This window comes from Pecten maximus, chromosome 10, assembly GCF_902652985.1.
Source record: "Pecten maximus chromosome 10, xPecMax1.1, whole genome shotgun sequence".
Taxonomy (NCBI): Eukaryota; Metazoa; Mollusca; class Bivalvia; order Pectinida; family Pectinidae; genus Pecten; species Pecten maximus.
In genome coordinates this window covers 34691767-34763855 of record NC_047024.1, presented here as the reverse complement: position 1 = coordinate 34763855, position 72089 = coordinate 34691767, and the positions used below count along the sequence as shown (strand labels likewise).

The following is a 72089-nucleotide window of genomic DNA, read 5'->3' as shown; positions in this document are numbered from 1 at the left end:
ATCCAGATTTGACTGAATATATTTAAATATGGGTTTACTGGAGTAACATATAACATTTATTTCAGCCACCTTTCACTTTACCAATGATCCCCTCTTCCCCCCCCCCCCCCCCCCCCCCCCCCCGCTCACCACATGCAGCAAATACTTGTCACGCGAGGAGAACATGAACAGTTTTCAGATATAGTAAAATAGTTATGCTCCATTTCCCGATTTAAAAGACAGATTTTAATAGATAATGAGTTCACTCAGATTTCTCCCAAACGATTTGCCTGTCCTTGATAATGACACATACCTTTTTACCAACACAAATACATATACATTATATTCCTAGTGCTCGCTACACATTCCTAGATATTACATTATACTTTAAAGAATAATTGCTTCTTTGAAACAAAATACGACAATTTTGTTTTCCCTTTTTCTTTTTGTCTTTAAGTTTTTTATATACAGTGTATAGCTCGACTCCAAATTACCATTTGTGTGACCTCTGTTAACATAATATATATATATGTATTCCATCTCTGGCTCTTGTTCTGACTCTTGGTCTTCCTCTATTCATTTTGTTCATACTTCATTTGCTGTAGCACCCCCTCCGGGATCCTGATCCTTCCTTTGTAACTTTTCATTACTTTCATTCAAATCCACGGAACGATAAGTTCCCAATATAATTCTACTCTACGCGGAGCTCGGAAACAGATTGAGTCGAACTTTAGTAAATCCCTATACCCACCAGATTGAGTCAGACATCAGTAAATCCCTATACTCACCAGATTGAGTCAGACATTAGTAAATCCCTATACCCACCAGATTGAGTCAGACATTAGTAAATCCCTATACCCACCAGATTGAGTCAGACATCAGTAAATCCCTATACTCACCAGACTGACAGACATTAGTAAATCTCTATACCCACCAGACTGTCAGACATTAGTAAATCTCTATACCCACCAGATTGAGTCAGACATTAGTAAATCCCTATACCCACCAGATTGAGTCAGACATTAGTAAATCCCTATACCCACCAGATTGAGTCAGACATCAGTAAATCCCTATACTCACCAGACTGAGTCAGACATTAGTAAATCTCTATACCCACCAGACTGTCAGACATTAGTAAATCCCTATACCCACCAGATTGAGTTAGACATTAGTAAATCCCTATACTCACCAGATTGAGTCAGACATTAGTAAATCCCTAACTCACCAGACTGAGTCAGACATTAGTAAATCCCTATACTCACCAGACTGTCAGACATTAGTAAGTTCCTATACCCACCAGATTGAGTCAGACATTAGTAAATCCCTAACTCACCAGATTGAGTCAGACATTAGTAAATCCCTATACTCACCAGATTGAGTGGGACATTAGTAAATCCCTATACCCACCAGATTGAGTCATACATCAGTAAATCCCTATACCCACCAGACTGAGTGGGACATTAGTAAATCCCTATACTCACCAGACTGTCAGACATTAGTAAATTCCTATACTCACCACATTGAGTCAGACATTAGTTAATCCCTATACCCACCAGATTGAGTCAGACATTAGTAAATCCCTATACCCACCAGATTGAGTCAGACATTAGTAAATCCCTATACTCACCAGATTGAGTCAGACATTAGTAAATCCCTATACCCACCAGATTGAGTCAGACATTAGTAAATCCCTATACCCACCAGATTGAGTCAGATATTAGTAAATCCCTATACTCACCAGATTGAGTCAGACATCAGTAAATCTCTATACTCACCAGATTGAGTCAGACATTAGAAAAACTCTATACTCACCACATTGAGTCAGACATTAGTAAATCCCTATACCCACCAGACTGAGTCAGACAGAAGTCAATCCCTATACCCACCAGATTGAGTCAGACTTAATTAAACTCTATACCCACCAGACTGAGTCAGACATCAGTAAATCTCTATACTCACCAGATTGAGTAAGACATTAGTAAATCCCTATACTCACCATATTGAGTCAGACATCAGTAAATCCCTATACCCACCAGACTGAGTCAGACATTAGTAAATCTCTATACCCACCAGATTGAGTCAGACATTAGTAATTCCCTATACCCACCAGACAGAGTCAGACATTAGTAAATCCCTATACTCACCAGACAGAGTGGGACATTAGTAAATCCCTATACCCACCAGATTGAGTCAGACATTAGTAAATCCCTATACCCACCAGACTGTCAGACATTAGTAAATCTCTATACCCACCAGACTGTCAGACATTAGTAAATCCCTAACTCACCAGACTGAGTCAGACATCAGTAAATCTCTATACTCACCACATTGAGTCAGACATTAGTAAATCCCTATACCCACCAGACTGAGTCAGACATCAGTAAATCTCTATACCCACCAGGCTGAGTCAGACATTAGTAAATCCCTATACCCACCAGACTGTCAGACATTAGTAAATATTTATACCCACCAGACTGAGTCAGACATCAGTAAATCTCTATACTCACCAGACTGAGTCAGACATTAGTAAATCCCTATACCCACCAGACTGTCAGACATTAGTAAATCTCTATACTCACCACATTGAGTCAGACATCAGTAAAACTCTATACTCACCAGGCTGTGTCAGACATTAGTAAACTCGTTACCCACTAGACTGAGTCAGACATTAGTAAATCCCTATACCCACCAGATTGAGTCGGATATTAGTAAATCCCTATACTCAAAAGATTGAGTCAGACATTAGTAAACTCTATACCCACCAGATTGAGTCAGACATTAGTAAACTCGTTACCCACTAGACTGCGTCAGACATTAGTAAATCCCTATACCCACCAGATTGAGCCGGACTTACGTAAACACTATACTCACCAGATTGAGTCAGACATCAGTAAATCCCTATACTCACCAGATTGAGTCAGACATTAGTAAATCCCTATACCCACCAGACTGTCAGACATTAGTAAACTCGTTACCCTTTAGACTGAGTCAGTCATTAGTAAATCCCTATACCCACCAGATTGAGTCGGATATTAGTAAATCCCTATACTCAAAAGATTGAGTCAGACATTAGTAAATCCCTATACCCACCAGATTGAGTCAGACATTAGTAAACTCGTTACCCACTAGACTGAGTCAGACATTAGTAAATCTCTATACTCACCAGGCTGAGTCAGACATCAGTAAATCCCTATACCCACCAGATTGAGTCGGATATTAGTAAATCCCTATACTCAAAAGATTGAGTCAGACATTAGTAAAGTCTATACCCACCAGATTGAGTCAGACATTAGTAAACTCGTTACCCACCAGACTGAGTCAGACATTAGTAAATCCCTATACCCACCAGATTGAGTCAGACATTAGTAAACTCGTTACCCACTAGACTGAGTCAGACATTAGTAAATCCCTATACCCACCAGATTGAGCCGGACTTACGTAAACTCTATACTCACCAGATTGAGTCAGACATTTGTAAATTCCTATACTCACCAGATTGAGTCAGACATTTGTAAATTCCTATACTCACCAGATTGAGTCGGATATTAGTAAATCCCTATACCCACCAGACTGTCAGACATTAGTAAATCCCTATACTCACCAGACTGAGTCATACATCAGTAAATCCCTATACCCACCAGACTGTCAGACATTAGTAAATCCCTATACCCACCAGATTGAGTCAGACATTAGTAAATCCCTATACTCACCAGATTGAGTCGGACATTAGTAAATCCCAATACCCACCAGACTGTCAGACATTAGTAAATCCCTATACCCACCAGACTGTCAGACATCAGTAAATCCCTATACCCACCAGACTGAGTCAGACATTAGTAAATCCCTATACTCACCAGATTGAGTCAGACATTAGTAAATCCCTATACTCACCAGACTGAGTCAGACATTAGTAAATCCCTATACCCACCAGATTGAGTCAGACGTTAGTAAATCCCTATACCCACCAGATTGAGCCGGACTTACGTAAACACTATACTCACCAGATTGAGTCAGACATTAGTAAACTCTATACCCACCAGATTGAGTCAGACATTAGTAAACTCGTTACCCACTAGACTGAGTCAGACATTAGTAAATCCCTATACCCACCAGATTGAGCCGGACTTACGTAAACTCTATACTCACCAGACTTAGTCCGACATTTGTAAATTCCTATACTCACCAGATTAAGTCGGCTTTAATTTAACCCTATACTCACGCTTGGTCATTAAAGATATTTGCCACAACAATTTCTATTATATCACCGTTTCACCATTGGACACAATTAACATACATCCTTGATACGCTTCAACTTAACTAATTCCTTTAACATTTCAATTCCTTTGCCAGAGATGACGCGGTGTCCTCTTCGCATGTTCAGCTTATATTGTAGGCCTTTCATCACAGCAATATTCTCGCCGTTGACTCACTGTAAACTCACAATGAACTCACCATTAACTCACCGTTAACTCACCATTGACTCATCATTAACTCACCATTAACTCACCGTTGTTTACGCCATATCTAGTCTAAGACTACTACTGACGTGTCTACTGTTTACAATGGTATGGACTTCCGGTTCCAATATGTTTGATTTTGAAAATGTTCTTTTTTACTTATTCTCGCATCTGCATGGGATGACTCAGTGTACAGAACGTCGTTCTGTCTGAAATTATGAATACGCTTATTTTTTTCTTTCATGTGAGCGAGAATGTTATCAAAAGCAACTTTATTTCGTTTTTAAAAAATCTCAATTTCCCTCCTCTTCATTCTTCAAAACGCATACATGAAACAGAAGACTGTAACATCTTTCGGGATCAGAATGTCGTTTCCGTCTTGTACATGTACGTTTTCCTTGGTACAGGGGAAGTAACTCGTATAACTTATGCGTATTTGGACCGTAACACATTTTCGGACATTTTGAGATCTGTATCAAAATTCGGTAGAAGGTGTATACACACTCGGGAAGGTCCAATTACACGTAAACTGTAACAAAATCCCAGGGACATGTGATCTCAACAATTTCGTTACACATTAAGATGGGATCTCGGTCCAAAATTTGAAAAAAAAATCGGGTTATACAAATACTTATGAAGCTAGGGATGGTACACTGTGTGACAAAGTGAAATTAAATCAGTTCAGGAAATTTAAATAAGTGTTCAGGAATTTACTTGATGTAAATCTGACTTATGAAAACATATATATCCAATATATATATCCAATTAATGGCTATATCCGTGCCCAGAAATTACTGGTGACAACTTGATGACAGAGTAATACATTAAGATATGTATAACCATAGGAACCGAAATGTTATACTGAGTATATGTCACGAGTTTGGGTTTGCAAATAGATATATAAGCATGGTAACCTACTGTATACGGAGACTTTAGATTGAGACCCTGACGTACGTAGATGGACACACAGAAACGGAACCAACACAGATATTAACGAACAAAGGAATAAAGACTTCAACCAACCAATTTAAAATGTTCGCCACGTCATCCAAGTTTAGTGGCTTCGAAGTCAGGAAATATAATATTACTGTACATGCCTCCCTTCATGGTAAGGAATTATAATATTACTGTACATGCCTCCCTTCATGGTCAGGAATTATAATATTACTGTACATCCCTCCCTTCATGGTCAGGAATTATAATATTACTGTACACCCCTCCCTTCATGGCCAGGAATTATAATATTACTTTACATCCCTCCGTTCATGTCCAGGAATTATAATATTACTGTACACCCCTCCCTTCACGGTCAGGAATTATAATATTACGGTATATCCCTCCCTTCAAGGTCAGGAATTATAATATTACTGTACATCCCTCCCTTAATGTCCAGGAATTATAATATTACTGTACACCCCTCCCTTTACGGTCAGGAATTATAATATTACGGTATATCCCTCCCTTCAAGGTCAGTAATTATAATATTACTGTACATCCCTCCCTTAATGTCCAGGAATTATAATATTACTGTACACCCCTCACTTCATGGCCAGGAATTATAATATTACTGTACACCCCTCCCTTCATGGTCAGGAATTATAATATTACTGTACACCCCTCCCTTCACGGTCAGGAATTATAATATTACTGTACATCCCTCCCTTAATGTCCAGGAATTATAATATCACTGTTCATACCTCCCTTCATGGTTAGGAATTATAATATTACTGTACACCCCTCCCTTTATGGTCAAAAAATATAATATTACTGTACACCCCTCCCTTCATGGTCAGGAATTATAATATTACTGTACATCCCTCCCTTCATGGTCAGGAATTATAATATTACTGTACACCCCTCCCTTCACGGTCATGAATTATAATATCACTATACATCCCTCCCTTCATGGTCAGGAATTATAGTATCACTATACATCCTAGCCTGGGCGATATCGAAAATCAAAAATACCTGCATACTTATTTAATTACTTATAAAATAGCTTCTGGGGCAATCCCAAATCGGATTAAAACAGTATTGGGAAATGTCATCAATGAAGATCAGACAGGTTTTTGTACCAGGTAGGTACATAGGAGAAAATATGCGCACAGTGTTGATATAATGCAGTTTGCAGAGGAGGAAAATATCCCTGGTATGTTAATGCTAATTGACTTCGAAAAAGCTTTTGATTCAGTATCCTGGACTTTTATTGACAAAGTATTGACTTGTTTTAACTTTGGCGAAGATATAAGAAAATGGGTCAAAACTTTTCATAATAATGTAAATGCATCAATCAATCAAGGTGGCAATATTTTCATATCTATCAAAATTCAACGCGGTTGCCGACAAGGCGACCCTATCTCGCCATATATTTTCATTCTCTGTGCTGAAGTTTTAGCTCTAAAAATTAAAAGTAATAGACATATTAAGGGTATTAAGGTTGAAAATACACCAATATTAAATGTTCAGTTTGCTGATGACACAGGTCTGATTCTGGATGGGTCCGAGAGATCGCTAAGGGAATATATTGTAGAGCTAAATAATTACGCAAACATCTCCGGTTTAAACATCAACACCAGCAAAACACAAGTCATTTGGATAGGAATTAGAAATTATAGTGATCAGACTTATCTGCCAGAGTTGAATTTACAGTTGGGAAAAGAAACATTCACTTTCTTGGGGGTTGATTTCAGTGTAGATTTAAGTGAAATCCCAAAAATGAACTTTGATAAAACTTAAAGCTCTACTAAGGTAGATCGACCCTTCGGGTTTCCTCTGATAGATCTCCTTAATTTTATTTTTATTTCAATGTTAAGTATGCTCTTTTCATAAAAAGCACATAAAAAACATATGTCACCACGTTCGTTTTACTACCAGGGCCACATAAAGATACGTATTAATTAATAGCTGAACCATATTTTTTAAGGATTTTGGTAGATTTTATCTTTCCCCGATATTTTAACCTTAAGCATAAAAGAAGTTTATATCCTATTTATATCATCAGTATGAGCAATATCATTCATAATTATCAAAAAAGAGAAGATTCTTTGGGTGGTTAAAATATTGCTATTTTTATACGAAAAACCTGTTATTTTTAGTGAAAAAATGTCTAAAAACATACACGTATATATTTTTTCCTGAAAAAATGAACAGAAAAATGGCCCCCCCCCCCCCCTTTTTTTTTTGCTTAATTAAAAATTTCATATGTATGCTTTAGGAAAAAAAAACAAAAAAACTACACCTCACCATATAACTTGTTTATTACTTTACCAAGTCCATCAGAAAAAATATATTACTCTTTTGAATACAATATTATTTGATTTTTTATGAAACGGTAAAGGGTGTGTGTGTTTGTGTGTGTGTGTGAAGATAAATGTGTTATCAGAAATATACACATACTTATTGATGTACATGTGTAATATGTTATGTTGATGATGATGTGTCTGAAGAACAAGAGTGGAACTACAGTTGAGTGTAGACTAAAGGTTACACCCAAGTGCACTCCGTTTGGACTCCAGGTAAACTTGGAGTGCACTCCAAGTGGACTCCGAGTCTACCTGGAGTCCTATAAGACACCATGTCTACCCCAGGTCTATAATCAGACTATATCATATATATATTAATACCTTGATGCTTTTAATATAATTTATATATAAATACATAGATTTTTACAAATTACTTTTGTTCTGTTAATATTACTATTAACATTTGTTTAGTCTTCTAGGAATATCTATTTTATTGTTAATACATGGTAATAATGCCTACATGTTAAATTTATATTTATTAAGATCCATAAAAGACAGTTATACAATTTATGCTATAATCAGGTTTCTATGATTTATTATGCTTATTATTTCATATTTTATTAAAATGCAAGTAAATTGTATTTCATTTTATTAAGGAATTCAAAATTATTTCAATTAGAATATTTATTACTGTACATTGATCTTGACTGTAAAGGAAGTTTAGATAATGTATCTATATTATGTTATTGATTATTCAAAATATTGAAAGTTTACAGTATTTAATGAATTATGTGTTTTTTTTAATAAGACATTCTCTACATGAAAGGAAAATATAACTACATATATGTACTCAGTTCAGGCAAGTAATTATAAAATAAACATAATCATTTTAGTTTATATAGGTGATATATTTAAATGTATCATTAGAAAAAATATACATAAACTACTGTACATATTTACGAGCATTACCTGGTTAAATTAATGTTCTGACATAATGTTCACACAAGTATGTAATTCGGTACTACCCATAATGGATGACAGTATCTGTTTAATTGCTATTATTATTGGTCATGCATGACTGACTCTGGCCTGACACACCTGAGAACTGCCAGGTGAGTTTTAGGAGCCTGCTACGGTTCATTCCCACTCAGCCAACATGTTGTTTTTGCTATATAAACATTACCTGAGTTTACCTGTGGAAAATGTAGGTATAGTCTGTTTCAGTATACGTATACATGGGACTCAAAGGTGACTAACAATAAAAGTGATGAAAATGTTTAAGAATACCTTTAAAAATATACATTCATGTGTACGTATTAATAACAGAATACATATACTGATAATTTATTACTTATATTAATAATGATAGTACACAACACTTCAAAAATGAAATAACGGAAAAATCTTTCATAATTAAAAATGCACCATATACAGGTAACAATGATATACAGTGTACTTTCAATCATTTTTTCCCTTGTTCTTTTCCCCCTTTCAATTAGATATGATTACTATCTTATAATAAGCAACTAATTCTTACAAATGGAATTATTGTTTCAACAAAAATAAAGGTGCATTTTGTTAAAATCACATAAAGAGTTAACGGCATAAACTTAATGATATGTAGTCAAAACTGTTTACAAGAGTATGTGTATGTAACCAACACAAAAACAACCAATTGTTATTCCCTCAAAATTACAATAAACAGTATACACCTTGGTCCAATCATTTTACCAGATCCATTAGTTATTTTTCTCTGAACACTTACTGTTTCCTGAACATTAACATTCAATTTCATAAAGGGACCTAAGTGTTTATGATATACTTTGAGAAATGGAACTTGTGTATTCTAAACATTATATACAAGCGTAATTTAACATTCAATTTCATAAAGCAACTTGAACTTGCAAGGGTTATGATTACCATATACTCGTGTTAAAGGAAGTGACAATTATATAGACTAGTATTTCTTTGTAATAATAAGATTGAACTATTTATTACGTGAATAATTTCGTATGTGAAGACTGCATATATGAGAACCGCCGATATGATTAATTGACTTTGGTGATATTGTGAACTTTATCCGTGCTTTCTAGGATTATACTGATTTGTGCTTTATTATTCAATCAGTTTCACTATTATACATGATTTGTTTTACTTGAACTATTAAAATGTGATTTAAAGTGTTTTGTTTTTAATCGTTTTCTCTTAAGTACATTATATATACCTGTTATATATTACAATGAAACAGGTAACGTTGACTTAAACGTATTGATAATGTGACCTTTCAATGTAAAGGTTAAAATTGAACAAACGTATTTTCTGTTTTATTTATAAAACATAATAATTATGATAAAGTGTGAAATTTTTAACAATGAAAGATATAGAAAAATGAATTATTTTCAGTAATTTATGAAAATTTGAGTTATTTTATTTTAATTTTTTAATATAATAAAAGTATTTGTGATACATATACATTTCGTATACATTATCTACAAACTGATAACAGCATGTAGCACAGGTAATACCGGTAACACAGGTAACCTGAGAATCAAGTACTTCTCCAAAACAGGCTATAACTTACCTGTAATTAGTGCCTATTGTTCTCTATTGTTCCTACCCCCAATGTTAAAATAGGATATGTTGGCTGAGTGGGAAGACACCCCTGCTACAGGTACTGTCCTGGGTTCACAGAAATACCTATGTCAATTTTGGTCACTGTATGGCTTCAAATGATGAAGCTGTGCAAAGCAGGGTGTGTTATAACCTCAGGCCAATTAACAGAACAGTAAGGTTATCTCCCGTCTTGAAGGAAAGGGGTGTAGCTCTCCATCTGAGAGGCCTTAATCAGACCAAAATTACATGTATAAACGAAATACCGATGAAATTAAGGTGGAAACAAATTGGTTAACAGGTTTAAGATGACCAACTCTGTTGAAATAAAGTCATTCTATACTGAAATTAGAAAGTAAAAATAAGCTGTTTTTTATTACATTGTAACCTGTCTAAACCGTAAGTCATTGAGACCAAACGTATTGGCCAGTTTATGCAGGTGTCCGGTATGTAGAGGTACGATGTTGAATGATATAAGTTCAGAAAAAAAATAATGCAAATCAAATTTAGAAATGCAGCTCTTATCTTGTTATATTAAAAAAAATAAAGACATTGCTTTAAAAAAATAATTGTAAAGAAAGAGATTAAAGTAAAAAAAAAAAAAAAAAATCAGTGTAAATTCAACATTTCCCAAAACCAACCTATAGCCTTATACCCGTAATTAGTACACATTGTTCTCGTCCAGGTAATAAGATTATAGAGCCTGAGGTACAATTTGCCTCTGGGCAGTTGGACACGGCAGCCTTTGTACCATTTACCTGTAAAACTGACCTGTTGGAACTACATCGTTTTCTATTCAAGTTCAAGTTCAAGTTCATTTATTACTTTAAGTCTTACGACTCATCAGTGTAAACATATGATATACAGGATATTTACATATATACAAAATGTTAAATTGGCCACAGGAGAATGAACAAAGCAATAATATAATATAATAGTAACATCAATCAATACTATTATTACAATATATATATATATATATCTCATGCTTGTGATCGGCACTTATTTGCCGCTAACAGATATTTCCCAAGATTACACAAGTCTTTAACATTATTTGTATTAAGTAATTGAGTAAGCTTATATACACTTGGATTATTTCTATAATAATATTTTAAATACTTCTGTCTTAAATCAGAATACCTAGTACAAACTAAAACAAAATGAAATTCGTCTTCTATATCATTAAGATTACATAGCGTACAAACTCTGTTACTTCTATCAATGCCAACATATCGCCCAGATTCAATATTCAACTTGTGAGCTGACAGTCTGAGCCGAGCAATTTCTTTCGTATAGCTGATATTAACTGATTTTGTTAGATACGATTGTAATATAATTTTATCATTTAATTCCCTGTATAGCAAACCTTTCGACATATCTATAATAGCGCTATATCCATTTTGATTAAAAATGTCTAATAATCTTTCCTTAATTATTGCAAAAGTAAAATCGTTTCCATTCTGGGCGTCCCAAATATAACCTAAGCCTAAGCAATTCAAATCATCTTTGATTTCACAGACCCAGTGGTCATTAAATAGGAGCATATTTTCATAACACGATTTCAATATACAATTTTCAGTATTGAGCAATTTAAACCAATATTTAAAAATTCTAAGTTTCCTTGTTATGTACAATGGATAACGGCCTAATTCGAAATATACCATCATATTTGGAGTAGATTTGCGCACACCTAACAACCTTTTACAAAAATTGACATGAAGTTTTTCGATATCAGGGCCTTTATGGAATCCCCATATTTCTGAACCATAATTGACTATGCTACTGACATATGTATCAAACACTGCTAATTGAGTCTCAATATTAAAATACTGTTTCTTACATACCCTCATTAATGCAAATAATGCTTTTCGACCTTGTTCAGATATTTTTTTCTGTGTTTGTTTAAATTTTCCATTATAATTCAATAAAACTCCTAGATAGTTGAATTCATTCACTTTCTCTAAAACACACCCGTCATATTTCCAATTTTCATTATCTTTCAATTTTCCCCATTTCTAAAAACAACAATCTTTGTCTTGGAAGTGTTAACAGTTAGGCCCCACTTGGTAGTGTAATTAAGCAGGGAGTCTAGCATTTTTTGCAAGCCATGGTGTGTTTCGGCAAAGATAACAGTATCATCAGCATACATAATTAAGAATATGTTAATTAGTTGTAAGTCAATTGAAGGACAGTTGTCTTCTATAAATTGCATTTCAAAATCGTTCACATATAATGAAAATAACAGCGGAGACAAAATTTCTCCTTGAAAAAGACCGATATTACAGTCAAAAAAATCTGAGCAAACGCCATTGTTTTTTACACAACATCTCACATCTTTGTAAAGTGATCTGATAATATTTAACATTTTACCTTCGATACCTTCCTTTATTAACTTGTACCATAAATTCTGTCTATTTATCATGTCAAAAGCTTTGGTATAGTCGATGAAACAGCAGTATAGACGTTTTTTACTTTTAAGAGTACGATTAATCAACGCCTGTAATGTAAATAAAGCATCTGTCGTTGAAAGATTCCCATACAGTCAATATCTATCATAATATGTGTCACTCATACATTTTATGTAACAGATACAGGTCATGAATGTACAATGGTTGTTCAAGCCAATTATAAAATCATAAAGTTAAATGTTCAAACTTTAAAAAAAAGAAGACATAATGCCAGCTGCAGTTGGTGTATGGAATGTTTGATAAATATTTACTTAACTCAAACATGAAAATTATATTAATCTATGGTGATTTATATATTGACTTCTAATACTCTATACATACTTCCTTTATAATATCAAAGACATATAGTAATAGTACCAGTTTGAAATAAAATATCTTTTTTTTTTCAAATATTTTTTGATAATAATGACTTATAACTGTTGTAATAATACTGTAATATGAATGGACAATCATATCATTTCAAAAGTGTCAGATATCGACCGTCACAAGTCTGTACCTATATTCTATATGACCTTGGTATAGGTCAGCCTGACCATGATTTAATGAGGCAGCTAGATATAGGTATAACAAGTTTCAAGTTTCAAGTTTTTTATTTACCAAATGTCATATAACATATAGGTATATATCAATACATAATACAAGAATCATAATAATAGAATGTCCCAAGATGGCGGAGGATAATTCCTTATACATGTACAAAATTAATATTAATACTCATTACCATTAATATCATTAAAATAATGAAGTACAATATAGCACTATAGACGATACCGCATAGGTTCATAAATTCATTAGATTGTTTCTTTGATCTGTTGCATGCACCAAATATTTACCCAAATTACGTAATGTTTTAAAATTTTTATATGAAAATAATTCTATTAGCTTGAATACACTAGGATGTTTGTAATAGTACTTCTTTAAAAATTTAATTCTTAATTCTACATACGCAGGACATAATAAAATAAAATGCATTTCGTCTTCAATATCATTGTTGTTACACACAGTGCAAATTCGCTCACCTCTCGGAACTGCATTATAGCGTCCGGACTCAATATGAAGAGAGTGTGCCTGCATACGATATTTACTTAAAATCTGTTTAGTTTTAGAATTAAGAGATTTCGTCAGGTAATATTGAAGTTCAAAGTCATTCGCAAGATATTTATAAATTTGACACTTAGAAGAATTATTAAAGGAACTATGTAAATCTTGTATAAATATGTCATGCAAGCGTTGCGTATACAATTCTAAAAAGTGTTTTTCATTGTTAACATTTTGAGCAATCCAAACGTAATTAAAGCCATGTCTACATAAATCATCTTTTATCTCATAGACCCAGTTTAATTTACAATTAGGCTTTTTAATATTGAGCTCTAGCAGTGCCACATAGCATGACTTCAATATACAATTATTTGTCTTTAACAACTTTAACCAATACTTCATGATCATTATTTTTCGTTGTACATGTAAACTATATCTACCAGTCTCAAAATACACCATGGAGCTATTGACTGTTTTCTTCACGTTTAGTAATCCTTTAAGGAATAAAAAATGTACAGCTTCAATCTTAGGTGCTGGGTGATGTCCCCATACTTCACAACAATAATTAAGTATACATGACACATATGTATCGAATAGTGATAATTTAGTTTCGGCATTAAGCATATAATTTTTAATTCTACTTTTGAGAAGATAATAAGCTTTCCTTCCCTGCGATGCTAATGTATTGTGTGCCACAGTAAATCTTCCATTATGATTAAAAACTAATCCCAAATAACAAAAAGTATCAACTACATCTATATCCTTCCCTTGAAAAGTCCAATGTTCGGTAGGCGTCAAACGCTTGCTCTTTCTAAAAACAACAATTTTGGTTTTATTTATGTTAACTGTTAGATTCCATTTATCGGAATAGGTTTGCAGACAATCTAACATATTTTGGAGATCATTAGCATCTTCAGTGAATAAAACTGTATCATCAGCATACATAAGAATAAATAAATTTAAAAGTTGCAATTGGTAGCTATGACACTTAGAGTTAATTAGTGCACTTTCCATATCATTAACGAAGAGCGAATATAGTATTGGCGATAAAGATTCCCCTTGTAAAAGTCCGACATGCAAGTCGAACAAAGCAGATAATTTCCCGCTTAATTTAGTACAGGATTTTACATTATCATAAATTGACTTAATTACATTTAACAACCTACCTCTAATTCCACTTCTCCACAATTTAAGCCAGAGTTTATCGTGACAAACAAAAACAAAAAAAAGCTGGTTTACCAAATAGAAATGTAAGTCTGATGTTAAACTGTAATCAAAATTAGACATTGGATCCGGATCAAGGTGATAAAAAAACAACTTTCTTTTGTATTGTATGTTAAGATAAATACAAACTGTTGGAAGAAAAGTATTTGAAATATTAAAAACAGTAGTTCTTCGAGTACAAGATAGAAAAGTATTTGAAATATTAAAAACAGTAGTACTTCGAGTACAAGATATTTCCAGTACATGCACAATCAAACTCTACATTTTGAGAGACCACAAACAACTTGCCAAATACATTTTTGTTTATTACCAATTTCTATTAATTTACGTGGCTTGTTAAAACTTTTCAAATCAAAGGAATGCTATCATACATTTTTCAGCGAAGTGCTAGATCTATTCATTTTATCAGAGACCTATATATTAGTATATAGGTCTCTGATGTTATATAGGGTTTACTAATAAAAAAAATCAATTATATTAGATGCTGTTAGTTAACCAACTAAAATGAACCAACAAAATAATAAGATGATATATACAAAGATGAAACAGTAACACATATCTTGTTGTTACATGTTTAAGGAGTCTTAATGTATAAGAGTATACATCTATCTGTAAACATTATGCATATATGTACTTGGTTACAGGTACATGTGATACATGTAGACCCAGGTAGGATTGGAGCCTGATAGGACTCCAGGTAAACTATTTTTGTGTATATGCTAGATGTTTATGTTTTATATGTCTATGTTTCTTATAGAATATAAATGTCTCCAAAAATAAAAATAAAATATAAAAGAAAAAATACCTGCATACTGACATTTTATTTAATATGTGTGTAATACTGTGTATCATATAACATGCTATACCCTTTTATTTTGCAATTTGCAATGGCTGTGTTGATTTGTATCGCAGATAGGTGTCTACAGCCTTACGTCTCCGCGTTACATCAGTGAGATATTTGAAACAGACTATAACATAGTGAGTTAAACGTTCAGTGCCCATTAAATTTGCCACGCTTCAGCGAACACCGTATTGATCGACACAACAGCATTTAATGAGTAAGTAACCTAGAACTAAAAATAGCCTGGGCGCTATCAATTATTTCTGCTGTCGTCTGCTATACATTTGCTGGTCTCGTACACTTGTTCGCTGGCAGTTACCAATGCTATTACATCCTGTACATTTTGAGGCCTTGTCTGTCATTAAAGCAGTCTGAAGTATACTTGTAATGACCGTGGACTGGCTCGTCTGATGACCTACATAATACCCCCGACATCTTGTGTGTCAGTGTAGCCGACCAGTACTAGTGTCCACAGCGAATACAGGAAACCTCCGCCATTGTTGTCGAAGCCGTGGTTTAAGTGGGTTGAATTTTAATGGAAACTTAACCTCTGTTTCACAGGTAATGAATCGACTGAACCAGAATGCTTTTTGTATGAATTACAAATAATATAATGTGTACATTGTAATATGAGACGTGTGTGTGTACTAGGCCTAGAGCCTTATGTGTATGTTGTAAACTAGACCGTGGGTGTTGTTGGCAGAGATAATGGCTGGGCAAACGCAGGCTAGCAAGCTATATCATGTGTGTATATATATATTAACAATACATTTAACCGTTTTGAGTTTTAATTGCATTGTTTAATTGGATTGGTATAACGTTAGATCAGCCGTACGTAGCATTACACAGAGGAACTTAATACGATATTATACAGTAATGGCTATTAACTATAACCGTAATATATAGAGGGGATGTGACCGGATAATATCCATAGTACAGCTGGCCGCCATTGTTATACTCGTCACTTTAACAGATAGTGAGTGTTATGGACAAGAGAGTGTATCCATGTCGTTAATATACATGTAGACGCCCCTACATAGTAATAATGTAAATCAGAAAATAGTCATGGTATTGAGGTTTCGATTCCTCTTATTTCTTAAGAATAGAAAATCCAGAATATTTAATTAATTTCTGTATCATAATCCATTTGTATTGCGGCCCCCATATCCGATTACAATGTACATGTATATATGTGACATCACGGACACTGCCCTCCAAAAGTTCTGTTACGCTTGGAACGTTTAAGAATGGCTATTGGCTAGCTAACAAAATTTGAGAAAAAGTGTTGTGATATCCGTAAGATAGTCCATTTGTAAGTGACGATTGCAAATTATTTGAAAAATATCTCACTTCTTTGAAGTTGCAGGAAGAGGGAATGGAGGGTCCTATTTCCCATTCTGTTCAGAAATTATTTTTTTTACTGACACAAATAAAAGTAATTGTTAACTTATTAACAGTAAAAAAATGTTAGAAATGCATTTTTGAAATTTATATTAAACAAAGAGGGACATTTCCAGAATGTTGCATTTTGAGGATTTTCATTGTAACAAAACATGCACTGTTGAAAAATAAACATGAACATTTAAAACCACGAACAAAACATCCTAAGAAGTTATGATTCTAACAAATCGTAATAAAGACTTCGAGATTAACTTCGTTGTAATGTACGTAATAATTGTAACAGGACTTTTGGAGGGTAGTGCATATATGTCCATGACTAACGTTATGTTAGATATATTATAACGATACGAATTCTCAATACGTCTCTGTATGCCGTAATTCCTGTTGAAATCATTACGAGGAACGGAAGACGGAACGGAAAATTGAACGGTACGGAATACAGTACGGTACGGAGTAAGGAACAGGATCAACAAAATAATGAAATATTACAATTTGATTGAATTAATAAAACCGACATTGAACCCTCCGCTCCCTCTTCCTCTCCTTCTGCACATACACCCCCGTGTTTAACCATTTAGAGAAATATGTGTATACAAAATTCAGATTCTATAACTAAATTATACAAATACATAAAGTATTTATATATTCAACACAAGATTCTAAATGGAGTCATACGGATAGTCTCACAAGTTGGCTCATCATTGCCTATTTTTTTTCGGAGGCAACTAGAGAACACTGTTATTTTTACAGCAGTGAATAAACCCTTGGTATATTTAAATATATGGTAAACTAGTAAAATAACACTTTCACTTTCGCAGAATCGCTAAAAACACAAAGCACTGAAATGAAGCGACTAATCAGAAAGCTCTGTAAACAATACACAGCTCGATTTTTCAGTACTGTTGGTCTTTTGCTGTACATGTACTAAATTTTAATGTTAGAAGTTTGTAGTACTACAATCAATATATATATATATAAATCTCGATAGAGGGAATAGTGAACGTAACCGCCTTTGACGGAAACTAGTGAAACTGTGAAGTTGCCTGTGTTCACGCCTCTGTACTTTGTAAAAGTAGGTGTATACATGTTATATCACACTAAATTGTTCTCTGTGTGTTGTAGACTTCATATAGAAGATGAACTTTGGATGTGACCAGCTGGCGAGTTTTCTGAAGAGCAAGGGCGTGTCGGCCGAGGGTATAGACAGTGTCCGAGGTGGGTAGCTACTAGCGTTATCATCACAGGGATAAACATCTCACCAAGCTATCATATCCTTCTCTCCTTTTATCTCGTCTCTCTCTACTTTATCATTTCTCAATTGCACTCCCGTAATCTCTCTCGTTAACTTGCTTCCTTTCCTTATTGATGATTTCCCATATACCAATAATCTCCTATCAACTCGTCTCCCTCTCTACCACTCATCTATTTCTCCAATCAACTCCTCTCCCTCTCTGCCACTCATCTATTTCTTCTTTCAACTTGTCTCCCTCTCTGCCACTCAACTATTTCTCCAATCAACTCCTCTCCCTCTCTGCCACTCATCTATTTCTCCTTTCAACTCGTCTCCTACCCTGCCACTCATATATTTCTCCAATCAACTCCTCTCCCTCTCTACCACTCATCCATTTCTCCTTTCAACTCGTCTCCCTCTCTGCCACTCATCTAATTTTTCAATCAACTCCTCCCCCACTCTGTCGCTCACCTATTTCTCCAATCAACTCGTCTCCCACCTTGTCGCTCATTTATTTCTTCAATCAACCAGTCTTTTACCTAATCGCTAATCTATTTGTCCATCCAACCCGTCTTCCGCTCCGTAAATTATGAACAGTGTATTTCTCCCTTAAACTCGTCTCCGTCTCCCAACATTTTCCATCAATACTTTTTCTTTCTCTCCTTTGTTCCATTTTCTGTCAATTAAATGTTTTTAATTCGTAAAGAAACCTTAACGGATAGGAGTTATACCCCTTGTACCACTTTCCGAACTGCAGCCACGCACAAATACAATCCCAGATTTCATTAATACAATCACTTCCATCGGTATATCATGTTTATCCGAGAACATCAAAATACAAAGTAAAAGTAAACATTTCAGACACTCGTCACATAAAACATCCCCATTTTCTAATTTTAAGCCCGTTATATATCTATTTACTCGAGAAATATGTGGTAATCAAGCTGTTATTAATTGGCATGTTCGAAAATTATGTCTACCAATTGACTAGAGACTTTATTTTATGAAATAATTGAGGTAAGGAAAAACGTGTTAGATAAACTTCACAAAACATTGTTTTAGTCCTAATGAATGCCTGTTTTATTATACAGGAAATGGCATCAGTGGCGATATGTTCATGCAGTTCTGTGAGGAGGACATCCGGGACGCATTCACCGTGTTTAAGGATCGGTTTACTGTGCGGAAGGTTATCCGAGAGTTAAAACTAGGACAACCGATCAAACCCTCCACACCGAGTTCCGCACCACAATCTGCGGCACAGCCTTCCCTACAGCGTACAACGCAGCAGCCGTCCAGAGTATCAGAACAACGCACAGTATACCAAAACAATGTAGACCAACATCGGCCTTTCTCTGGTCATATGTCAAATACATCAATAAAATCTCCTCATGGGACGTGTGAGAGACAGTTGTTTATGCCTACCACGGATACACAACGGTCGTCTTTTGGAGGCGGAGGTTCACAACAGTCTATAAATATGACGTCTAGATTGTCAAACGACAGTTATGGAATTGGGGGCGTGAAGAGACGCTTATCAACAGATCATATTAAACGTGAGCCGCCTGAGAACAGAATGGATAGTTCTTCGGGAGTATGCATAGACCTACGACCAAAGGCACCAGAGCAGAAACAGGAACAGAATTCTGTATTTCCGTACGGTAGTCCACAGCTAATGAACGCCACTGTTTCCAGCACTGAAGAGGAACTGAGGGCAAAGAGAAACAACGTATCCCCCCTTCACAGACAGAACCCCGGAGTCCCCTATCCGGTCTGTTTGACACAAGTTATACCTAGTTCCTCATCGGCACAGGTTCAGCATTCTCCCACAGTCAAACCGGAAACCAACCAACAGATGATAACGATGGCTGGAGAAAAACATCACGGGCAGCGCCCCCCACTTGACCACACGTCACAGTCACTCAGTCCGGCGATGGCGAACCCACATCGATATGATGAGTCGGGTTCATTTATGTTGAGTTTGGTCTCAAGTAGTATTTCCAGATTTTCAGGTGAAGAACTTTTAGGAAAGAAGCCTGTAAGGGGGCGTCCGACTGAGGCCCAACGTCTAGGAACAGTGTTGATTAGGAACGCCGCCCAATCTGTCCGGATATGGGACTCGGCACCTTTATGGAAAGACATTTCTCACGAGAAACGCGACGGTTTCATGCAATACGTAATCTCCACGGCTCCGCAACTAGCATCCTACAGCGAGCTCGTGTGGAATCGTCTCCGAGAGGCTCTACAGAATCGACGGAAATATCTACTCGATAAGGAAACGGGAAGACGTGTATTAAAAAGTTCTCCTTTACTGATGCAAGTTAAAGACGATCATTCCATGCCGTCAATAAATATAGCAGATGTCCGTGGTCTGATAGACCTTACGGAACAGCAGGAACAAGACGACATTAAGTTGGCTGATATCGTTAAGACTGAGGAAACATAAGGATGTCGGAGAGGTCGGCGGTGCTCGTTTTATTCTAGTCATTTTACATTTTATATTGTTTTGTGTATCGCATTGAAATCCCAGGGTTGCGCTTTTTCGATATACAGCTGTTCTCTTTACATTGACTATAAAATCTCTATTGATTAACCAAGACTATTGCTCGTCAATATCACAGTATAGGAGAACACCTGTGTAACGGCATTGGAACCACTCTGTTTCAATGATGTTTCGTCTTATGATGATTTTCACAATGTTCAAATAAATTTTGTTGTATTAAGATTATCAAATTGTTTGTTGTATAAAGATACGTCGGGAAGGGGCGTTTGTGTAAAACGCATTCCACACAACTACTGGTAACATCTAATTCCTGGTAACCTACGCCAATACCATACCTAAAGTACTATAAAACATAATGAATTCATAGTGAATTCATAATACATCTGAATATAAATAATATTTCAGTAAATTGGAAGAGTTGTCTTTCTTGGAATAAAACACCGCGGTATCATGTTGATTACTAAGATCAGAGGTAAACGAAGATGACATTTTTTAGTGAGCTGTACATAACTCTAATGTGTTATAACGATGAATAGAGGCAGAATTCGATGGTAAGAAAATCCTGGAGCGACTTTTTTGTTATTTGTTATCATTTATTTGTGTGTGACTAGCTACCTATAAAATTCGCAAACTTTCAAGTGGTATGACAACCACTACTAGGATACGTCTAGTCCGTTATGCTTATTATATCTAGGATTAATTTGAATTTAATTCATTTATTTACACATGCTTCTAATTTCACTTCTGTAAAGCAATGGAGGTAAAGTTTACTTTCGATTTAGGTTTCAGCGTCATCAATTAAACCTTTTTCTTGCGAGCGTTTTCTTACACTTTCCCTATTGCCAGGTTCTATTGATATGCCAGACACAAAGGTAAATATTCTGAAGTACAAACGTGCATGGTGTCACAATGAACGTGTTTTACTTCAGTGCAATGTACATAAAATGAATGGAATTGGGATAGGATTTAGAAAAGACCTGTACAGAAGGACTAGATACACAGGATTTTCATACGATTTACTGTCGCGTGTAAACAATCAAAACTACATACCATACTTCACAGCAAATACTTACATGATACTAATGACTCGTTATCTAGGTGAATTTTTAACAAACAAAAATACAACTGGGAATAATGACGAAGGATAACCTACAGGAAGTACAAAAGACAAAGTCCTGAAGATTTAAGGCATAAGGTACATATTCCTTCCCCAACACAACAGAACACTTTACGATCACTTGAAAACACTTAATGGTAAATGAATGACATTTATTATATATGTATTTATATGAAAGGAGTTACGTTTTCATCTTGGTATACAATTTATAGTGTGACGTGAAAACGTGAAATACTGTACAGTATGACGTGAAAACGTGAAATACTCTGGTGTGACGTAAAAACATGAAATACTGCATGCTGTGACGTGAAAACGTGAAATACTTAATGGTGTGACGTGGGAACGTGAAATACTGTACAGTGTGACGTGGCAACGTGAAATACTGTACACTTGACGTGAAAACGTGAAATACTGTACGGTGTGACGTGAAAACGTGAAATACTGTATGACGTCAATAATATGGTATATCACAAAGTGTATGGTAAGGGTAATCTATAACACCTCAGTATGTCTTATTGTATGATGTAATAACGAATGTTACATTACTACATGGTGTGTGAAATATTACATGGTGTGATGTGTGTAATTACAATAGATTATGCAGTAGGATACATCTTTTTGGTCAGAATAGTGTGTATAAATTTGTGAAAAATATCTTGAAATCAAGTTGATGGAGATAAAATATCTGGAAGAAGTGAAGCCAGGCCCGAGTGCTGATTTTAGACATTTAGAGCGTTCCCTTACTGTTATGCACAACAACGTGGATACTTCAGGTGGACAGGTACATTTAATTTGTATGCAGATATTGTTTACATGATTTGTAATATTTAGTAATTTGTGATTTTTTTGGACTGTTTTGTGCCAAAAACGTTTGGTCAAGTGTCGCTTTTCATGCAATACATATCGATATATAAACATAGATTTGTCAAAATGTGTCACCACAGCCTTTAATCTACACTATTCTTGAATATATTTCATTCTGTTGAGGAAAACTGGCTAAAACTTTTAACATTATCCACTTAATACTGGTATTGTATATAAAAAAAGCAACTTTGGTATTATGCTTCGTAAGCAAGACATTTGTATTGACTATTACCCAGTCAGGTAACCTACCTACAGGTTCTTGACAAGAATTGTCCTTCTTATATGCCCGACTTATTACATTCATACTTCACTTAACAATAGCAATACAACCAATCTGTTCAATAGCCCATTTGGCGTGTCAATACTTACATAAAAGCTATACGATCTAATACCAGCTGCTACTCCTAATCTGACATTAGAATGGAACAATTGGTTTTCAGACAATGACATCTTCATGTATTGTGGCCAGGTTTCATACTTAATTGTTCCCCACAAACCAGTAAGTAAAACAACTTAATGGCAAAGTAAGATAAAAGTAAACATTAATTTCTGTCAAATACGAAATATTGCCAGTAAGTTGAAGTAGGACACATTTGGTTGGAATCAAATCCTTACCTGTATTTGTATGTGATCGTAAAATCATGCCAGACTATTACTCGATATATGATCTAAGTTACACATGTATATTACTAATGTTCAAAGATGTTGATGTCCAATATGCATACACATCCCGAATAGATAGTTATATTAAAAGCTTGATCCGATTCTACCGAGGATGACAATGTCTTCAGTATACTAGGCAACGACTAATAAATGACCGTCCGAACGATATCTGAAACACTCAAACTGCATACAAATATTGATGATCGGCCGAATGATATCTGAATCACTCAAACTGTATCAAAATATTGATGACCGGCCGAAAGTTATCTGAAACGTTAAAATTGTATGATAATATTGATGACCGGGCGAAGGATATCTGAAACACGAATGATATCTGAAATACTCATACTGTATAATATATATCGAAGGAAACACTGTATAAAAGATATTGAGGCAACTCCTGGGTTACTGTTCAATGAATCATCCGAATGATATCAAAAACGATTATATCGTTACATGAAGGTATCAATTATCATTAGGATTTTTATCCATTGTTGTTGCAAGGACGATTAACTCCAAACAAACACACACTCATATAAGTTGTATATTGCTCTATTCTTTCTGTATAGAAGGTAGTTAATAATTTATGGTACATATCAAGCTTGCATATCACAACTCCCTTGACACTGGCATTTCGGTTGGTTTAAATGTCACATTTTGTCTCTCAAAAAAGATAGTATAAAACAATGTATCATCGATTGTGCTTAAGTAGGAGTTAATTGTTGTAGTGAAAAGCGAACAGTGAGGGGGTGTAAACGTAAGGACCTGTAGAGGATGAGGAGGGAACTGGACAGAGGAGAGTGTAAACGTAGGGACCTATAGAGAATGAGGATAGAACTAGACAGAGGAGAGTGTAAACGTATGGACCTATAGAGAATGAGGATGGAACTAGACAGAGGAGAGTGTAAACGTAGGGACCTATAGAGAATGAGGAGGGAACTAGACAGAGGAGAGCGTAAACGTAAGGACCTATAGAGAATGAGGATGGAACTGGATAGAGGAGAGCGTAAACGTAAGGACCTAAAGAGAATGAGGATGGAACTAGACAGAGGAGAGTGTAAACGTAAGGACCTATAGAGAATTAGGAGGGAACTGGACAGAGGAGAGTGTAAACATAAGGACCTATAGAGAATGAGGATGGAACTAGACAGAGGAGAGTGTAAACGTAAGGACCTATAGAGAATTAGGAGGGAACTGGACAGAGGAGAGTGTAAACGTAAGGACATATAGAGAATGAGTAGGGAACGGGACAGAGGAGAGTGTAAACGTAAGGACATATAGAGAATGAGGAGGGAACTGGACAGAGGAGAGTGTAAACGTAAGGACCTATAGAGAATGAGCAGGGAACGGGACAGAAGACAGTGTAAACGTAAGGACCTATAGAGAATGAGGAGGGAACTGGACAGAGGAGAGTGTAAACGTAAGGACCTATAGAGAATGAGCAGGGAACGGGACAGAAGACAGTGTAAACGCAAGGACCTATAGAGAATTAGGAGGGAACTGGACAGAAGAGAGTGTAAACGTAGGGACCTATAGAGAATGAGGAGGGAACTGGACAGAGGAGAGTATAAACGTAAGGACATATAGAGAATGAGGAGGGAACTGGACAGAGGAGAGTGTAAACGTAAGGACCTATAGAGAACGAGGAGGGAACTAGACAGAGGAGAGTGTAAACGTAAGGACTTATAGAGAATGAGGAGGGAACTGGACAGAGGAGAGTGTAAACGTAAGGACCTATAGAGAATGAGGAGGGAACTAGACAGAGGAAAGTGTAAACGTAAGGACTTATAGAGAATGAGGAGGGAACTGGACAGAGGAGAGTGTAAACGTAAGGACCTATAGAGAATGAGGAGGGAACTGGACAAAGGAGAGTGTAAACGTAAGGACCTATAGAGAATGAGGAGGGAACTGGACAGAGGAGAGTGTAAACGTAAGGACATATAGAGAATGAGGAGGGAACTGGACAGAGGAGAGTGTAAACGTAAGGACCTATAGAGAATGAGGAGGGAACTACACAGAAGAGAGTGTAAACGTAAGGACATATAGAGAATGAGGAGGGAACTGGACAGAGAAGAGTGTAAACGTAAGGACCTATAGAGAATGAGGAGGGAACTGGACAGAGGAGAGTGTAAACGTAACGACCTATAGAGAATGAGGACGGAACTGGACAGAGGAGAGTGTAAACGTAAGGACCTATAGAGAATGAGGAGGGAGCTAGACAGAGGAGAGTGTAAACGTAAGGACTTATAGAGAATGAGGAGGGAACTGGACAGAGGAGAGTGTAAACGTAAGGACCTATAGAGAATGAGGAGGGAACTGGACAGAGCAGAGTGTAAACGTAAGGACCTATAGAGAATGAGGAGGGAACTGGACAGAGGAGAGTGTAAACGTAAGGACCTATAGAGAATGAGGAGGGAACTGGACAGAGGGGAGTGTAAACGTAAGGACATATAGAGAATGAGGAGGGAACTAGACAGAGGAGAGTGTAAACGTAAGGACCTATAGAGAATGAGGAGGGAACTAGACAGAGGAGAGTGTAAACGTAAGGACTTATAGAGAATGAGGAGGGAACTGGACAGAGGAGAGTGTAAACGTAAGGACATATAGAGAATGAGGAGGGAACTGGACAGAGGAGAGTGTAAACGTAAGGACCTATAGAGAATGAGGAGGGAACTAGACAGAGGAGAGTGTAAACGTAAGGACCTATAGAGAATGAGGAGGGAACGGGACAGAAGAGAGTGTAAACGTAAGGACATATAGAGAATGAGGAGGGAACTGGACAGAGGAGAGTGTAAACGTAAGGACCTTTAGAGAATGAGGAGGGAACTGGACAGAGAAGAGTGTAAACGTAAGGACCTATAGAGAATGAGGAGGGAACTGGACAGAGGAGAGTGTAAACGTAACGACCTTTAGAGAATGAGGAGGGAACTGGACAGAGAAGAGTGTAAACGTAAGGACCTATAGAGAATGAGGACAAAACTAGACAGAGGAGAGTGTAAACGTAAGGACCTATAGAGAATGAGGAGGGAACTAGACAGAGGAGAGTGTAAACGTAAGGACCTTTAGAGAATGAGGAGGGAACTGGACAGAGGAGAGTGCAAACGTAAGGACCTATAGAGAATGAGGAGGGAACTGGACAGAGGAGAGTGTAAACGTAAGGACCTATATAGAATGAGGAGGGAACTGAACAGAGGAGAGTGTAAACGTAAGGACCTATAGAGAATGAGGAGGGAGCTAGACAGAGGAGAGTGTAAACGTAAGGACCTATAGAGAATGAGGAGGGAACTGGACAGAGGAGAGTGCAAACGTAAGGACCTATAGAGAATGAGGAGGGAACTGGACAGAGGAGAGTGTAAACGTAAGGACCTATATAGAATGAGGAGGGAACTGGACAGAGGAGAGTGTAAACGTAAGGACCTATAGAGAATGAGGAGGGAACTAGACAGAGGAGAGTGTAAACGTAAGGACTTATATGGAATGAGGAGGGAACTGGACAGAGGAGAGTGTAAACGTAAGGACATATAGAGAATGAGGAGGGAACTGGACAGAGGAGAGTGTAAACGTAAGGACTTATAGAGAATGAGGAGGGAACTACACAGAGGAGAGTGTAAACGTAAGGACCTATAGAGAATGAGGAGGGAACTAGACAGAGGAGAGTGTAAACGTAAGGACATATAGAGAATGAGGAGGGAACTGGACAGAGGAGAGTGTAAACGTAAGGACTTATAGAGAATGAGGAGGGAACTACACAGAGGAGAGTGTAAACGTAAGGACCTATAGAGAATGAGGAGGGAACTAGACAGAGGAGAGTGTAAACGTAAGGACCTATAGAGAATGAGGAGGGAACTGGACAGAGGAGAGTGTAAACGTAAGGACCTATAGAGAATGAGGACAAAACTAGACAGAGGAGAGTGTAAACGTAAGGACCTATAGAGAATGAGGAGGGAACTAGACAGAGGAGAGTGTAAACGTAAGGACTTATAGAGAATGAGGAGGGAACTGGACAGAGCAGAGTGTAAACGTAAGGACCTATAGAGAATGAGGAGGGAACTAGACAGAGGAGAGTGTAAACGTAAGGACCTATAGATAATGAGGAGGGAACTGGACAGAGGAGAGTGTAAACGTAAGGACCTTTAGAGAATGAGGAGGGAACTGGACAGAGAAGAGTGTAAACGTAAGGACCTATAGAGAATGAGGACAAAACTAGACAGAGGAGAGTGTAAACGTAAATACCTATAGAGAATGAGGAGGGAACTAGACAGAGGAGAGTGTAAACGTAAGGACCTTTAGAGAATGAGGAGGGAACTGGACAGAGGAGAGTGCAAACGTAAGGACCTATAGAGAATGAGGAGGGAACTGGACAGAGGAGAGTGTAAACGTAAGGACCTATAAAGGATGAGGAGGGAACTGGACAGAGGAGAGTGTAAACGTAAGGACCTATATAGAATGAGGACGGAACTGGACAGAGGAGAGTGTAAACGTAAGGACCTATAGAGAATGAGGAGGGAGCTAGACAGAGGAGAGTGTAAACGTAAGGACTTATAGAGAATGAGGAGGGAACTGGACAGAGGAGAGTGTAAACGTAAGGACCTATAGAGAATGAGGAGGGAACTGGACAGAGGAGAGTGTAAACGTAAGGACCTATAGAGAATGAGGAGGGAACTGGACAGAGGAGAGTGTAAACGTAAGGACCTATAGAGAATGAGGAGGGAACTGGACAGAGGGGAGTGTAAACGTAAGGACATATAGAGAATGAGGAGGGAACTAGACAGAGGAGAGTGTAAACGTAAGGACCTATAGAGAATGAGGAGGGAACTAGACAGAGGAGAGTGTAAACGTAAGGACTTATAGAGAATGAGGAGGGAACTGGACAGAGGAGAGTGTAAACGTAAGGACATATAGAGAATGAGGAGGGAACTGGACAGAGGAGAGTGTAAACGTAAGGACCTATAGAGAATGAGGAGGGAACTAGACAGAGGAGAGTGTAAACGTAAGGACTTATAGAGAATGAGGAGGGAACTGGACAGAGGAGAGTGTAAACGTAAGGACCTATAGAGAATGAGGACAAAACTAGACAGAGGAGAGTGTAAACGTAAGGACCTATAGAGAATGAGGAGGGAACTAGACAGAGGAGAGTGTAAACGTAAGGACCTATAGAGAATGAGGAGGGAACTGGACAGAGGAGAGTGTAAACGTAAGGACCTATAGAGAATGAGGAGGGAACTGGACAGAGCAGAGTGTAAACGTATGGACCTATAGAGAATGAGAAAGGAACTAGACAGAGGAGCGTGTAAACGTAAGGACTTATAGAGAATGAAGAGGGAACTGGACAGAGGAGAGTGTAAACGTAAGGACCTATAGAGAATGAGGAGGGAACTAGACAGAGGAGAGTGTAAACGTGAGGACTTATAGAGAATGAGTAGGGAACTAGACAGAGGAGAGTGTAAACATAAGGACCTATAAAGAATGAGGAGGGAACTGGACAGAGGAGAGTGTAAACGTAAGGACATATAGAGAATGAGGAGGGAACTGGACAGAGGAGAGTGTAAACGTAAGGACCTATAGAGAATGAGGAGGGAACTGGACAGAGGAGAGTGTAAACGTAGGGACCTATAGAGAATGAGGAGGGAACTGGACAGAGGAGAGTGTAAACGTAAGGACATATAGAGAATGAGGAGGGAACTGGACAGAGGAGAGTGTAAACGTAAGGACCTATAGAGAATGAGGAGGGAACTGGACAGAGGAGAGTGTAAACGTAAGGACATATAGAGAATGAGGAGGGAACTGGACAGAGGAGAGTGTAAACGTAAGGACATATAGAGAATGAGGAGGGAACTGGACAGAGCAGAGTGTAAACGTAAGGACCTATAGAGAATGAGGAGGGAACTGGACAGAGCAGAGTGTAAACGTAAGGACCTATAGAGAATGAGAAAGGAACTAGACAGAGGAGAGTGTAAACGTAAGGACCTATAGAGAATGAGGAGGGAACTAGACAGAGGAGAGTGTAAACGTAAGGACCTATAGAGAATGAGGAGGGAACTGGACAGAGGAGAGTGTAAACGTAAGGACCTATAGAGAATGAGGAGGGAACTGGACAGAGGAGAGTGTAAACGTAAGGACCTATAAAGGATGAGGAGGGAACTGGACAGAGGAGAGTGTAAACGTAAGGACCTATATAGAATGAGGAGGGAACTGGACAGAGGAGAGTGTAAACGTAAGGACCTATAGAGAATGAGGAGGGAGCTAGACAGAGGAGAGTGTAAACGTAAGGACTTATAGAGAATGAGGAGGGAACTGGACAGAGGAGAGTGTAAACGTAAGGACCTATAGAGAATGAGGAGGGAACTGGACAGAGGAGAGTGTAAACGTAAGGACCTATAGAGAATGAGGAGGGAACTGGACAGAGGAGAGTGTAAACGTAAGGACCTATAGAGAATGAGGAGGGAACTGGACAGAGGGGAGTGTAAACGTAAGGACATATAGAGAATGAGGAGGGAACTAGACAGAGGAGAGTGTAAACGTAAGGACCTATAGAGAATGAGGAGGGAACTGGACAGAGGAGAGTGTAAACGTAAGGACCTATAGAGAATGAGGACAAAACTAGACAGAGGAGAGTGTAAACGTAAGGACCTATAGAGAATGAGGAGGGAACTAGACAGAGGAGAGTGTAAACGTAAGGACCTATAGAGAATGAGGAGGGAACTGGACAGAGCAGAGTGTAAACGTATGGACCTATAGAGAATGAGAAAGGAACTAGACAGAGGAGCGTGTAAACGTAAGGACTTATAGAGAATGAAGAGGGAACTGGACAGAGGAGAGTGTAAACGTAAGGATCTATAGAGAATGAGGAGGGAACTAGACAGAGGAGAGTGTAAACGTGAGGACTTATAGAGAATGAGTAGGGAACTAGACAGAGGAGAGTGTAAACATAAGGACCTATAAAGAATGAGGAGGGAACTGGACAGAGAAGAGTGTAAACGTAAGGACATATAGAGAATGAGGAGGGAACTGGACAGAGGAGAGTGTAAACGTAAGGACCTATAGAGAATGAGGAGGGAACTGGACAGAGGAGAGTGTAAACGTAGGGACCTATAGAGAATGAGGAGGGAACTGGACAGAGGAGAGTGTAAACGTAAGGACATATAGAGAATGAGGAGGGAACTGGACAGAGGAGAGTGTAAACGTAAGGACCTATAGAGAATGAGGAGGGAACTGGACAGAGGAGAGTGTAAACGTAAGGACATATAGAGAATGAGGAGGGAACTGGACAGAGGAGAGTGTAAACGTAAGGACATATAGAGAATGAGGAGGGAACTGGACAGAGCAGAGTGTAAACGTAAGGACCTATAGAGAATGAGGAGGGAACTGGACAGAGCAGAGTGTAAACGTATGGACCTATAGAGAATGAGAAAGGAACTAGACAGAGGAGCGTGTAAACGTAAGGACTTATAGAGAATGAAGAGGGAACTGGACAGAGGAGAGTGTAAACGTAAGGATCTATAGAGAATGAGGAGGGAACTAGACAGAGGAGAGTGTAAACGTGAGGACTTATAGAGAATGAGTAGGGAACTAGACAGAGGAGAGTGTAAACATAAGGACCTATAAAGAATGAGGAGGGAACTGGACAGAGAAGAGTGTAAACGTAAGGACATATAGAGAATGAGGAGGGAACTGGACAGAGGAGAGTGTAAACGTAAGGACCTATAGAGAATGAGGAGGGAACTGGACAGAGGAGAGTGTAAACGTAGGGACCTATAGAGAATGAGGAGGGAACTGGACAGAGGAGAGTGTAAACGTAAGGACATATAGAGAATGAGGAGGGAACTGGACAGAGGAGAGTGTAAACGTAAGGACCTATAGAGAATGAGGAGGGAACTGGACAGAGGAGAGTGTAAACGTAAGGACATATAGAGAATGAGGAGGGAACGGGACAGAGGAGAGTGTAAACGTAAGGACATATAGAGAATGAGGAGGGAACTGGACAGAGCAGAGTGTAAACGTAAGGACCTATAGAGAATGAGGAGGGAACTGGACAGAGCAGAGTGTAAACGTAAGGACCTATAGAGAATGAGAAAGGAACTAGACAGAGGAGAGTGTAAACGTAAGGACCTATAGAGAATGAGGAGGGAACTACACAGAGGAGAGTGTAAACGTAAGGACCTATAGAGAATGAGGAGGGAACTGGACAGAGGAGAGTGTAAACGTAAGGACCTATAGAGAATGAGGAGGGAACTGGACAGAGGAGAGTGTAAACGTAAGGACCTATAAAGGATGAGGAGGGAACTGGACAGAGGAGAGTGTAAACGTAAGGACCTATAGAGAATGAGGAGGGAACTGGACAGAGGAGAGTGTAAACGTAAGGACCTATAGAGAATGAGGAGGGAGCTAGACAGAGGAGAGTGTAAACGTAAGGACTTATAGAGAATGAGGAGGGAACTGGACAGAGGAGAGTGTAAACGTAAGGACCTATAGAGAATGAGGAGGGAACTGGACAGAGGAGAGTGTAAACGTAAGGACCTATAGAGAATGAGGAGGGAACTGGACAGAGGAGAGTGTAAACGTAAGGACCTATAGAGAATGAGGAGGGAACTGGACAGAGGGGAGTGTAAACGTAAGGACATATAGAGAATGAGGAGGGAACTAGACAGAGGAGAGTGTAAACGTAAGGACCTATAAAGAATGAGGAGGGAACTGGACAGAGAAGAGTGTAAACGTAAGGACATATAGAGAATGAGGAGGGAACTGGACAGAGGAGAGTGTAAACGTAAGGACCTATAGAGAATGAGGAGGGAACTGGACAGAGGAGAGTGTAAACGTAGGGACCTATAGAGAATGAGGAGGGAACTGGACAGAGGAGAGTGTAAACGTAAGGACATATAGAGAATGAGGAGGGAACTGGACAGAGGAGAGTGTAAACGTAAGGACCTATAGAGAATGAGGAGGGAACTGGACAGAGGAGAGTGTAAACGTAAGGACATATAGAGAATGAGGAGGGAACTGGACAGAGGAGAGTGTAAACGTAAGGACATATAGAGAATGAGGAGGGAACTGGACAGAGCAGAGTGTAAACGTAAGGACCTATAGAGAATGAGGAGGGAACTGGACAGAGCAGAGTGTAAACGTATGGACCTATAGAGAATGAGAAAGGAACTAGACAGAGGAGCGTGTAAACGTAAGGACTTATAGAGAATGAAGAGGGAACTGGACAGAGGAGAGTGTAAACGTAAGGATCTATAGAGAATGAGGAGGGAACTAGACAGAGGAGAGTGTAAACGTGAGGACTTATAGAGAATGAGTAGGGAACTAGACAGAGGAGAGTGTAAACATAAGGACCTATAAAGAATGAGGAGGGAACTGGACAGAGGAGAGTGTAAACGTAAGGACATATAGAGAATGAGGAGGGAACTGGACAGAGGAGAGTGTAAACGTAAGGACCTATAGAGAATGAGGAGGGAACTGGACAGAGGAGAGTGTAAACGTAGGGACCTATAGAGAATGAGGAGGGAACTGGACAGAGGAGAGTGTAAACGTAAGGACATATAGAGAATGAGGAGGGAACTGGACAGAGGAGAGTGTAAACGTAAGGACCTATAGAGAATGAGGAGGGAACTGGACAGAGGAGAGTGTAAACGTAAGGACATATAGAGAATGAGGAGGGAACGGGACAGAGGAGAGTGTAAACGTAAGGACATATAGAGAATGAGGAGGGAACTGGACAGAGCAGAGTGTAAACGTAAGGACCTATAGAGAATGAGGAGGGAACTGGACAGAGCAGAGTGTAAACGTAAGGACCTATAGAGAATGAGAAAGGAACTAGACAGAGGAGAGTGTAAACGTAAGGACCTATAGAGAATGAGGAGGGAACTACACAGAGGAGAGTGTAAACGTAAGGACCTATAGAGAATGAGGAGGGAACTGGACAGAGGAGAGTGTAAACGTAAGGACCTATAGAGAATGAGGAGGGAACTGGACAGAGGAGAGTGTAAACGTAAGGACCTATAAAGGATGAGGAGGGAACTGGACAGAGGAGAGTGTAAACGTAAGGACCTATATAGAATGAGGAGGGAACTGGACAGAGGAGAGTGTAAACGTAAGGACCTATAGAGAATGAGGAGGGAGCTAGACAGAGGAGAGTGTAAACGTAAGGACTTATAGAGAATGAGGAGGGAACTGGACAGAGGAGAGTGTAAACGTAAGGACCTATAGAGAATGAGGAGGGAACTGGACAGAGGAGAGTGTAAACGTAAGGACCTATAGAGAATGAGGAGGGAACTGGACAGAGGAGAGTGTAAACGTAAGGACCTATAGAGAATGAGGAGGGAACTGGACAGAGGGGAGTGTAAACGTAAGGACATATAGAGAATGAGGAGGGAACTAGACAGAGGAGAGTGTAAACGTAAGGACCTATAGAGAATGAGGAGGGAACTAGACAGAGGAGAGTGTAAACGTAAGGACTTATAGAGAATGAGGAGGGAACTGGACAGAGGAGAGTGTAAACGTAAGGACATATAGAGAATGAGGAGGGAACTGGACAGAGGAGAGTGTAAACGTAAGGACCTATAGAGAATGAGGAGGGAACTAGACAGAGGAGAGTGTAAACGTAAGGACTTATAGAGAATGAGGAGGGAACTGGACAGAGGAGAGTGTAAACGTAAGGACCTATAGAGAATGAGGACAAAACTAGACAGAGGAGAGTGTAAACGTAAGGACCTATAGAGAATGAGGAGGGAACTAGACAGAGGAGAGTGTAAACGTAAGGACCTATAGAGAATGAGGAGGGAACTGGACAGAGGAGAGTGTAAACGTAAGGACCTATAGAGAATGAGGAGGGAACTGGACAGAGCAGAGTGTAAACGTATGGACCTATAGAGAATGAGAAAGGAACTAGACAGAGGAGCGTGTAAACGTAAGGACTTATAGAGAATGAAGAGGGAACTGGACAGAGGAGAGTGTAAACGTAAGGATCTATAGAGAATGAGGAGGGAACTAGACAGAGGAGAGTGTAAACGTGAGGACTTATAGAGAATGAGTAGGGAACTAGACAGAGGAGAGTGTAAACATAAGGACCTATAAAGAATGAGGAGGGAACTGGACAGAGAAGAGTGTAAACGTAAGGACATATAGAGAATGAGGAGGGAACTGGACAGAGGAGAGTGTAAACGTAAGGACCTATAGAGAATGAGGAGGGAACTGGACAGAGGAGAGTGTAAACGTAGGGACCTATAGAGAATGAGGAGGGAACTGGACAGAGGAGAGTGTAAACGTAAGGACATATAGAGAATGAGGAGGGAACTGGACAGAGGAGAGTGTAAACGTAAGGACCTATAGAGAATGAGGAGGGAACTGGACAGAGGAGAGTGTAAACGTAAGGACATATAGAGAATGAGGAGGGAACTGGACAGAGGAGAGTGTAAACGTAAGGACATATAGAGAATGAGGAGGGAACTGGACAGAGCAGAGTGTAAACGTAAGGACCTATAGAGAATGAGGAGGGAACTGGACAGAGCAGAGTGTAAACGTAAGGACCTATAGAGAATGAGAAAGGAACTAGACAGAGGAGAGTGTAAACGTAAGGACCTATAGAGAATGAGGAGGGAACTACACAGAGGAGAGTGTAAACGTAAGGACCTATAGAGAATGAGGAGGGAACTGGACAGAGGAGAGTGTAAACGTAAGGACCTATAGAGAATGAGGAGGGAACTAGACAGAGGAGAGTGTAAACGTAAGGACCTATAGAGAATGAGGAGGGAACTGGACAGAGGAGAGTGTAAACGTAAGGACCTATAGAGATTGAGTAGGGAACTAGACAGAGGAGAGTGTAAACATAAGGACCTATAGAGAATGAGGAGGGAACTAGACAGAGGAGAGTGTAAACATAAGGACCTATAGAGAATGAGGAGGGAACTGGACATAGGACATAGAGAACTATGCTGAAAACGGAGTGCATGAGACATAAATAGGTTGAGAAACTAGAGAAAAAGACAGACGAGAGCTTTAAATATGCCGGGACAAAACGATAACATTTTAAATACGTATAGTCGGTTTTGAGTATGAATAGTCCTATACATTAACTTCTTTATTGGGTTCAACCTATATATATTCTATATATTTGTACAGGATAGAAGCAGTGTACGAGATGACGTCAAAGTACAGGTAGAAGGCATACCTGTATATAAGTCGACAGGTGAACCACATACCTGGTTGTGTACAATGTAATGAGATGCCTGTTCTCTCGAATGTTTACAAATGTGATGGATGCCAATTGTTTATTATACACATTGACTATGTTTATTGACTTAGATCAGCACCTCGATCTAGCCATATGTGTGAACATGTGCGACATATGTGCATCGAGTAGAAAAACGTTAGAGCCGAAAGAGTATATTGTATAACATCAGTAATCCTATAATTTGACTCTCATTGCTATTTTTGTTGCAAACTAAAAACTCTGTAACGGAAATCGACGAACACCTGCGGTAAGTAAACTTTGTTATTCAATAACCTTTGTTTGATATAGACATTGCTGCATTTATCAAACATTTGTTATCAAACTGACTCTATTACCATATCTGTTTTAAGGTATAAACTGCTGAAACTATGGATCTGAGCAATAAAAACATTGGATAAACCGGTAACACACACGTACGTATCGCGTGTCCCTGTGGTATGTGGGTTCAGCGTTCCGGAGGTGGATGATTAGCCTGAAATACAATGATGTACACACGTACTCCAAGGCGCTGAAGCACGAACACAGTCACTATTAGAAGGTCAGGAGGTAATGATTTACTATGGATGGACGATCGATATATGTTATTTTATAAGAGCAGTTATTGTACTAGTCAAGGCCTCCCCTCGATAAAGCCTAGACCAGCGATCAATGTAGTCCACCCGGACTGTCTTATTGTCATCAGGGAACATCACATGGACTCCTTGGCTTGTAAGTTAAAACTGTCCTAACATTCAGGACGAAACATTTTAAATGATAATCTTGATATAATACTCACCATTTTAGCTTTTATTAGTAGATATAACTTAGACAATCACGGTTTACTGAAGTATATTAGATATACATATTACAGGACACTATAATAGTCTATATATTGAGGCGTTTCCAGTCCCTGTTGGCTTTATTTGTATTCCGGTCATTGTTGTTTTGTTTGTTATATCAGGGTTGTAGTAGGAACAGTGTCCAGAGGTTAGTAACATTGACGTATAAAATGACATTGGCGAGATAGTAACCTAGTGTTATATTACACAAGGACAAGGGCTGTACCAGTACGTGAACATTTCTAACATAACTGCTTTCACGGTGGTGCAGGCGTTACTTTACCTCACGTGTATTAAATTACATTACATTTTCTAATGTATTGCTACACCACAAGTGCATAGGTACGATGTTAAGATAAAACGCGTATTATTGAGTGGAAACAGTTTATAATTCTATAGCAGATGTTACATATAATGTAATAGGCTTCGGGACTTGCAGGTTGAAGAAAACCATGAGGACTTCTATTGTTCGACATCACTATCTCATAGGGGCATATCCTATTACCTTAAGTGAAATGAAATCAGACGTGTCCGGTCCTTGTCGGTATGACTAGTGGTTTTAGTTGTTCTCAATTCAGGATGTGAATTAAAACAAGATTTGACCTAGATCTTCATGTCGGATGTCGACAAAGAAGCAGAATGTCCTGACCCTCCACGGATACATATCATAGCCTCCTACTTTTTCAAATGTCTCCATGCAGTTGTATTATTATTTTGCCATTGTTTTATTGATTTCGGGTTAGGATTTCGATATCGTTTGCATCTCGGTATTCTCGTGTTTATAGTTGTAAAACACTTTAGAAGTAATTGTGATAATACATTGATATTACAACTGTCATTATAATCAATGAACATGTTGAATGATAGAATCCTATCACAATTTTTATTGATAATTATGAAACATTGCGATGAAAGCTCTGTTCCTTTGGCGGCATGGTATCTTTTCACACGAACCTGTCCATGCTTTTCCTAAAACATGCACTATGTACTTGTCGGATACTGTGAAACTATACAATATGTACTTGTCGAACACTGTGAAAACCATACATTATGTACTTGTACATTAAGGTCTTGTTTCATTAGGCGTATAAGTAGATTTATGGCATATATCCATTCAATAAATTTCGCATTTACCGACAATCAATGTAATGTTTCTCTTACTCTAGACATAAAGTGTATCAACATTTCCCCATGATTTCCATATAAGATTTAAAAGTATCAAATTTACTACCTCGAATAGGAACAGATTTGATTAATAGCAAACAAGATTCCAACCGCCACGAAATCCTCGGTAACTCTGCCCTCGACAGTAGATAATTCACCATGCGACAAATTTTAGTTCTCTTCCACCACTTTAGTAAGAGAAAATTATCTGTTTGTCACAACAGCGCAGCATGGCCAGAGTTCTAAAATTTGTACGCCACCACGCAACTTAAATTCTGTTCGAGAGCTTATCAGAGCGGATAAGAGAGACCTTGCAAAGTCCTTCATGTTCACCTTTAGATATAATGTTCTCTCTTACAATACAAACTTATGCATCATGTCTATCCGATATACCCAGTAGAACTTGAATTCAAGGACAATACAAACTCTTTAAACATCGATGTTTACTTAAAATGTAACAAGCAGGGACAAATTACAACTGAGCTATATTAGAAACGTGATGTCTCAGATGCTTGGTATATATCGATGGAAGGAATGAACAACACAAGGTTTCGAGAGATGAAGGTTGATGAAGACCATGAGAAAACTTTATGGTCAACATCAGGATACAATTTATATTCTATTTTCCTTACCGATATGAAGTCAGGCGTGTTTGCTGCTTGTTGAAATAAACGCCCTGTGGTTCCGTTGTTTACATTTAAGGATGTGACTAAACCCGGATTAGACTTATATTTGTGATAGGAAAAAGAAGACGCTTCACCTCCCTGAACATTTGTTCGGTCGTATTCCCCTTGTATTTTTGCAAGGGTCCAGATCTAATAGACCTATAATTTCGTTTATGTTTTTCCTTGTTTTATCGTTAGAATTACGGTTTCCTGTCGCAATTCGTTTTTTAATGTTTGAAGGCAAAATTCCTGCAATCAAAAGAAGAATATTTTACAGCGTTAAAAAGCTGTCGTTACTGTGACAAAATATCCCTTAGATGTGTTCACCTTTATGGAACACACCTGGGTGCTGTCATGTTAAAATAGAGAAATAAGTTCCCCCATAATTGTTCATAACAGATCGAATATTTCCTAAAGTCCTAAAGATGTATTCTGATTACCCAAGTATCTTCTCTGTCAATCAAATATGCTTTTGCTGATTTCTCTGGTATGTCGTCAATTCAACTGAATGTTGCTATTTGATGCTTGAGTTTTTTCTAGCTTATATTCTACTCTTCCTGCTGTTTTGTACTGGGGTCTATTCACCTCCTGATATTGGCTTTCACTCCTCAATGGCATTTCCCGTTTTTTTAAATGTGCTAATAACTTGTACGTCTTTTTGTACAGCTGTATGATGTCATCTCCTCCGATTATGTTTTCCTTCCTTTTTGTTGCTGTTGTACGAAGTTGACTTCAGTAGTGAGACACACAAACACGGTAATATATATATTTGATATTCGTGAACATAGCAAAATTGAATCCCCTGTGACTATTACCGACTGTACAGTACCTGACTATACGGTAACTAAATCAACAGGTGACTTGTCACGTTTCCTTTTGACCTAATTTATTTTCTCTCTCTCTCTTTCAGATTGCCTGATGATGCGACATTCAAATAATGAACGACCCTTGTCTATAATTTCGAAGCGGATTAATGGATGGAGAGGTCTTATGATTATTCTACTGACGTTGGCTGTGCCTGGGAATATATATCTTCTATATTATTTCAAATTTGCTGAAACATCTGCTCATCTAATCCAGACCATTCCTGCTTGTGATAATTGTCAAAAAGACATTTCAGTTAACAATGTGGGAAAAATCGACTATTGCAATTTGAACCAAACCATTTCGGCAGTTCCTCCAGAACTACTTATTTTCGTTCTTTGTAGGTTCAATGATAATAAATCGAGAGGCATTATTCGACAAACATGGGGAAGTGTAAAAGAACAAATGGCAGGCAATTTTAGGGTAGTCTTTGTTGTGGGCAACGGTCAGTCATCCAAAATCTCGTCAGAATCGTCTACTCATGGTGATATTTTACAAGTAGATGTCATCGAGACTTACAGAAAACTTACAGAAAAAGTAACACGAGCCATTCTCTGGTTTCTGAAGAGATGCCCCAATATTAACTATATATTTAAAACAGATACTGATGTTTTCGTCAATGTGCCTTTTATATTGCGAGTCATCCGAAAATATTATTTGAAGAATAAAATAGTTGGGAACTGTTTTAAGTCATATGAGAAACCTGACAGACGAAATAATAGTAAATGGCGTGTCTCTGAAAAGGAATATCCTGGATCACATTATCCGCCATATTGTAGCGGATCTGGTTACCTAATGGACAGAAATACGGCAACCACGTTGTCGGGTGTATTTAAAGATACTCCTATGTTCCCAATGGAGGACGTGTATATGGGATTTTGTGCGTACAAAACTAACATTGATGTGATGACAGTCTCAGGATTCCATATAACTAGCATTGGTTATGATGAATTTAGGTTCTGTCATTGTTTGGCCGTGGTGCACAAACTGAAGTCTGGCAAGCAACGAGAGATTTGGAGGAGGCATGAACTCTACTGTGGAATAAGATGGCAATCATGGGCCGGGTACCCTATCACGTGCTTGTTCATGACGTCACACTATGCTTTATTGATACTGTCAGTCGTAGCGATAATCATTATATTAGCTGTCATTGCCATAGTATTGTATAGGAAACGATTAAAAAAGGAATTAAAAACTTAGTTCTGATATGTAAGGATGAGATGAGTGCATGGGGATAACTGTACATTGGCAATACGGATCTAAGGTTGCTTATCAATATCTAAAATGAGATGTATGATGATCTGCATCATTACTGTAAACGAAAATCTCACAGAGTACTATTGATGATTATTTATCCTGTCAACTTACGCATGTATAACTTACAAAGACCAGTTCCTTTGTCGTGGTGTTGAGATTTCACTCATGCGAGACAAACCGAAGTCATTGACATTTTGTCTACTTGCGCATGTAACTTGAAGACACCAGTCTTTTCGCGTGATATTGAGAGTTCACACCTGCGAGACAAACTGAAGTCAATGACGTTGAAAATGTCTTCACGCGGCAATGTATTGTTGATAGGGAGATAAGTAAAGGACTATATGCACTTTAGGTCATATCTGGCCCCGATAAAACATGATTTTTTTACCGTTGTTGCCAGTCTTGTTTTTGAAAATAAACTAATATAAGATGATTAAAAGTTTATTGCATTGTGTTTTCTCACTGACTTGTAGTCATTTAAAATGACAATTAACATGTTTTCACAACAACAACTTCCCCATTTTCGGGATTTTATACAAATATTGCACCTTCAATTCCATAATTAAATATGAACGCACAATATCACCGCAATGAAAAATCAGGAATACATTCAAAATGCCATAAAATTCATATGGTTAAAATATTTTGATGGTGATATGCTGCGTTCTATCTTTAAATAATAAAAAATCGGCAAAACATATCCTTCGTTTCTGGCTTTGCGAACGATCTAGAGGCGCGTTCGATATCGATTTCGGCGCTTGTTTATTTGTTTATTTTACGTCTTTGATCGATTCCACATGCGGTGATGCTGTTGAAGATACATTCTAAGTCATATGAAATACTGGAATATGAGACATGACTGATATGTAAGTACAAACTTGATTGTAGTGAAGCAGAATTGAGATATTTAAGAGTTGTTTTCGGCCAAGATTACAAAGACATTCGGCAAGCTGTCAGCTGTCACTCGACGCTGTCAAACTCTAACGTTAGCCTAAGCTGTCATTGCAGCGGTATGAATAATCTGACCTGTGCTGGATGTGTTGAGTACACATTTAACCTAGTAGAAATACAGTTTATAGTAAATTAGAGTTTATTACTGTTGAAAGCTATTGAACTACACACGGTGTTGTGATCGTAGGATCCGAAAGCTTATGTATGTAAACAACCGGGTCACCAGTCGTCTGCCCGATATCGCGATTGTAAACAAAGAGTAAATCTAACACATTTAAGTAGTCAGTGTCTACAGAGAATAGCTGAAATACCAAGATGCCTTCAAAATAAACAGCAACCATCCATTTTTAATAAATGTAAAATAAATCACGTATGCCGCTGATACAATGTTTAGGCTACAGTACGGTAGGTCTACCGTAGGAGTTAGATATTTATTGAAATATTACTTTTCACATAAGCACCAGTGGCTGCGCGGTTCCGTGCGCGGCTATTGTGTGAAAGGTCCCCGGATCGAATCCTACCAATAATGAATTTTTTTTTTAAACTTTTATTTCGATCTTCAAACTTTATTCTAATACTTTGAAAATTTAGCTTGTAGCTTATCATTTATTTTTTATTTGTTTTGAAAATACATTAGAAAATAAAACTTCAATACTGTGTTTGAAACAAGACATTTGCAAATCGCTTTAATATTATAAGGTCTTCAGTTACAAAAAAATGTTTCGTTTAAAAAACAGTTGGTTATACCAGAGGTCTCTGGTTATACGTTGGACAAGACACCAGCAAACTACTGTTTAAAACATTACCTTCACTGTGTGATTTCTTATCTTTAAGGTAAATACAAATGTTTTGATACAATTCAATTTTTACCAGAATATTTTGATAGAAATATAGCAATAACTATTTCAATAGAAATAATTTAAAGTTATACATATTTCATTTATTTTAGCGCTGATTTCTCCTTTCATAGTGTTATACATATTTTATTTATTTTAGCTCTCATTTCTCCTTTCAGTATTCACTATGGCGAGGTCATACAGTTGTGCGGTGTGCAATTAAAGGGTTAAACCAGGTGATAGACGACCTATAACAACTAAAGCGCTCAAACATAAAGTGAGCACAATTATTGTCAGGAACATTACGCCAGAGGATAGACTATGTATTAAATGTAGAATACAATTAAGCAAATCTCCAGTCTCAGTGACCGTCATTTCCACCCAGCCCACCGGACAGATAGAAAAGTCATTTTTCAGCCCGCAGAATATCCAGTTAAAAGTCTTATCAACACCAAGAAACAAAACACGTTGTGTTATCTGCAAAAAAAAAAAAAAAAAAGTTGGTATGTGTTGGCCAGCCTGCTGTGTCCCAGGCATTCTTAGCAAAGGGTGTTTACATAAATAAGAAAAGTCGTTGTTGTAAGGAACATCTGAAACGGACTTATTTCACAACTGAGGCCTTGTCAACTTTGTCATCCACAAAAAAACTGTGAATTTTTTTCAAGGTCAGATATTGTTGATTTACTTGATGGAATTCGAAGCCAGGTGAATAACAATGGCGTTTTTAATTTTGATATACCGTCATCACTGTCAGATAAGCAATACCGGGAGATTACAGGTCTAACGATGGAGCAGTTTGACGACTTCACAACATTTGCTAAATCACTGAAGAACACAGCAACTAGGTCCATCAGAACCTGTCTAGCAGTGTTTTTAGCAAAAATGAAGACCGGACTGCCAAACAGCATCTTAGCTACCATTTTCAATCTCAATATCAGCCAGGTAAGCAGCAGACCCATTTTACCTATTGTCTGCCGACCCTTTAACTTCCAGCCTTGGTAATTGGAAAGTTCCATGGAGAGATATTTTACACTTACACTTGTAAAATAAAATTCATAACCTCATCTTCAACACAGTCACATTTTTTTTGTATTTAACTAAGATTTATTCTTTGTGGTATGTAACCTAAGTTTTGTTTAATATCTGTTTTTACAGATACAACGAATAATACCTTCTGTACGAACGTGCCTGATGACTTCCTTGGTACCGCAACATTTGGGATTTGGCCACATAGAACACGATGCGTTCGTTGAAAAACACACCACTCCCATAGCAAAGGAACTGTTTACATCGGCCAACAATGAGGCCGTTTTCATCCTGGATGGTATGTAAATCTATGTTCAATTTTAATAAATGTACAATTTGTAGAATGATGTCGTGCACTGGTTAGCGCATATACTGGTGTTGCAGGTTCCATATCTGGTTAGAACCTTAATTAGTTTTGTATTATTGTCATAATGATAACGTAACATGGTTCATGCTAAACACGAACATATTTTTTCTGTAAACACATTGTCTTTACATGAGGATTTATAATGTTTCAAAAGATCCACTTGAAATGCAGTGTTCAAAAAGTGTAACATCAATGGTACTTTTTGTAGGAACATACCTGTATATACAGAAAAGTGCAAACTACCTTTTTCAAAGGCAGTCATACAGCTTACACAAGAATAGATCCCTTGTAAAACCTATGATGGTCGTGGCATCTGATGGATACATACTTAGTGTTCTTGGTCCATACCTTGCTGATTATGGTAACAACGATGCTAACATAACAAAACACGTCCTCAACAACAACCTAGAGGCGATCAGGTCTTGGTTAAGGAAAGAGGATGTTTTCATTGTTGATCGTGGGTTTCGGGATGCTGTTGAATATTTGGAAAGCATTGGCCTGAAAGTTGAGATGCCAACCTATTTGGCAAAAGGAAAGAAGCAGCATACAACAGAGGAAGCCAATCTGTCCCGTCTAGTGACGAAAGTAAGTAAAACATCCTGTAAAATAGGTTATATGCTAGTTACATATACCCGGTACATGTATTCTTAAGCTTCATCTTATAGCCCTAGTTGTTGAAAGGAAGTAAAATGTACCTACAATTTTTCAATGGGTTACATTATTATCATCTTATATTATAATTCTGAGGACACGCCCGAAATCCTAAAATCAAAGTAGTTTTTTTTAATCAATAACAAGACTGTTTTAGACATAGGCCTTTGTCAGCATATTAGTATATCTGAGTCCTTAGTTTTTGTTAGCTGTCTATAATATAGAAAACTATCATGCTAAACAACTAACCATACCACATTTGACTGATGATTATATGTTTATAGGTTCGATGGGTGGTAGAAAGTGTTAATGGCAGGTTAAAGCAATTTAGGCTGTTTGATAAAGTTATGCCAAACACTTTCGTCCCACACATTGGGGACCTTGTAAAAATCGTCTGTGCGGTTTTGAACCGATACCGGAGGCCAATAGCCAGCATGAACCCGGACACTCAAGATGTGGCAAAGGCAATGCTCGAGAGATCGGCAAGATGCAACCAAGTGCAGACTCTGGTAGAGGAAAACAACTTGATGACAAAACGAACCTGTTATCAACCTGTAGATGGAAAGGACACTGCAGAGTTGGCAAACTTCCCCCGGGTCACACTAGACAATCTGAGAGACATCACAATGGGTGTTTATCAGGTTCGTATCTGATCTTTTATTAAGAATTTTGTTGTATAAGATATCAGGATTACTAAAATTCTTATTAATTCTAATAGATGAGAAATTCAATGAATACCACACAAATTACAAAAGTTGCCAGCAATTTTTTTTTTTTTTGCGATGGCTACTTAGTTTAACATGACAATAAGGAATAAACATACCCGGTATATTCTTAAATGAAAAACAAATGTTTTATATAAAAAAAATATGACTTTGATTTATTTTGTGTACCAGGTCAAACAGGCTCGATCGTATACGAAGGATCACTTAGAAAATGAAGGGTATGAAATGATGATCTGCCGTGAATTACCAGGTAAAAATCAGCGTTTGTATAAAAATAAATTTACAAAATGTTGGTGAGTTAATATTTACACTTAATGATTAAAGCGTCTTTCTGGTAGTTTTATCAAAGGATGGAGTTCAGTAAGGTGTCAATATTTGGAAAGTACGTCAGAATGAAACTTTAAAAATGTCATATATCATTGAACATTGTGTTCAAATTCAAATATTTATTAGAACAACTTAGAATAGTGAATTTATTTTGATTTTCACTTCAGAATTACTGAGAGTCAAAATCCAGTCCCGCCACTCCAAGAATACCTCACACACACTTTGGGTGAAGTACTCGTCAGAATCTGGAGAAATTCTTGGATGGTATTGTACGTGCAAGGTTGGGGCACGTGTTGTGGGATGCTGCGCCCATGTAGCCAGTGTTCTGTGGTACCTGGGCTACAAGAGACACACAGAGGAAGATAGTATGGCGAAGGACAGTTTGACATCCACGTTTTTAAATGCAGCAACTTCTTCGGGGACATATTCAGCTAATGATCCCCTAGAAGAATGAACTTTCTCTGTCATTTCTGTTTTGGTGTTAAACATCTAATTGTTAACACAATGCATTATATCATATGTTGTTTGTGATATGATAATGATGATAGGTGTTTAAAGTGTATTTACAGTATGAATACAAAGCTTAATGTAAAAGTATTGTTAAGTATTATTTAAAGCATATTTACAATATAGACACAAATTCTTATTTGAAAACCACTTAATGAAAAACATCATCTTTGATTAATGAAAAGGATAATAACTTATTTCAGCAGTTTATAAGAATCCAAAATAATAATGTACATATTCGGCTGTAAAACACAACTTAATTATCGTTCTTTGTGATTACTAAAACATCACTGTTCTGTAGTTACATTGGCTATATGTAAGTAGCAAGTAGAACATCAGACTACAATTTTTCAGTGGTTTTCCCAGAAAATAACGTTGGTATTTTGTTGAGATGTTTAATTCTTTTTTAATTAGAGTAATGACATACATGTAAAACCAGAAATCGATTTTGAGATATTTATATATGCTTCTGTATCAATGAAATGATAGAAAATCACTAGTCATGTCGTGATTCATGTAAATAAGATAACTGTAGAATGGTTGCTATGTGACTACAATTGGTTGCTATGGGATATTTAAACAAAAGAAAACTTTACCTTAAAAAAAGCATACAGGGTTTTCGGTTAGAAATTCACAATTTATCACTATCAATCTTTTAGTTGTGTCAAAATGCTTCAATAATTGATTTTATTGCTGAAAAAATGTGTTTTTACATGTTGGTTGCTAAGGGTTGTTGCTAAGCAACAGAATGTTTGATTGTATAATTATCTTCATTTTCATAAATTTGGATACCAGCTCTATGTTATATGTTATTGTTATCCTTATTGGTGGCGGGGCCAAAAATGGCCCATAGTGCATATAGTCCTTTGTTGCCGGGATAAGTTCGTACAGATGACGTCATTTATTTGCATTAGCCCTCCTAAGAGGCTATTTAAGTAGCTTCATCATCTATAGACTTCATCATCATATGACTATATTTGTATCGATAGCGTTAAACGCTAACATTAAAAATATAAAGATTACGTGAATTTACTTTTTGCGATAAGAAGTTTTTTCTGATCATTCAATGATATTTCTTGGAATGGCATGGAATATTATTTTTATATACAAAAAAAAAAAAAAAAAAGAAAAAAAAAAGTTTCGGTAATGTTATTTAAATGACATTTCACTAATTTATATTTTGCTGATTGGCAATTCTTGTATTGTAAGACATATATTATGTATTATATTTTGATGATTTTAGGATTAATATAGAGAAACAATTTTTACTGTTAAATTTTACATTGATAATTAAGCCATGCTCCCTTTCATAAGAGTCTACAAACAGTTGGATAATGAAGCATTTTGTTTATTATGCTTTTAAAATGTTTTAGTTATGGTATTCACTCGTGTGAATTTTGTACTACAATCATTTGTCAATTTGATACTATATTTTAGTTTTGTAATAACGAAAATTTTGAGATCATCTCGCCTCGTACATTTTTATTATTGTTGATATGTTAGTATTTTACAATTAAAGCAGTTGAATTCAGTCATGCCATGTGACAAAGTATGTTTATCATTTTTAATTCCAACTTCAATATTTCCTGTTAAATCTTTAATATTTCTATTTCGCTGTGTTTTAATATTAACAGCACATATTTAACAAATTCAGAATAAAGTTACCGAGGGCAGATATGTATATTAATAATAATATATAGAGGATATTGAATAGTTTCCCGTTGAATATAATTTAAATTTCACGAGTATGACAGAATATCGATATTTGCACGAGTGCAAAGTACTGCTGTTATCGGAGAATCTGGCATGAAAAGCTAACGCCAAATGAGTATATTGTCAAAAACTAGACCGAATATTTCGGAAATACAGCTAAAAACACCATTGACCCATCTTCGCTTCGATTATAATAAGTTTCAATGAGGTGAATACAAAGGTTCGCTCTGATTGGTAAAAAACGAAAAACTTATCTTTTCACTGCAAAAATTTGTTCAGTTTGATAATTTTCTATATTTCACTGGCATAACTACAATAATTGAGATTATTAATGTAACGTAAGATAATCTCCATTAAAACAAGGAAGTATTAGCCTGGTTAGAGTTAGGGCCAAGGGAAATAACTCGTCATCCCTACAGGTCTCACACAACTAATTCAGCTGGTGTTTCACCTGAAGCAAGTCCCTGAGGAAAATGGATTTTGGGTTTCTAGCTATTTCCTGAGTAAATAAAATATGTAATGGGTACTTTCTATATGCGATAATAAAGAGTAGGGTCTTGTCTTGAGATTCTAAAATAAAAAAAATAACTCCTGGTATAAATAGAAAGATTGTAATCCCAGGTGTAAACAGGCGGGAATTCCCCAGTTGGGGTTGCCCTGTCCACTGTATCAGGGTTACTGTCTTTCAAGTACTGGTGAGCTCTTATATGCTTTTAAACCCACAGGTCCTAGCCTCGTCTGTCAATACATCCAATATATAATCAGGGTCAATAACTCGATCGGCATAGATAAACCACCTAATTTCAGGAAAATTGTAATTGTAGACAAACCGTCGAAGATGTGCCGCTGGTAATGGTCTCAATCGACAGACAGATGTTTTCCCTTTAATTTGGTATACGATTCACTTTATATAAAGCCATTGAACTATCACTAGACTTCACAAAGCACCGGGAAATAGTCAGATTTCATCTGGTCGGACACTCATCTGTCCAGCGAAAAACACGAAATTTCTCTAGAGAGTAGCTTCAAAAGTACCGCATGTCAACACTCCAGTCTTTAAACGATAAAACTTAGGCAGGAAACAAACTTACTTGCACATGTGTTACTATATAAAAATTACCCTGGCCTTTGTTAATAAAGCATCACTGATTTTATGCCTGAAGCCGCCATGTTTTCCGCTGTGTGAGAAGCTGCTGTCTCAACGCTGATTGGTTCGTTATTTTCAGATAAGCCGACCTTCACATTCGCTATTTCTCTCGAAACTCTCGGTTTTTTTTTTATATAACAATCGCTTAACGGAAATCGTATCCGAATTATAACAACAAACAAGCACAGGCAGAGTCAGCATGTGCGATTTGTATTTCTTATCAGTCTACAGGTTTATCAACTTCAAATGCGAAATAATTTGCCATAAACCATGACTTTGTATATGTAAGGTTCAAAATTTAAACATCCTTACACTGAAAAGGATAAAATGCATCGTTAAAACACCTTTTAGAAGCACGGTACACCTAATGTCCGTGATATAAATATAGATCTCTTGTGCCGTAACGCTGTTTACAAAAATGAATTTAAAACAGAAGGAAGCCTATGACATTGCAATCGCACGCCACAATTTATACAAAGGTGGATCAGCGGGAGCTGGCAAGTCCTTTCTGATTTCAAAAATAGAAAGCGGACTTCGTAAGGCAAACACAATTGTCCATATTACATGTACAACAGGGAGAGCTTGTGCGAATTTTAGCAATGCGATGGCAATTCACAGATGGGCTGGCATACATGTAGATGACGGTCGATATTCTTCAAAAGAAATTGCTACAAACCACGAGAGACTTTAAAAAGATTGACCCTTATGATAGATGAAATAAGCATGCTTTTAGATAAGTGTAATGCAGGAACAGTGTCACACTTCTTGTGTGTAATGCAGGAACAGTGTCACACTTCTTGTGTGTAATGCAGGAACAGTGTCACACTTCTTGTGTGAAATGCAGGAACAGTGTCACACTTCTTGTGTGTAAAGCAGGAACAGTGTCACACTTCTTGTGTGAAATGCAGGAACAGTGTCACACTTCTTGTGTGTAATGCAGGAACAGTGTCACACTTCTTGTGTGTAATGAAGGAACAGTGTCACACTTCTTGTGTTAATGCAGGAGAACAGTGTCACACTTCTTGTGTGTAATGCATGCAGGAACAGTGTCACACTTCTTGTGTGTAATGCAGGAACAGTATCACACTTCTTGTGTGTAATGCAGGAACAGTGTCACACTTCTTGTGTGTAATGCAGGAACAGTGTCACACTTCTTGTGTGAAATGAAGGAACAGTGTCACACTTCTTGTGTGAAATGAAGGAACAGTGTCACACTTCTTGTGTGAAATGAAGGAACAGTGTCACACTTCTTGTGTGAAATGAAGGAACAGTGTCACACTTCTTGTGTGTAATGCAGGAACTGTGTCACACTTCTTGTGTGTAATGCAGGAACAGTGTCACAACTCTTCTTGTGTTAATGCAGGAACAGTGTCACACTTCTTGTGTGAATGAAGGACAGTGTCACACTTCTTGTGTGAAATGAAGGAACAGTGTCACCTTCTTGTGGTGAAATGAGGAACAGTGTCACACTCTTGTGTGTATATGCAGGGAACAGTGTCACACTTCTTGTGTGTAATGCAGGAACAGTGTCACACTTCTTGTGTGTATGCAGGAACAGTGTCACACTTCTTGTGTGTAATGCAGGAACGTGTCACACTTCTTGTGTGAATGAAGAACAGTTGTCACCTTCTGTGTGTAATGCAGGAACAGTGTCACACTTCTTGTGTGTAATGCAGGAACAGTGTCACACTTCTTGTGTGAAATGAAGGAACAGTGTCACACTTCTTGTGTGTAATGCAGGAACAGTATCACACTTCTTGTGTGTAAATGCAGGAACAGTGTCACACTTCTTGTGTGTAATGCAGGAACAGTGTCACACTTCTTGTGTGTATGCAAGGCAACAGTGTCACACTTCTTGTGTGAATGCAAGGAACAGTGTCCCACTTCTTGTGTGAAATGAAGGAAACAGTGTCACACTTCTTGTGTGGTAATGCAGGAACAGTATCACACTTCTTGTGTGTTAATGCAGGAACATGTGTCAAACTTCTTGTGTGTAATGAAGGAAACAGACTGTCACACTTCTTGTTGTGTAAAGCAGGAACAGTGTCACACTTCTTGTGTTGTAATGCAGGAACCGTGTCACACTTCTTGTGTGTAATGCAGGAACAGTGCACACCTTCTTGTGTGTAAAGGCAGGACAGTGTCACACTTCTTTGTGTGATAAGCAGGAACAGTGTCACACTTCTTGTGTGTAATGCAGGAACAGTGTCACACTTCTTGTGTGTAATGCAGGAACAGTGTCACACTTCTTGTGTGTAATGAAGGAACAGTGTCACACTTCTTGTGTGAAATGAAGGAACAGTGTCACACTTCTTGTGTGTAATGCAGGAACAGTGTCACACTTCTTGTGTGTAATGCAGGAACAGTGTCACACTTCTTGTGTGTAATGCAGGAACAGTGTCACACTTCTTGTGTGTAATGCAGGAACAGTGTCACACTTCTTGTGTGTAATGCAGGAACAGTGTCACACTTCTTGTGTGTAATGCAGGAACAGTGTCACCACACTTTACGAGCACTTTGGAAGTATGGCACTGCTCTTTCATTACACAGTAAAGGAAGTGAGACACTGTTCCTGCATTACATACTAAAGACGTGTAGTATGCATGCCGGTACAAAGGGAAGTAACTCAAGCACTGAACGAGGTGGCACCAACAGGAGGTGATGGGAGATTTTCAAATAATTTTCGTACATCATAGGCTGAAGAGTGCCGGGGGTTCAATAAGGGACACTGTTCCTTTGGGGCCAACTGCAAATTTACACACCCATGCGCAGTTTGTGGGGAACAAGTCAACACGCAAGATCAACGTGCTGCAAGAAATAGGTCAATATATACATTAGACTACTCCCAAATCAAATAAGAACCGCTGTCACATCTTTTATCTACATATCACCAAAAAACATTAGGAGAAGAATTACTTCATGGTTTTCGATATGGTTTCCCCTGAAAGATAAAGGGCCTCGCTTATCTACTATAGCAAAAAGTCTTCGGAGTGCTGTATTGTCTCCAGACATAATTAAAGCTGACAGTGCAAGTTAAAAAGCATCCAATTGAGATTAAACAAGAAATATCTTTAAACAAGAAATATCTTTAAAAAAGATAAACGGCATAGTTTTAATGCTGGTGGTTATAATATAAAACTACTGGTGAAATAAGTTAACGAACTATATTGTAATTAATAAATGCGAAGTTTCAGCACGTATAACAAAATTATATCAGTTTGAATCATTTTTGATGATAATAAGACTGCAAATGTGTCATTTGAATAGATGCATCCACTTATTCAGCTTGCATTCAACTTAAAAGGGACATCACGGTAAAAACGTTGCAATTTTCACTGAATGTACGCGTTTTGTTCTTTTCCAGTTATGTTTCTGTGCTGTCCCAATGTTCACAGTCAAATCCCTATGTCCAGCTTGACCACTCGATTTAGTTGGGAATCCCCCTCTAAATTTAGCGCGGAAATTATTTTTAAATCATTACGTGACTGTTTTGAAATCGTGGCAGCACAAACACACGATAGTTTACAAGGCGATATATATATTCCATCTGGGTTAGTTGGATAACGATATTATACAGTTACCGAGATTGTCATGACCTACTATCAAACAATCAAGCAGAATACGAGCGGCGTCCGTATTACTGCTGTTTTCATGTTTGAACTGTTACAGTCTATTGTACTGCTTCCCAAGTTTAATTCTAGGATTGTGTTTGACCCATTTTCCTATTATTCTCTTCATTGCGGAAGCTGTTATCGTTTTCAACCGTAGTCGATTCACATTGGAAGCCATTTTTGTTTCCATGTGTTTTAGTTTGTTGTGCGCATGCGTTTATCGTATATGTCACAAAATTTTTGCATATTAAGATTGTTTGATAACCTTTTAATAATTGATAATTTATGTTTTTATTTACATAGGCCTACATCATCGAATTCGAATGGCTATTGTTCAGAAGGTTATTTTTTATGGAGGCGTTTACGCCTGCCATATTGCAATCACCTACGAGTTGTGACGTCACAATCTCTCACTTTCATTTTCGTTATATTTCCTTTCACAGTTCATTTTGTAGTTTCTTTCGGTTCATATATGATGTAGTTGAACTATATATACATTTATGAAAACTATCAAGACTACAAATAAAGTGCTATTACATGAAAAAAGGTATATTCAGTATAAATTTCTCTTCGGCGGAAGCCCGGAATTTGAGACCTCTGGTGGGAATTTCTGTAACTAGGGGTAATGATTAGTTCCAAGTATGAGGCACGTCATTGTAGTCCGTCATTCAAAGTAGATGTGCACAGAAATGTATTAACTATGCTGATAATGTTGTGAACATTTCAGGAACTATTTTGAATAAACAATAAGAATAATGTCTTGTAAATATCTACACCTGCATCGATTTTTGCAAATCTATATTGAAAATACTGTTTGAAGGGAGATAACTGCGAGATTCTGACGTTACCTTACAGAGGACACTTGTTTAACTACTAGAAATAAAGATGGCATAACAACCAAGCGCAAACAAATTCCCGATTTTCATAATACCCTCCAGCTTTTGGCTAACAACATTTCTTTTGTTTACAACTTGGTAGTTTGTTTACGAGATTTTATGAGATTTGGTCCGATATTTAGCGATCACGTGTTCCGTCTGTTTACGTGAGCGAGTCAAAATGGAAGCACGTGGACACGGGCTTCACACGAAGCATCAAAGTGTGATGTTTGTCGCTAGAAATTAATATCTATCAACATGAATTAAAGGCAAGTTGCTTACAAAGTTTAAATATGTTTGTTGACCCATTGAAATAAGTGTTTGTTTATTTAGGACGAAACTGTTTACGATAAGTTGTTCAAGCCTGAGCCCCGTTCGATTTGCACTCTTCTGATTCTAGAAGATATCTTCCGGTCACTCGATTTGAAGCTCTTCTGCTTCTGGAAGATCTTCTACTCTTCCGTCTCAAAGCTGGAAGATTTATCTTCCAAGATGGCGGCGACCATGTTTTAAGTGTGCGAGTGATGAGTTTCACTAGAGAAGGATTTATAACACATACATGTACATGTTTGTGTCATCGTGTTTGAGAAAACTTAAAAACTTGCTTATTTTTTGTTTTATTCTCCCGGTTTACTCGATTTACATATAACGGAATACGATCTTCTTAGAAAGCTTCTCTTCTTAGAAGAGTGCAAATCGAACGGGGCTCAGGCCAGACCACAAAATCATAATATCTACTGCGATTATAGTCCGAATTTTCTGACGATCTTGCTATATACTATATGCAGACTTTAATCAGCTTTAAGGCGATATCAACACCAGAAAACACCAGAACCCTTCGGATTACTGCGATAACTGATCGAAGTTCCTGTGTTTCAAATCCATGAATCGGTAGACCTACGTGATGGCGTGATGGAATTCGATCGTTTATTTCTTAAAACTAAGAAAACTGGCACATATCTGTCGTGGTGGTCATTTTTGCTGTACCTTCCCCGACAGAGACAATATACAGAATCTGGATTTTTGTTATAAGGTTTACTGCAATAGCTACTCGCACTCGTAAAAATATGAAAATGCTAAATTATTATTGAACCAGCTTGTCTTATTTATACATTATTCAGCTCACGATTCAACCTTTTCAAATGTTTTCATGTAATATATATATATACATTTGTAAGCACCAAGCTGTGAAATGTTTGTATTACATAGAATATTTAAACAATACAAAGTAATTGTAGATTAACAAAATGTATACCAATTGCATTTTAACATATTAGTTCAACTTTTTGTTGTTTTCATGTAATATAACTTTTTGTTGTTTTCATGTAAAAGGATAAATACATGTATATCTATTGGTAATCGATATCAAATCCATATAATATAAGACTTTCTCAAATATCAATATTCCTCATAACTTTCAAAATAAATCCATATTTGCTTTTGAAATTTAATTAAAAATGTTTGATTTTCATGTCATGAACAAATCCCTTAAAATAATCATCAATCTCCTTATTGGTCTCCAGAAAGTGTGAAAATAAATGAAACTTTTTTGTCAATAATTCTATTTATTATGAATTCATGTATAACCATTTAGGTTTTTTCCAATGTTGACCTTTACAACTATATATATATAATATATACAAGCAACAAATACGGAAGGCTATATAGCTGTTTCAGGATGAATTGCCAAAAATGCTTATAAGTACTGTTTCTTATCACTGATCACATATATTGGGTTTTTGACTGTTATGTGTTATTGCTACTTAAGTGTGAATTTTTTCGGCTTAAGTGATAAATTCATAATGTATTTCTTTGTACTTATGTGCAACAGACATCGCGAGAGTTTAATTCTCGTACATATAATATTGACTCCTACAAAAAGAAGTTGAGTGATCATGAGTGGTTGACCTACGAGAGGCATTTTATCAAATCTCATATTGACCATACTGATTGCTCATGATCATATTTCATCCGGCCTAGTAAACTCTGGAAAAAACATCTTAATTTATGAAAGTAGCTAATTCCTTTAATGTATGTGTAAAAATTAAGTATATATATATATATATCATACAAAACATCAAACTTCTAATATGGTAGATATGAAACATACATTTAGGCTGACTGCCTGATAATATAATACAATTTGTACAGAGTTTACAATCCTTTGACATTCAGCTCATAATATACACCATTATAATTTGATCTGTCGTCATGCGTTGGTCTTCTTCTTAAGACCAAGATATCGCAGAATGGTAGAATGGTGTAGTGCAAAAGGTTCTTAAGCTGTTTTATCAAAATTGTTAATTTCATGGCCCCCTATGTGTCGCATTCTCCCTGGGGAGAGGATACATTTTACTATAGTTTATATAGGAAACTCATCACACATATTTTAGCATAATTTATTTCATTTTCATTGGAAATTGGTTAGCATGTGGTTAGGGCAAACTTTTCTCAATGACATATTGTCAGAGAATGTCAAGGCCAACGACTTGTTATGGGTTCGAATGTCAAAAATAAAAATCTGAAATATTTTTTTCATTTCATATGAAAGAACATTGTCCACTGAAACAGAATGTGCATATTTTATTGTCATCAGATAAAAATATGGCAGAAAGATATGGCACTTGGAAAAGAATCATAAAGCTATTTTCTCCAGCCAAAATTAAAAAATAATCCAAAATTTCAGAATAAAGGTTTCTGCTCTTTTATCTATATACACATGAAGGCTTGATGTTTGGCGCATCGATAACGTATGGCTGGCTACAAATCTTATACTTATATTTGACCTTGACCTTCATTCAAGGTCATGGGGGTCAAATGATGAAAAAAATTCAAAGTTCTATCAAAATTATTAATTTGGGTCACATTTTAAAGAATCGGCCCTTTTAAAGGTGTGTGCAATGTATCAAGGTCAAATAATCAAAATGACGCAGATATGGCACTTTTAAAAAGAAATTCCTACCAAAATGAAAAAATGACCCAAAACTGCACATACACATGAAGGCTGGATATTTGGCAAACAGATACATGTAACATGTGTGACTGGCTACAAATATTGAGTTTATCTCTCTGACCTTGACCTTCATTCTCATTTTAAAGAACCGGCTCTTATGAAGGTATGTGCGAAGTTTCAAGGGCAAATTATTAAAAATGATGCAGACATGCCCTTTAAAGAATGTTTTCTTGCCAAAATTAAAAATTATCCATAAATTGCAATTCAATTGTTGGCTCAAAAGGGGTCAATTTGGCTTAATTGACATAAATAACTTCTTCTCTGAAACTAAGTAATCGATATAGCTCATACTTGACTGTTAGCATCCTTTTGGGTAGGGATTCAAAATTGTAAAAATGGTGGGGTTGACCCCCGGGGGGCAGGGTCAAAAGGGGTCAATTGGTTTCTCTGAAACTAAGTTATGGATATAACTCACATTGGTGTGGTAGCAATCCCTATGGGGTTGTACCCAAAGTCAATTTCATTTCATGGATTAATTGCACAATTTGGTATAAAACCTACATTTGTATGGTAGCATGGTTATGGGATGGGTATTCAAAATTGTACGAATGTTAGGGTTAACCTCCCGGGGGCTGAAGGATGGGACCAAAATAGGTCAATTTCACTAAATTGACATTTTTAGAATAACAATTAACCAATGTACATGTATCCATATAAAATGCTTATGATATATTGACATAGAAATACCAGCGACAAATAAACTTGAGCATCATTGTTTCATATCTCATCAAACCAGGTGAGCGATACAGGCCCTCTGGGCCTCTTGTTTTATCTGTGAAACCATTCAGATCCCAACTCCATAATCTTGCTGGACACCAAGAGATGAACACAATCCTGATGTAAAAATAGGCCCAGGGTTCTTTCCCCACCCCAAGGGACTTATACAATCATATTGAATTGATATCAAATATGAAATTTTCTTCAATATTTTGCATGTAAAACGCTGTATATTTATAAACAGTACCTATAGCTACTAGGCTATTATCTACATCTTGGTGGTAAATTAAAAAGCAACAATTAAATCACAAATCACAGTTTATTGTTAATATTGACATTGGATCTATTAAAATAGATTGAATTGATATCTAATTTTGAAATAATTGTCCTTAAAAATGAGGTTTTTGTTGAAAAAAAGTGTAATAACTTTTAAAAGCCGTCAATCTAATTTTGATATTATTCTAAGATCATAATAGAAAGGAATAAACAATTTTGTTTACAAGATATTGAAAGACATTGCACACTTTCAACAAAAAAAGTAGCAGACACTCCCTGTATTTTCAATACATATCGTGTATTGTTATAACTTATCGAAATGCATATCATATTGTTTCGACATTTCTAATACCCAGGCCTATAAAATATAAGTTTGTTTTAAACACATAAATGCAAATTTTGAACTGCTTAAGTATAAAAGATGGTTTAAAGTATGAATGTTAATGACATGTACCTAAGTAGAACTTGATTTGAAAAAAATTAAAATGTTTGACTTCTTAAGTAAAGGTTTGATTGAAATAAGAAATGTTTAACTACTTTTAGAAGTAGCTTTGAAACTTTAAGATGGTTAAAACCATTATGTACATCGGAACAGTCTAAACCATCACATTCATCAGGACTGTGAAAACCATTATGTCCAGTTGGTTTGACACACTTAAGTGGAAATGTTTAGTCATGTTGATATCAGTTTAATTTGTATTCTTGCTTTATTTCAAATATCTCCTTTTACATCTGACTAACGCCTCCTACAGTACTTTCAGTACTTTGATTTAAAAGATATATTCAATAATTAGATAAAAAATACAAAATAAATATTGGTTTACTGTGAGGTCCCTTTAACTTTGTTTCGTTTTTAACTGTATATCTGCATTTTGCATTGACCGCTACATTGACCAATCACATACTTCATCTTGACCAGTAACGCCACCTGTCGCGTCAAATCCGGGGCCAAAACAAAATTAGACGGCTATGCCGAAAAAATAATACATGTACAGATTTTCATAAATCGTTTCCGAGACATCCCTCAGTTATGGTAGTGTCGTATCTAAGGACGGGCAGACATTTTTCTTTTTTGTTATGCGTGGATACAACCAAGCCGCCGCTGCTATAAAAAGAACGTGCTTCATCATACTCACATTCACTCTAACCTCAGGTGTTCACGGTGACACACCTGTATCACCTACACTATATACATGTATGTACAACACGTGACCTACAACTGTATTCGCGAACGACTAGGACATTTAATAGGGGGGGGGGGGGGGGGGGCTTGGGATACCTTTGATTGGTTATAGATCCAGTTACTAGGGGGGGGGAGGGTGTTGTGTTAAGGGGGGGGGGGGGTCCACTCACGGGTACCGGAGGGAACTTCACTAGCGCTCCATATGCACGGGGGGGGGGGGGGGGGGGGGGGTATATGTCATCATCTCTGATATCAGGGAGGCACTGGCGGGCCATTATAGGACAAGACAGTGTACATGTGTTTAGGATAAAATTTTGAGCACGGCAGTGTGCTGTGAATTATATTCTTGATCAACTGAATATAAACGTCAGTGGACGAGACAGTTTCATCATATATATATATATATAGTCCTTTTGTCATTTTAACTGCAAGCAGACAATCATTTTATTTGTGACATCATATATCTAGTCATTTTAACTACAAGTAGATAATCAGTTATTCGTGATATCATATGTGAGTTTGTAGGCAAATTTATCTAGTATTTGGGATATGCAAATCCAGGCACCATATAGCCCAAATATACATGTTAGGTCCCACCCACGGGGAGGGCAGGTTTGGGGGTTAGGGGAGCCCCCAGGGTTGATCCACTTACAGGCGCTGGAGGAATCCACTTCACTAGCGATACCGCTTGGGGGTGTTTTCCACCTTGGGGACCAAGGGGACAGGTAGAAATTTGGAAAAAATTGGGGGCAGGGGCTTGGCTTGCACCCGCTATGTATGCTCGGAGAGGCTATATGCTATCTCTGATACCAGGGAGACACTGGTGGGCCATTGAGTGTTTAACACAGGCGGTCAGAAGATATTGGAAAGAAAGTGAGAACCCTCTCGGGATTATAATTGATTGACACTAGGACCATATTGTTCCATCATAGGGGAAATATTGTGTAAAATGGTTATTAAAAATCATATGAATTAAATGATATGTGAAATTTGAATCTGTCTCTTTGTATTGTTTTAAATACATATAAGAAAAAGCACGAACATGCAAAATACGAAACATCAATTTTAAAAACCTACACAAAGTAAAAAATACTGAATCCCCAAAAAGTTCTTTTTTGCGTCAAATATACATGATCCCAGAATCGTTTTGACAAACTCGATTAAAATTGAACAGTTAACATTATGTAGCGTTCAAATATTGCTGCAAGATCATACTCGAATATAAATACATGTACTAAAATAATCATGTTGCTTTTTTATGTCAAGTACTGTGATTCCCTAATTAAATAGCTGAAGTTCTTTCCTTGGTGCTTTGTGATCGCATACCATTAGGCTCAATTTTAAACGCAATAAAGCAATCATAAAACGAAATTATTAAAAAGATGTCTTAACACGATCACAGTTAAAAATGAGCCATAGCGTAATAGTTGTAATATACTACGGATGAGTTGTTTTCAGGTTTCTAATGTATGATCGTCATAGATGACATATTGCGGTGATTGATATTCGGGATATTAACCAGTACTTATCAGCTAACGCCCCAAAATATGTACAATATAAAATAAAACGCAAAACAACTACAATACAGCAATTTGGCATTACACAAATTTCTATCCTCTGCATTTCACGCGGACATGTTGATTTACAACATGAGTATTTCCGTATTTATATTCGAGTATAATCTTGCAGCAATATGTAAACGCTACATAATGTGAACTGTTTGATTTTACTGGAATCGAGTTTGTCCAATGGATTCTGGGATTATGTATATTTGACGCAAAATGGAACTTTTGGGGGATTCAGAACTTGTTTGCTTTTAAAATTGTTAAGACATCTTTTTAATAATTTCGTTTTATGATTGCTTTATTGCGTTTAAAATTGAGCCTAATGGTATGCGATCACAGACGGTGTTTGCATGAATACCGTTAAAACCAGGGTACTCTACGCTATTCCCTGGCATCAGTCGCTACTCTAACTCTCTTTACAATGACCCCATTAACATGTATATTGCCTTTTCATTGCTTTTGAGGGTCTCCCCAAAACAGTGAATCATTTATATGTTCACACTTTCGTAATGTAGAAAAGACGCATTGATGTGAATACGCACAGATTACTAGACACCCCATTTGCGAGAAAAGAGAACTAGTATAACTGGCCATCCCTGTAAAATTTCATGAATTTCCTTTCTCGTTCAACAATAAAAATTGAGTAATAATTAGACTTTTGAAGGGACTAGTAGGAGATAGGAAGTGTTTGAACATTAGACAGTCTAATCTTTTCTTATAAAAAATGCCAATTTTAATGTGTCAACTTTAAAATGATGGCTCATTGAGATAGCTTCAGGATCATGCGGACTGTCCCATCTTATTTATGATATGAAAATGTTCGAGATGTAATTGATTTCGCGATAAGCTTGGACATTTGTTTTTTCAAAGAGTTCTTTCTTTTTTGGGGAATATTTAGAGGCTTGAGCGTAGCCTCTCCCCAAAACAAAGTGCATTTTGGTAAGTGTACGGCTTGCCCCTAGATGATGAAGATGGTGTAGAGTGATTGGTATTTCAAACCTTTTGGGGAATGGTTCTCCTTTTCATGAATGTCCTTTATTTGTTTCGGTATGTCGTACCAAAACATTTGTGTTGTAACAGCAATATTTTGGTACCTGCCATCCAGATTTTTTTTAAAGATATCTTTTCTAATCCGTGACAGTTCAGTGAATGCCAAAGCCAGCATCTTTAGTAGTGCGTCCGTGAGTTTTATGACATGATCCCCTACCGCCGGTCCCGTGTCACCTCCTTTTGAGGCTCTGCTAAGACTGCTTATTACTCCATCATATATTGATTTGTCCTTAGATTTGGCAAACGGTTTGGTATCTGTCCAAACTTCTCTATTATCTTTGGAAGCCGTTAATTTAAAACAATTGGATGGTTATACTCAGTGTCACTTAACCGATGTGCTCCGATCTTACTTCTAAAAGCGACGTTGCAGGAACAACTTCCCCGCATTTATGTTCGCCCTCACATACCTCTGCGTTGTTATAGATCTCTCACGTATCTTTGAGGAGATCATCGACCTTACATGAAGTGTCACTGGAGTCCTCGATTTCATCCAAAACGGCGTTAAACTCGTCGTTGATTATCTCTGTCTTCAGATATTTAAAGAACTAAGCCATCTTCGAGGTAGCCCAGGTGAGCATAGCTCCGCTCGCTGTCGTCGGATTCCCGATCACAAGAGGCTAGTACTCTGCCAATGTGCTGTTCAGTAGATTGTTTGTGACATTAGAGTTGGCATCACTATAGAAGCTTTCGTTCTTCACATAGTGAGTCAAAATCACGCAGCCTATTATTCAAAACATTACAGTAAATTTTGCACGGTACTGAAATAAGACTAACTCCTCTATACATGAATGCAATTTTCCTGTCGTCCATCCGAGGTCTAAATATTGGATTGATAATTCCCTTATTCCACTCTGATGTTCTTTTCCAAATTCAACAACCCTGAGAAATAATGTGAAGCAAACTTACCGTGGTCGGGTTTTTATTACTTCCGCCGGCAGTTCATCAAACTCAAAGCCCTTTTCTAACTTTGCAGCGTCCACTGCTTTGAGTACCTCCTCCTTCGTGATAGGCTCGTTTAAGGTAGTGGTGTCCCCGTAATTATTAACGAAATCAGGGTCTGTCGTATCACGTATGACGTCATTAATGGTATTACAATATTGATGGATTTCCGAATTATTTTCTCCGTGTTTCCATCACAATAAGTATAATAAAATCGTTATGTATAATGCCGTTATCGTCCACTACAGCACACTGACTTTGTTTGCTTTTCCAACAATTCCGACTGTTTTCCGGAAATCACGTGATGAATCACTAATTAGGTTCTAGTATGCTCTACGTCGTTCACTGCGATGATATTGTATTCTCTTCAATTTGTCGAATGCTATGGTCATTCATCAGAAGATATACAAATTTTAAAGAATAAATCAAATATAAATATACATATCAAACCTAGTCTTAAGATCAAATATTCACACGAGAAAAAAACCGCGTCTTACCAACCATCATCTGAGCACTCCAGACATTCTTAAGTCATCAATACAATTTTTAAGAAACAGTTATATATTTTTTTTGATTCGATTGAAGTCATATAGCTTAAATGATTAGGTACAAGTACCACTATCACACTTATGAATTGTTGATTTTTCTTTTTAACTGTTACGTAATATCACTAATCAATTGTGAAGATACCACAAGTATAGTTGGAGTTTGAATTGGGGATACCACCATTGGTTTGCCTAAAGCGTATCATATCTCTCGAAAGCCACGATAACCTCCATCGTCACATCTCCCTACAAACAGGTAATCAATTGTTTATTACACTGTATATCGAAATACAGAATCAACAAAGAGTTTTATATGAATGTGGCTCGTATTTATAGATAGACTTGCATATGAAATTCATCTAGACCTACGTTTGAAAACGTTTCAGTATAACTGGAAGCACGGTTGATGTCGTCGTTAACGACTCTAGTGTCTAGTCGCCATCAGCGGCAATACATCGAAAGTTGAGTCAGGTTCCAAAAATGTCCAGATATCTCTATATATGTATTTGATAGCTAACAGTATGAAAACATGGGAAAAGGTATTGAATTAGATCATTCGTTATAATGACAACACACTATTCTGACATCATAAGCTTGTAGTGGCACACGTTTGTCTTGTTACTGAAATGTGTTCTTTGTATGGTATCTACAATATCCCAGTCAATTTAAGTGTTTAATTTAACATTACCGACTTTCAATGTGTCAAAACGATTCAATATAAGACTGGGTACGTCCTTTCCAAATCATAACAATCAAAATATGTATTTACAGTCGAATCTGTATTAAGTGACCGCTCAAATGAAGTTGAAAGGTTGTCTCTTGATACAGAGTTGTCACTTAATAGAGATGACATCTTAGATCTTAATAGATAAGCGTTTTTATTTTGCAGTGGTATCCACTTTTACAAGTAAAGGGTGACAACTCCAGTTATTTTGGAATGTTATATCAATTGGCATGTCATCGATGCAGATTTATTGATGAGGTTTCATGCACGCGTTCTTTTGGAAACAGACCAAAATATTATATTAAAGCCTCTGTGTATATACACAGCGCCTATTTTCCCAACTGAATTGAATTGATTCCAAAATATTTCTATTTTGTTGGTTCATTTATATATCACCCCCCATATTCTAATACTGGCCTTATAAAAGATGCAGATATTTTCATGATATTTTTTCTATCTACATTATGTTTTACCATTCTTAAAATAGTCATTCTTTTATAGGCATGATCATAAATATAGTAAATATGGTGATCCAATAAGTCATCACTACCGAAAGAAGAAAAAGAATCATCAGAAAAGAGTTAAATTGTACTTGTTACACCTGACTGTATCATAAGAAAATGTCTGGATTAATAAGTTATCTTTTTCTCGAAAAAAGTACATATTCTATTTTCAGTGGATTGAAATTGATATCTCATTCTTTAGTCGATGGTGCACCTTTAATACTCAAATCATTTGTAAGTTTCAATGATATTTCATTTTGATTATTATCATTACATCATGAAGAAAAGATTCACCAGAAAAGAGTTTATAACAGGACCGAGCCTTGTGGACTCCTGCTTTTACGTCCTTCAATGTTCAATAAAATCCATTCTGTTGATACTCATTGTTTCCTTTCAGTAAGATCATCTTTGAACCATCATTAAAAAAAACAAAAAACAAAAAACAAAAAAACCCACTTTATTCCATAGAATTATAAGTACACTTTTATGCCAGTCTCTATCATAAGCCTTATTAATATCACAAAAACTAATCTTCTATCTTCTACGCCATTCAATGTTGAATAAAAACCTCTCTGTTGATACTTGTTGTTTCCTGTCAGAAAGATGATCTTTGAACCATTGTAAAACTTTCCCCTTTGCTCCATAGGATATTGATTATAAAGTTAACCCTCATGCGAAATTCTATCAAACGCTAATATCACAAATACAAATCTGATTTCATTGTTCTAGTCCAAATTATTTATAATGAAAATGTCCTTGGCTTGGTTTGACATTGATGTAATTCAGGCTTCTAACTCCTGTTCAGCAATGCCAACGCTCTCTTAAGTGACTGTTGTATGGTGATTATTACATACATAATGCATTGTCCTGTGGAGACGATAGGTGGCGTGTCTATATCGAGTAAGAACACATTGATAACGTGATAATTAACATTTTCACATTTCTGATATCTAAGGGTTTTCAAAGCTGAACTTTCCAAGGCTATGTGACACAAATATCAGAACATGCCGAATCATAGCGACATACCAATTGCAATATAACGGAAAGAAAGTGTGTCTGTTTAAAATATGACAAAAGTTTCCCTGGATAGTTTATAAAGCTATTATCGAGCCATCATTAGCGCTGACATTTTCATCATGAAATCCTCTTGAAATGGTTGCTAGTTCGCCAGGAAAATGTCGATTTAAATAAGGCTAAAATAATTAAGATTGTGTCTTTTGGATTTGAGAAAGATGTTCACTGTCAGCCGAAACTTATCGCTGAGTATACAAAAAGTCCCCAGAGATGCTAATTATTGAAGAGTCAATAGTATAATAGTATATCTCCCCCCCAGGAATGTTTAATTCGGATATATCTTGGTAGCCAGACAGCATCCGACACAATAGCCGAACAGTTGGTTGATCAACTTTAAAGAGCCTTTTGACATTATCTGGCAAGTACTGGTGAACGGTCTTCGTCATCAACGACAATGAATTCATTAAATTCTTTAGTTATGATTACAAATTTGTTCCATTTAAAGAAACCTATTTTTAAATGATCATGCACAATGTGTACTAACTGTATCTGGCCACTCTGGTAGTAATGTGTTCTGTCTATTTTAAAATATCCTCAAGTTTTGGTAAAACAAATAAGGATAATACAAGAGATGCTTTTTCAACCTTTCAAAATGTTTACACACACTGCATATATATAGTGCATGTTCCACACATAACCTAACTGCTGCGCCCTCACATAGGCTTTGTTCAAAATTACATTAATAATAAGATAAACCATTATATTGTGAGATTTTTTTATTGCTTTTGGCAAATACAAACTAATTCATCCATTGGTATTTTGTGTTATACTTGTAATGTCTGCCTGCAGCAACATAGCACAGCCAGATGAAATAGTCGTCTCCTTTTATTTGTGTTCATTTGTTATCCCCGGATCTCACGAATGAAACTTGCGAGGGGCACCGCAGCAACTGGCGATCTCCGAACAATGACTGAGTTCAAGTTCTTTATTTAACCAAAAACCTTAAGGCCTGTAGGTATACAAGATATATAACATTAACCATTATTAACATGAAGTACAGATGTGTACAGGGGAGTGTTACATACATGTATATGGTAATTGATCTAATGTTACATACGATATTCTCAAAACAGTGAACTTCGACTAATTCACACAAACAAACAAAATAATGCTAATATGAAAATGTAATACCCAACGCAATTGCACACGGTATCAACAATGGAATGCTTTCGCCAGTAATAATAATTCGAATATTTTTCAAAAAGCAGGCCGATCCTATATTAAAGTTGTGACTGACAGTACAATGCATGATGCATCAATCAATTACGTCTTTAGCTAGCCAAGTATAGATATCTCCTAATTGTAACTGAAAGAGGATCACTACAATGAATTGATGATGTCACCTTTTAGTTTTCGGGATACCAGTTTATTATTTTCGTGATAGCAGTATAAAGGAATGAAAAAGTAAAATGGCGTCCCCTTCATTTAGTCGAGACCACCAGAAAGAAATATAAAATATGCCTACGTGTACAGCGTACCATTATTGTTGCATATTACCAGACGTGATTTACATTAATATACAGCTATCACGCCTTTCGAACTCTCTTTCAATGTATCCGAGAATGAATAAGTGTAAAGACATATGTAAAATAAGTATGTGCTCTATTGTCCTTGATAATTATGACGTCAGCATATGACGATAAAACATAGCCAGACGTTTTCGGTTGACTTAATTCAAAGAATTTGTAATAATAATTATATATGGGACACAAGAACTTCGTCTCGATGTATATTTAGATGACATTGAGCATTGATATAAAACAATGTATAATCAGCCGTACTAACCGGTAAGTAGACACGCGAACTGTGTATTACGTTACACCTCGTGCACTAGTATGGAAATCCGGAAATATAACAAAGACCCTGTTCACTGTGTATACAAATGTACCTCAAGTCACCGCTATAGTTCATATCTTACACCAGGTCACATCTTCCCATCAAAAATCGTTCCTTCTTTGAACCGTGTCTACCTCAGGTAACCTCTCCACCCTATGTGCTGTGACTGTACTGTGACTACCTCAGGTAACCTCTCCCCTCTATGTACTGTGACTACCTCAGGTCACCTCTCTCTATGTACTGTGACTACCTCAGGTCACCTCTCCCCTCTATGTACTGTGACTACCTCAGGTCACCTCTCCCCTCTATGTACTGTGACTACCTCAGGTCACCTCTCGCCTCTATGTACTGTGACTACCCCAGGTCACCTCACCTCTCTATGTACTGTGACTACCCCAGGTCACCTCTCCTCTCTATGTACTGTGACTACCTCAGGTCACCTCTCGCCTCTATGTACTGTGACTACCCCAGGTCACCTCACCTCTCTATGTACTGTGACTACCCCAGGTCACCTCTCCCCTCTATGTACTGTGACTACCCCAGGTCACATCTCCCCTCTATGTACTGTGACTACACCAGGCAACCTCTCCTCTCTATGTACTGTGGCTACCCCATGTCACCTCTCCCCTCTATATACAGTGACTATCTCAGGTCACCTCTCCCCTCTATGTACTGTGACTACCTCAGGCAACCTCTCCTCTCTATGTACTGTGGCTACCCCAGGTCACTTCTCGTCTCTATATACTGTGACTACCCCAGGTAACCTCTCCCCTCTATGTACTGTGACTACCTCAGGTAACCTCTCCACTCTATGTACTATGGTTACCTCAGGTAATCTCTCCCCTCTATTTACTGTGACTACCTCAGGTAACCTCTCCACCCCATGAACTGTGGTTACCTCAGGTCACCTCTCCCCTCTATATACTGTGGTAACCTCTCCACCCCATGTACTGTGGTTATCTCAGGTCACCTCTACAGTCTATGTACTGTGACTACCTCAGGTAACCTCTCCACCCCATGAACTGTGGTTACCTCAGGTCACCTCTCCGCTCTATATACTGTGGTAACCTCTCCACCCCATGTACTGTGGTTACCTCAGGTCACCTCTACAGTCTATGTACTGTGACAACCTCAGGTCACCTCTCCCCTCTATGTACTGTGGTTACCTCAGGTAACCTCTCCACCCCATGTACTGTGACTACCTCAGGTAACCTCTCTAACCCATGAACTGTGGTTACCTCAGGTCACCTCTCCCCTCTATATACTGTGGTTACCTCAGGTAACCTCTCCACTCTATGTACTATGGCTACCTCAGGTAACCTCTCCACCCCATCTACTGTGGTTACCTCAGGTTACATCTCCAGTCTATATAATGTGACTACCTCAGGTAACCTCTCCAGCCCATGAACTGTGGTTACCTCAGGTCACCTCTCCAGCCCATATACTGTGGTTACCTCAGGTAACCTCTCCACCCCATGTACTGTGGTTACCTCAGGTCACCTCTCCACTCTATGTACTGTGGTTACCTCAGGTCACCTCTCCACTCTATGTACTGTGGTTACCTCAGGTAACCTCTCCACTCTATGTACTATGGTTACCTCAGGTAACCTCTCCACTCTATGTACTGTGACTACCTCAGGTAACCTCTCCACTCTATGTACTGTGACTACCTCAGTTCACTTCTCCACTCTATGTACTGTGGTTACCTCAGGTCACCTCTCCCCTCTATGTACTGTGACTACCTTAAGGTCACCTCTCCACTCTATGTACTGTGACTACCTCAGGTAACCTCTCCACCCCATGTACTGTGGTTACCTCAGGACACCTCTCCAGTCTATGTACTGTGACTACATCAGGTAACCTCTCCTCTCTATGTACTGTGACTACCTGAGGTCACCTCTCCACTCTATGTACTGTGGTTACCTCAGGTTACCTCTCAAGCCCATGAACTGTGGTTACCGCAGGTAACCTCTCCACTCTTAGTACTGTGACTACCTCAGGTAACCTCTCCAGCCCATGAACTGTGGTTACCTCAGGTCACCTCTCCAGTCTATGTACTGTGACTACCTTAGGTAACCTCTCCACTCTATGTACTATGGTTACCTCAGGTCACCTCTCCACTCTATGTACTGTGACTACCTCAGGTAACCTCTCCACTCTATGTACTGGGACTACCTCAGGTCATCTCTCCCCTCTATATACTGTGACTACCTTAGGTCACCTCTCCACTCTAGGTACTGTGGTTACCTCGAGTCACCTCTCCACTCTATGTACTGTGGTTACCTCAGGTCACCTCTCCAGTCTATGTACTGTGGCTACCTCAGGTAACCTCTCCCCTCTATGTACTGTGATTACCTCAGGTCACCTCTCCTCTCTATGTACTGTGACTACCTCAGGTCACCTCTCCCCTCTATGTACTGTGACTACCTCAGGTAACCTCTCCACTCTATGTACTGTGGTTACCTCGGGTCACCTCTCCAGTCTAGGTGATGTGATTACCTCAGGTCACCTCTCCACTCTATGTACTGTGGCTTCCTAAGGTAACCTCTCCACCCTATGTACTGTGGTTACCTCAGGTCACCTCTCCACTCTATGTACTGTGGTTACCTCGGGTCACCTCTCTCCTCTATGTACTGTGATTACCTCAGGTCACCTCTCCCCTCTATGTACTGTGGTTACCTCAGGTCACCTCTCCACTCTATGTACTGTGGTTACCTCAGGTCACCTCTCCACTCTAGGTGATGTGATTACCTCAGGTCACTTCTCCCCTCTATGTACTGTGGTTACCTCAGGTCACCTCTCCACTCTAGGTGATGTGATTACCTCAGGTCACCTCTCCCCTCTATGTACTGTGGTTACCTCAGGTCACCTCTCCTCTCTAGGTACTGTGGTTACCTCAGGTCACCTCTCCACTCTAGGTGATGTGATTACCTCAGGTCACCTCTCCCCTCTATGTACTGTGGTTACCTCAGGTCACCTCTCCTCTCTATGTACTGTGGTTACCTCAGGTCACCTCTCCACTCTAGGTGATGTGATTACCTCAGGTAACCTCACCCCTCTATATACTGTGACTACCTCAGGTAACCTCTCTCCCCTATGTACTGTGACCACCTCAGGTAACCTCTCCACTCTATGTACTATGGTTACCTCATGTCACCTCTCCCCTCTATGTACTGTGACTACCCCAGGCAACCTCTCCTCTCTATGTACTGTGGTTACCTCAGGTCACCTCTCCACTCTATGTACTGTGACCACCTCAGGTAACCTCTCCCCTCTATGTACTGTGATTACATCAGGTCACATCTCCCCTCTATGTACTGTGACTACATCAGGTAACCTCTCCCCTCTATGTACTGTGATTACATCAGGTCACATCTCCCCTCTATGTACTGTGACCACCTCAGGTAACCTCTCCCCTCTATGTACTGTGATTACATCAGGTCACATCTCCCCTCGATGTACTGTGACTACATCAGGTAACCTCTCCTCTCTATGTACTGTGACTACCCCAGGCAACCTCTCCTCTCTATGTACTGTGATTACCTCAGGTCACCTCTCCAGTCTATGTACTGTGATTACATCAGGTCACATCTCCCCTCTATGTACTGTGACTACATCAGGTAACCTCTCCTCTCTATGTACTGTGATTACCTCAGGTCACCTCTCCCCTCTATATACTGTGGTTACCTCAGGACACCTCTCCACTCTATGTTCTGTGACCACCTCAGGCAACCTCTCCACTCTATGTACTGTGGTTACCTCAGGTCACCTCTCCCCTCTATGTACTGTGATTACCTCAGGTAACCTCTCCACTCTATGTACTGTGGTTACCTCAGGTCACCTCTCCCCTCTATGTACTGTGATTACCTCAGGTAACCTCTCCCCTCTATGTACTGTGGTTACCTCAGGTAACCTCTCCACTCTAGGTGATGTGATTACCTCAGGTACCTCTCTCCTCTATGTACTGTGACTACCCCAGGTAACCTCTCCACTCTATGTACTGTGGTTACCTCAGGTCACCTCTCCACTCTAGGTGATGTGATTACCTCAGGTACCTCTCTCCTCTATGTACTGCGACTACCCCAGGTAACCTCTCCAGTCTATGTACTATGGTTACCTCAGGTCACCTCTCCCCTCTATGTACTGTGATTACCTCAGGTAGCCTCTCCCCTCTATGTACTGTGACTACCTCAGGTAACCTCTCCACTCTATGTACTGTGATTACCTCAGGTAACCTCTCCACTCTATGTATTGTGGTTACCTCGGGTCACCTCTCTCCTCTATGTACTGTGATTACCTGAGGTAACCTCTCCTCTCTATGTACTGTGACTACCTCAGGTAGTCTCTTCACTGTATGTGCCGTGGCTACACCAGGTCTCTGAGGTTACCTGATGTCACATTCGCAAAATGCTTAACGGTTATGCAAAATGTAACCGTCCGATGATTAAAGCTAACTTTGTCAGTTTTTAAACCGAAACAGTAAGGTATACGTAGGTCTTTAACATAATCCGTGAGCAGTATAGACTATATAATAATATTGTGACCTTGCGATATAAGATAAGGGAATGACGTCATATTTTAATAATGCTGACATTTATTTAGATGTATATCAAACTACATGTATACAGAAATACACGTACATATTAATTTGACTAAGGAACGGTATATTTTGTATCATTAATAAGGCGTGATGTTAATGAATGATTTTTTTTGTAGTGCCATCTGAATAGTGCAGTATGGTTTTAAGACAATTGGACGCTGTTGTACGTATCCATGATAAAGGTTATCAATCTTTAAATGATCTTTGCTTTAAAGAAATAAATTCCTAATCTATCCTACAACTTTCCTAGGCAGAACAAAATAACTTTCATCTGAATGAAAAAAAAAAATCAAGATTCAAAACGTGCAAAACTAATTTCCATTAAAACCAAGGTGAGCAGAATAACACCGGGTCTGAGAACCGGGTGTAAGCTGCGTAGAAGTAGATCGCAGGGTTAGCTGTGTAATTGAGGATACGGCGTTTCCGATTTAGAAGTATATTAGTTGTTTGTGTAGTTCAGGAGTGTTTTAGTGGTTTGTGAAGTTAGGAGGTGTGTGTTAGTGGATTGTGAGGTTCAGACGTGTTTAAGTGGATTGTGAGGTCTAGCGGTATATTAGTGGATTAAGAGTTTACATGTATGTTAGAGGATTGTGAGGTTCAGACGTGTTTAAATGGATTGTGAGGTGTATAAGCATGTAAGTGGATTGTAAGGTTTAGAAATGTGTCAATGGTTTTTGAGGTTCATACAATCTACGT

The 72089-nt window shown here is 37.8% G+C and overlaps 3 protein-coding genes across 5 annotated transcripts; all 3 read left to right on the top strand.

The window, feature by feature from the left end:
* Nucleotides 1-16118: 16118 nt before the first annotated feature.
* Nucleotides 16119-21216, top strand: LOC117336372. The gene is made up of 3 exons (XM_033896878.1): nucleotides 16119-16420; nucleotides 18383-18475; nucleotides 19583-21216. Exons 2-3 carry the CDS (start codon nucleotides 18397-18399, stop codon nucleotides 20932-20934), a joined length of 1431 nt encoding a protein of 476 aa, XP_033752769.1. The 5' UTR covers nucleotides 16119-16420; nucleotides 18383-18396; the 3' UTR covers nucleotides 20935-21216.
* Nucleotides 21217-35830: 14614 nt separating this feature from the next.
* LOC117336399 (beta-1,3-galactosyltransferase 5-like) lies at nucleotides 35831-41074 on the top strand. Of its 3 annotated transcripts, none has more exons than XM_033896908.1 (3): nucleotides 35831-36111; nucleotides 36215-36410; nucleotides 39422-41074. In XM_033896908.1, the coding sequence occupies exon 3, from the start codon at nucleotides 39430-39432 to the stop codon at nucleotides 40573-40575; it is 1146 nt and encodes a 381-aa protein (XP_033752799.1). In that variant the 5' UTR covers nucleotides 35831-36111; nucleotides 36215-36410; nucleotides 39422-39429; the 3' UTR covers nucleotides 40576-41074. The 3 variants fall into 3 exon arrangements, with proteins under 3 accessions (XP_033752799.1, XP_033752796.1, XP_033752798.1); XM_033896905.1 differs by having other exon boundaries at nucleotides 36215-36572; XM_033896907.1 differs by having other exon boundaries at nucleotides 35831-36572.
* Nucleotides 41075-42228: 1154 nt separating this feature from the next.
* Nucleotides 42229-46880, top strand: LOC117336398. Its single transcript, XM_033896904.1, has 6 exons — nucleotides 42229-43361; nucleotides 43575-43743; nucleotides 44021-44397; nucleotides 44748-45104; nucleotides 45360-45438; nucleotides 45683-46880. The coding sequence occupies exons 1-6, from the start codon at nucleotides 43206-43208 to the stop codon at nucleotides 45967-45969; spliced, it is 1425 nt and encodes a 474-aa protein (XP_033752795.1). The 5' UTR covers nucleotides 42229-43205; the 3' UTR covers nucleotides 45970-46880.
* The last annotated feature ends 25209 nt before the right edge of the window (nucleotides 46881-72089 follow it).

Excerpts from the sequence above, each read along its gene's own strand:
- LOC117336372 (XM_033896878.1), top strand. The coding sequence starts at position 18,397 with ATGAACTTTGGATGTGACCAGCTGGCGAGTTTTCTGAAGAGCAAGGGC. Across the intron at positions 18,476-19,582 it reads GGGTATAGACAGTGTCCGAG|GAAATGGCATCAGTGGCGAT; the intron begins GTGGGTAGCTAC and ends TTTATTATACAG.
- LOC117336399 (XM_033896905.1), top strand. The coding sequence starts at position 36,428 with ATGGACGATCGATATATGTTATTTTATAAGAGCAGTTATTGTACTAGT. Across the intron at positions 36,573-39,421 it reads TCACATGGACTCCTTGGCTT|ATTGCCTGATGATGCGACAT; the intron begins GTAAGTTAAAAC and ends TCTCTCTTTCAG.
- LOC117336398 (XM_033896904.1), top strand. The coding sequence starts at position 43,206 with ATGGAGCAGTTTGACGACTTCACAACATTTGCTAAATCACTGAAGAAC. Across the intron at positions 43,362-43,574 it reads TCAATCTCAATATCAGCCAG|ATACAACGAATAATACCTTC; the intron begins GTAAGCAGCAGA and ends CTGTTTTTACAG. Across the intron at positions 45,439-45,682 it reads GATCTGCCGTGAATTACCAG|AATTACTGAGAGTCAAAATC; the intron begins GTAAAAATCAGC and ends TTTTCACTTCAG.